The sequence below is a fragment of the Suncus etruscus genome, chromosome 12 (genome assembly GCF_024139225.1).
Source record: "Suncus etruscus isolate mSunEtr1 chromosome 12, mSunEtr1.pri.cur, whole genome shotgun sequence".
Lineage (NCBI taxonomy): Eukaryota > Metazoa > Chordata > Mammalia > Eulipotyphla > Soricidae > Suncus > Suncus etruscus.
Genome location: NC_064859.1, coordinates 27375375 through 27447463, shown reverse-complemented (window position 1 = coordinate 27447463; position 72089 = coordinate 27375375). Strand labels below are relative to the sequence as shown.

Below are 72089 nucleotides of genomic sequence, written 5' to 3'. Positions count from 1 at the left end.
TGATGTACACTCATTTATACAAGAATTTGTGCCTTGAAAATTTGTATTAAAATGTATGCTTTTCAGTACTGGGATACTAAAATATCAACTAAGTTATTGCTAAATTGGTATTTTTTTTTAACAAAATCATGTTGCTGAAACTCCTATTAGAACCAGAAAGTAAGTACTTACTATATTTTAAATAAAATGTCCTGGACAGTCCTGTTCCAGATGAAAATTTATATTTGTAAATAACATCTAAATGGGGCTTTCCTTCTCTCTTGATAGATGGCTCCATGAGAATAAGAAACACACCTGCCTTTGATTATGAATATAAAATTGCTGATGTATTTTCCAAAATTGTGAGACATTTTAGGTCTCACAACCCCATGAGGAAGACAATACTAATTTCATTTTGAACACAGGAAACTGAAACTCAGAGAAGTCAAAATAACAGCCCAGGACTAAAAAGTGTTTTTAAAAAATTTAAGTGCAGTTCTCTTTCATTTGAATTACTTCATTCTCTCCAGAACTGTATGCCCTTATAAAGATTTGATTTGGGAACCAGAATATTTTTTTTCTAAGACCTAATGAAATATCAATAAATGAAGACGAAGTCACAGTGTGTTTGAATTTCCTAACTGTATTCAACGATTCCCATGTATATTGTGATTTTAAACTATAAGATGAGGATTTACAAAATGTTTGAAGCCTTCTTGGCTATCACAGCAAAAATTATATTCATGTCTATCTCCTAGACTTCTAATATTAAAACTTATAAAAATTTTAAAACAAAAGGTTATACATTTACTAAAAGCAACTTATATACCCATCCACACTTAAATTTTTAGATACTCTGTAATATACTTTGTTATATTAAAAAAGTTAATCCAGGCATTGCTCAAATCTAATATTTTTATCAAAAAATTAAAGTAAGTTGCCTGGAAGTTAGAAATGACCAACTTTTAGTACTTAATACAAGAGCTCCCTGACATCTAAAACTATAAAATGTCACAAGAAAACCACAACTCACATAAGATGTTCTAATATCATTTTACTAGAAACTCACCTTTTCCAAGTATATAGCTCCGTGGTAGACTGGTACACGTTTAAGGCTTTGAGTTTTATGGGACACTGTCCCTTATCCTAGGTGATCCTAGTTCCACACTAACACAACAAAGTGCACAGCTTCCAGTGACCAATCCCTGACGTCATATACAGAGATGATAACATTCAAAAGAAAGATCTATTGGGGTTGTGAAAGGGTTAGAGGGGAAGGCAGGGAGGGCAGGGAAGGGAAGAAAGGGGAGGGAAGGCAGGGGAGGGTAGAAGAAGGAAGGGGAGGAGAAGGAAGGGAAGGGGAGTATCCAAAATGAACATGTGTATGTCACTTATGTGGGTTAAAAAATAAAAAAGACAGTGCCAGAGCAATAGTGCAGCGGTAGGAAATTTGCCTTGCACGTTTGCATCTCTGGCGTCCCATATGTTCCCCCAAGCCAGGAGCGATTTCTGAGCATGTTTCGGAGCGATTTCTGAGCGGTTACTCAGGAGTAACCCCTGAGTGTCACCTGGTGTGCACCCCGCAAGAAAGAAAGAGAGAAAAGAAAGAAAAAGAAGGAAGGAAGAAAGGAAGGAAGGAAGGAAGGAAGGAAGGAAGGAAGGAAGGAAGGAAGGAAGGAAGGAAGGAAGGAAGAAGGAAGAAGAAGAAGAAGAAAGAAGAGAAGAAGAAAGAAAGAAGGAAGAAAGAAAGAAAGAAAAAAGAAAGAAAGAAAGAAAGAAAGAAAGAAAGAAAGAAAGAAAGAAAGAAAGAAGAAGAAAGAGAAAGAAAGAAAGAAAGAAAGAAAGAAGAAAAAGAAAGAAAGAAAGAAAGAAGAAAGAAAAGAAAGAAAAAGAAAGAAAGAAAGAAAGAAAGAAAAGAAAGAAAGAAAGAAAGAAAGAAAGAAAAAAAGAAGAAAGAAAGAAGAAAGAAGAAAGAAAGAAAGAAAGAAAGAAAGAAAGAAAAGAAAGAAAGAATAGAAAGAAAGAAAGAAAGAAAGAAAGAAAGAAAGAAAGAAAGAAAGAAGAAAGAAAGAAAGAAAGAAAGCAGATAAGTACATGCCTAATTTTCTTCCTTTTAGTCAAATGTCAATGAAGGGGTTTTTTTTTTTCTCAAAAAAAATTAATTCACACTAGAGCAGAAGGAACAACTTCCAGAACACATTAGTAAAGGGAAAGTAGATCAAGGGATAATGATTAACTTAAAACTAAAAAATTATTTTTAATCTGAGAAATGAGAAAAGACTGCAGGTGTGCATAATATCCCCTAAGGGCTCAGATATTATAGGACCAAGTTTTCCAGAAATGGAAAAGAAAGTCAGGGAAGAGCAGTTCAAGAAGAGCTCAAGGCTCCCCATCCTCCCTTCTTCTTAAAGCTGGACCCAGTCTCCAAGTAGAGTATCAGTGGTTTAAGTTTTGAAAATTTATTGTAGCCTGACACTAAAATAAGTGAAGTACCAGATTCCTGGACAACTAGAAAAGCTTACATCTGGAATAATTAAAACGAAGCAACCATAAAGAATGGTGAATGCAGATAGAGAAATAACTACACTACCAACTATCATGACAATGTTAATGAGTGAAAGAAGTAGAATGCCTGTCTGGAATACAGGCAGGGGTGGGGAAGGAGGGATATAGTGGGCATTGGTGGTGGGAATGTGCACTGGTGAAGAGGGTGTTTTTTTAATGCCTGAAACCCAATTACAATCATGCTTGTAATCATGGTGCTTAAATAAGGATATATAATAATAAAAAAACCTAACCAACCAAGCAACATAAAAGCACAAGAAGGAAATTAAGATTCTGCACTTTTAAAAGGAATCTTCAAGAAATAAAAGAAAGGTTATGGAATTTGTTGGAGCATAATTTTTACCTCAATATATTTATTAGAAAATAAAACGTTTAGGGAAAACATAGATATTCTCTCATATAGACACAGAATAGTCTCACTCATCTATGGGTTTTAAGAAAAATAAAAGACATTATTGTAATAATGCCAGAGATGAGGGCCGGAAGACAAGCTCACGATATGAAGCTTACCACAAAGAGTGGTGAGTACAGGTAGAGAAATAATACACCAATAACTACAGGACAATGTTAAGAAATGAGAGAGAATATCTGTCTTGAATACAGGCAGGGTGTGAGGAAGGAGGGAGATAGGGGGCATTGGTGGTGGAAATGTTGCACTGGTGAAGGGGAATGTTCTTTTTATGACTGAAACCCAACTACAATCATATTTGTAATCAAGGTGTTTAAATAAGATATTAGTAAAAATAAATAAAAATACAAATACAAATAAACTCACCAATAGCATTTGCTTTTCATGTAATTTATCCTTAAGATAATATTATAAAGGTAGGCATTGTCATACCAATCATTCAAGTGATTCATCCAAAATTCAACAAAGTTTTGAATTGTCCTAGGGTCTAGGACATCCAAGGCCTGGCTGTAAATAAATGTGACTTTTGGGCAGGAGAGATAACAAGGAAGTAGGGCTCTTGCCTTCCATGCAGAAGGATGGTGGTTCGAATTCCGGCATCCCATATGGTTCCCGTGCCAGCCAGGGGAGATTTCTGAGTGCAGAGCCAGGAGTAACCCCTGAGCCCTGCTGGGTGTGACCCAAAAACAAAAACGAAAACAAAAAAACACATAAATGTGACTTTTAATTTAAAAAAAAAAAGAAATTCTCTGAATTAAGAGAGGAAATGATGTAAAAGATAATAGGGGATATAAGAAAGCTTACATATGACTTAAATTCTTTTTGAATAAAAAAATAATTGCTTTGAAAAATTAAATTGTACTAAAATATTTAGAATTAAAAATTATCAAGTCCTCTTCTCTGTTTTTCCTACTATGTACTTAATTATTTTATATGCAATCTTGATTTCCCTTGCTATTTTTGACATTTACTTAATTTTAAATGTTTAAACAATATGTGTATTTTTCTATATTTAGATACTCTAATTTGAACATAGTCTAATTAATTCCTTATAATAAAAGTTGAGTTTTTACTATCTTATTCTCCTTCCACCTCTGTTTTTTTCTGGCCCATGTATCCAATGCACTTGCAGTATAAATGTTTTAACTTAACTTTTGTGTTGTAAATATTACTCATAGTTGAATATTGTACTGAAAATACATTCCATTACTTTTGTTTTGAGGCAGTTTATTATTACCTTCTCTTTTATTGAGTCATAGTTTATATACTAAAATAATCTACCATCACTATTTAAAGTAAGTGAATAGCATTTTTAGAAAGAGCTTTGCAACTTCCAATGAAATCTAACTTTGAAACATTTCCATCATCCCACAGAGCTCCATTTCATCTGTTTGCAGTCAAGTACTGCTTCTGTATCAGACAATCACTCATCTGTTTTTTTTTGTTTCAATACATTTTCATTTCAGTAAACTTTATATAAATGAAATAATGCAATATGCAGTCATCTATGTCTGGTCTTTTTCACTTAGCATAATATTTTGAGATTCAGTATGTTGTTGCATAGATCTGTAGATTGTTCCTCTTTATTGATGAGTAGTATTCTATTTTATGAATATATAACTTTGCTAATTCAGTCACCAACTGATGGACGTTTGGATTGTTTCTACTTTGGCGCTACTATAAATAATGTTGCTGCAAAAAAAAAGTGTTCAAGTCTTTGTGTGTACTCAAGTTTTCTGTTCCTTAGGATAAATATATAGTCATGGAATGGTGAAGTTGTAAGTTTATGTTTAACTGTTCAATGTGTTTATTTTTAATTTAAATGTAATTGACATGTAACATTGTGCAATCTTAAACTGCACATCATGATGATATATCTCAAAATCACTGCATAATTATCATATTAGTATTAGCTCATACTGCTATAAGGTTACATCATTAGCACTTTTGTTAGTGGTATCTAGTCTCTTAACAACTTTCATATACTAGGTTAAACTTTTGAGAAACTTCCTATGCCTTTTCTAAACTATTAGTCTAATTTTACATCCACATGAACATAGCATCATAATATCATTTACTCTGTATCCTAATCTGCACTTAAAATTTTCAGGCTTTTATTTTAAAGCTATATTAGTGAACTATAGAACTACTTTATTTTAGTTCACAGTTCTCAACTCATTAATCATTTTGAATATCTTTTCATGAAAAACTGGCCTATTTTTTGATGAAAAGAATATGCATATCTATTGACTTCTGTATTTGTTTTTATATTTCTGCCATAACAAATTACCACAGATATAGCTACTTTAAAGTATTCAAATATATTACTTAACAGTTTCTATAAGTGGAAAATCTAGTTGAACTCTGCAATAACTTCTGTAAAGTGTCTCAAAATATAACATAAAAATATTAACAGGACATGTTTCTTCTTAAACACTCAGAGAAAAAATTTTCTTTTGAGAGTGAATAACTCAAGTAATTGGCCAGATTCAGTAAATTGTGTTTGCATAACTATGACTTATGTTTCTTTGATAATTGTCATTAAGAGACTAGTCTTACTTTTAAATTCCTTCTGTTTTTGCTATGTGACATCTTAGGTGACATGGATATCATTTTCTTCCTCTTAGGCCACAGAAATATTATATAATTTCCCAAATAATAGACAGTAGTAATAATTACACAAACAAGTCTCTTCATATATATCATAACACGTATCTCAGGGATTATGGGATAGGCTTTGGGCAAGGAACATTCTGCCTAAGATGTTTACAGTTCACAATTGGTCATATAATGACATAATTATATTTTTTATATTCTAGATACAAGTTCTTTTGTAGATCTCTCAGATAATTTTAAGTACTTTTCAGTGAAAGAGCAAATAGTAAATATTTCAAATTTTATTGGATCACATAGGGTCTTTCTCTCTCACTCTCTCTCTCACTCTCTCAGAGCTCTTTAAGCTCTCTGAGAGCTTAAAGATTATTTCTAGTGTTGCTCAAGGGGGCATGTAGCACCAAGGATCATACCTAGGGTTCCTGCATGAAAAGCACGTGTTCCACTCCTCGGAGTCTTATTATTGTTCCCTTCTCTCTTTTTAACCTCTCATATTTGGGGGGAAAATTATTTAAAGATGTAACGATAATTCTCAGCTCTGGGTCTTATCAAATCCAGCCTCAGACCACAGTTTGCCAGACCGTGAGATGTGTGATTTAAAAATATTTCATTCAAGTGGTGACTTGTCTTTTTCAATTTTCTTGCAGATATCTTTAGAAGAGTTTCTCAAATAGACTAAGGTGGTCTTCAGATCTCCTGCCTTCTGGTATTGATGTTTTGGTGTAATTTCTTCCTTATGGTATAGTGGAAACTTGCTTGGTATAGTGTGACTTGCTTCTAACCATAGACGTAGCAAAAGTGGTTCCATGTACACAATTAAAGATCATACCATCCTTCTTTCTAGTGTGTTTCCTTCCCGCTGCTTATCTCTTTCTCTCTTATTTCTTGTTTTAATGAGGCAATATGCCACAAATCCTATAGCCCCCAGGATACCATCACCATCTTTTTTTTTTTTATCTAACTGATACTGCAGATCTGGCTGACAGCTTGATTATAGTCTCATAAGACACTACTAGGAGATCAAAAATCAATTCTGTAAAATAATAAGTGAGTGTTACTTTAAATTACCAATTTTTCAGAAACATTAACACAGCATAGAAAAGTAAGAGCAGATGTCCTTATGTCCATGTCAATGCTTTTTACAACTATATCATATTTTAAAACTCTGCTTAATTTGAAACTACAAAGATTTTCTCCATCTTATTAGTTGTTTAATTTTTTTTTAGGGTTATGCCTGGCAGTGCCCAGGGCTTACTCTTAGCTCTGTGTTTGGGGATTGCTCCCAGAAGTGTCATAGAGACTATTTGTAGTAAAAGACATAAAACCAGGATAGACACATGCAAGGCAAATGCCTAATCCTTGTATTCTCTCTGACCCTGGTTTTCTCCACTTTTTTTCTAGATTTTTTTATAGTTTTAAACTTACAATTAAATATATAAAATATTTTGAGTTAGTTTTGTTTATCTAATGTGAGAAAAATGTCTAAGTTTGTTATTTAAAATATGGATATTTAATCCTAGCATCATTTCAAAATTTTCTCCTTTTTAAATTGCTTTACCACCTTCGTTGCAAATACATTAATCCTAAATGTGCCTTGACTTCCAAGTACTCCATTATATATATTTTATACATATGTATGTATATAAAGATATATATATATTTAATTCATTATGTATATATTTTTATCTACAAAATGTCATATATTCTAGAGGTCTTCAACATTTATTCTTAGTCAAAGTGGTGTTTGATAGTCCAAGTTATTTAAGTTTTATATAATTTATGAACAGTTTCTCAATTTCTTTTTATTTTATTTTATTTTTTTTAGTTTCTCAATTTCTACCAAAAATGTCTTCAGAGATTTATCAGATTATTTCCCCTTCTTACACATTTTATCTCTAATGCATATTCTTAACAATATTGCATTTTATTTTAGAATATAAAACTTTTCTCCATTTTTATTTTGGTTTCAACTGCTTTAGAGTTTTTTGTGATTGACACTGTATACATATGTTTTGTATGTATTTTATTCTTTTTATAGACATAAAGAATGGAATTTCTTTTAAACAATATTAATTTTGCAAAATGAGAACTTCAACTCATCAATAACTGGATTTCTGTATATTCATTGGACTATATATATTAAGAATCTTTTAATTTGTTAGTTTGGTTTGGGGGGTAACATACAGCAATATTCAGGGGTTACTCATGGCTCTGCTATCAGGAATCACTTCTAGGGGCCTCAGGGGACAATATGTGATTTTAGGAATCGAACCCAGGTTAGCCGTTTGCAAGATGAGAACCTCTCTATATGATTGCTCTTGCCAGTGTTTTACTTTGTTAAAAAATGTTTTACTTCTTTCTGGCGCAGGAGCAATAGCGCAGCGGTAGGGCGTTTGCCTTACACATGGCTGGTCCAGGACGGACCTCGGTTTGAACCCCCGGTGTCCCATATGGTCCCCCAAGCTAGGAGTGATTTCTGAGCTTATAGCCAGGAGTAACCCCTGAGCATCATTGGGTGTGGCCCATAAAACAAACAAAAAGTTTTACTTCTTTCTTTTCACTCTGTAACTTTAATTTATAGCTTGCTTTATTGTAGTGGACTAAGTCTTAGTTCCAATGTCAAGTAGAATGAATGAGAGTAGACCTATTTTTTTTTTTTTATTTAAACTTTGGGAACAAAGAGATGAGGTTTTTTTCATTATATTAGCCATAAATTTTTACAGATACTCTTGATCACACTGACAACCTCTCCTGATATTATTAATTTATCATTCAGGGGTGCTGGAGTTTTGTTTTGATTTCTAAATCTGTACTTTTTAAGATGACCATGTAGTATTACTCCTTTCTCGGTTATTATATAATAGTTACGCTATAAACAACTTTTTTGGATTTTTTTTTTTTTTTTTTTGGTTTTTGGGTTATACCCAGTGGCGCGCAGGGGTTACTCCTGGCTCTGTGCTCAGAAGTCGCTCCTGGCAGGCACAGGGGTCCATATGGGATGCCAGATTCGAACCACCTCTTTTCAAATCAGCTGCTTGCAAGGCAAATGCCCTACCACTGTACTATCTCTCCAGCCCCCAACTTTGTGCTTTTATAATAAATCCTACTTGGTTTCTAAACACATACTTTGTTGATTTTCATATGCTAATCAAGGGCATTTATATCTAAATTCCAGTAATATATTTAAGAAATGTATAGAAATGTCCATTTCTGTCCCTTATAACCTTCTTAAGTCTAAAGTCTATGTCCTCTGATAATAGTATGGCCACCCAAGCCTTTTTAAGGGAGTTGTTTGCTTGAATGATTGTTCTCCAACCTTGACTTTGAGTGTATGTTTGTTCTGACTACTCAAATGTGTTTCTAATAGGCAGCAAAACATTAGATTCATCTTCTTTATTGATTTTGCCACTCAGTGTCTCTTAACTTTACATTTAGTCTATGGACATTGAGACAGATAATTGTCATGAGATTTAGTATCAGCTTTTTGTAGGAGTTTAGTGTATCTGTTGGTCTTTCTTGTCTTAAAGAGATCCTTTCTTCAAACTTTAATATAAGTCTGGCTGCATGAACTACTCTTTTTTTTTTTTTTGTGGTTTTTGGGTCACACCCGGCAGTGCTCAGGGGTTATTTCTGGCTCCAGGCTCAGAAATTGCTCCTGGCAGGCACAGGGGACCATATGGGGCGCCGGGATTCGAACCGATGACCTCCTGCATGAAAGGCAGCATGAACTACTCTTGACTAAGATTCATTTCATTGAGTTTTGTCAATATATCCCACCACTAATTGGGCATTGAGGGTTGCTTGTGACAAATCTGCTGTAAATCTTTTTTTTTTTTTTTTTTTTTAGTTAGCAGCACACAGACCAGTTAATCCTAAATTGTAGTGCATCTTTTATACTTTTTCTTTTTTTTTTTTTAACACCACCCATCACCAGTGCAACATTCCCATCACCAATGTCCCAAGTCTCCCTCCTCCCCACCCGACCCCTGCCTGTACTCTAAACAGGTTCTCAATTTCCCTCATACATTCTCATTATTAGGACAGTTCAAAATGTAGTTATTTATCCAACTAAACTCATCACTCTTTGTGATGAGCTTCCTGAGGTGAGCTGGAACTTCCAGCTCTTTTCTCTTTTGTGTCTGAAAGTTATTATTGCAAGAATGTCTTTCATTTTTCTTAAAACCCATAAATGTGTGAGACCATTCTGCGTTTTTTTCTCTCTCTCTGACTTATTTCACTCAGCATAATAGATTCCATGTACATCCATGTATAGGAAAATTTCATGACTTCATCTCTCCTGACAGCTGCATAATATTCCATTGTGTATATGTACCACAGTTTCTTTAGCCATTCGTCTGTTGAAGGGCATCTTGGTTGTTTCCAGAGTCTTGCTATGGTAAATAGAGCTGCAATGAATATAGGTGTAAGGAAGGGGTTTTTGTATTGTATTTTTGTGTTCCTAGGGTATATTCCTAGGAGTGGTATAGCTGGATCGTATGGGAGCTCGATTTCCAGTTTTTGGAGGAATCTCCATATCGCTTTCCATAAAGGTTGAACTAGACGGCATTCCCACCAGCAGTGGATAAGAGTTCCTTTCTCCCCACATCCCCACCAACACTGTTTATTCTCATTCTTTGTGATGTGTGCCATTCTCTGTGGTGTGAGGTGGTATCTCATCGTTGTTTTGATTTGCATCTCCCTGATGATTAGTGATGTGGAGCACTTTTTCATGTGTCTTTTGGTCATCTGTATTTCTTCTTTGTCAAAGTGTCTGTTCATTTCTTCTCCCCATTTTTTTATGGGATTAGATGTTTTTTTCTTGTAAAGTTCTGTCAGTGCCTTGTATATTTTGGAGATTAGCCCCTTATCTGATGGGTATTGGGTGAATAGCTTCTCCCACTCAGTGGGTGGCTCTTGTATCTTGGGCACTATTTCCTTTGAGGTGCAGAAGCTTCTCAGCTTAATATATTCCCATCTGTTAATTTCTGCTTTCACTTGCTTGGAGAGTGCAGTTTCTTCCTTGAAGATGCCTTTAGCCTCAATGTCCTGGAGTGTTTTACCTACGTATTGTTCTATATATCTTATTGAACTTAGACCCCCAGCTAACATCATGTACGAAGGTAAAATCCAAATGGATTAAAGACCTCAATATCAGCCCCAAAACCATAAAATCTGCTGTAAATCTTAAAGTTGATTCTTTGTATATAATTTTCTATTTTGATCTTGCTGCCTTCAGTATACTATTCTTGTCTGTGGTATTTGTCATTGTGAATAGGATGTATTTTGGGGTGCTTTGTTTTGGATCTCTTTTAGCTGGTACCCTTCAGGTATGCTGGATTTGGTTGCGTGCATCCTTTAGCTCTGGGCGTTTCTCTGCAATGATGTCCTTGACTGTTGTTTCTTCCTGGGGATTTTCTTCCTGGTCTCTTGGACTCTCTCAAGTGATTATCAGAGAAGCTATATAATGGTCAACAATGTTGGGTCTGCAAAGCTACCATCATCATTCTCTAATGATGGTAGTGTTCTGCATTGTGTCCCCACTGTATCCCTTGCAATGTGGTGTTTTCTACATGTGCTGGAATTTATTAACTAGAGGATATACATGAGGCTATGGTGTGGGGGTGGGGGATTGTCATGTCTCATGTCAGCTCTTCTTCTGATTCTCTTCAGGGCTCTGGGTGGGTGCAGGTCACTTGCTGCCTCTGGGAGTTTGGAGGAAACTCACTATGCTGTTAATCTACCTATTAAATTTCTTAGCAGTTCCTAGACATGTGTCAAAATCAAGCTTGCTTTGAAAGATGCATTATTCATTTTTTATCAAGACTATTTCTAGAAATATTGCTGGGTATTTATTGCTGTTATGTTTTTGTTTTATTTTGTTTTGTCATCCATTCCAAATTAAGCATCCCTTCATGCAGCAATCTTGTTGGTCTTAAGACTAACTTGGTACAATACCAATGAATCTGAAGGACTAAATGAAAACTGTTCCAGACATAAATGATCCAGATTACAGCTGTTATTTTTTGGAGGGAAGGTAGAATGTTAGGCCACATGAAACTGTGCTCAGGCTTTTTCTTGACTCTGTGCTGAAGAATCACTCCTTCACTAGATTATAATTAGAAGTCTCTGCACAGGAATCTTGGCTTCCCAGACATTACCACAAAACTGGTTAACTCCTGAACTTGGGTACTTGACTTTTTGTAAGTAAAATTAGGACACAAATTTCCAATGTTTATGAAGTTATAACTATTTAACAATTTTAAGAAGGTACTGTTGGGTCCTCTGCTGTCCTATGTTCAGATCTCACACAGGTTTCTCAATATTTTTAAAAATAATTTTATTGTGACCAATGTGCATTATATTTAAGGTACATAGTGATCGGAATTAGGGCCATTCCCACCATCAGTGTTGACCTCCCTCCACCCCTGTTCTCAACAAGTATCCCATACATCCCATACCCCTGGACTGCTAGTATAACAGGTCCCTTTGTCTTTTGATGTTCCATTTACATCACCCCTTGTCAGTCACTGGTTCTTTTCCTTGAAGTCCATGAATCCATTGATTTCTGTCCAATGACAATGAAGTTCTGTGTCCTCCACTGCTTTCTTGGTTGCTGATATTTTGTGATATTCATCTCTTTATTGATACTTGCTTTTCTTTGTTCCTTTGGCTTTTTTTAATTCTCCAGATATATGCAATATGACCAATTAAATTAATCCGATTTACCTGATACCCTTTTCCTCCCCATCAATTTCTACCATAAAATAGTATTAATTATTTAGCTTTCCTCATATTTATTGCTAATTATTATGCATGTCAATAGTTAAATAAGGTTTTGCAAGAAAGAAATATTTGTTAAAGTATTTTATGAGGGGGATGAGTGCATAAAAATATTTTGAGTCTTCTTTCTTTCTCTCTCTCTTTCTCTTTCGTTTTTGTTTTTGTTTTTGTGTTTGGACTATACCCAGAGATGATCAGGGGTGACTCCTGGCTCTGTACTCAGAAATCATTCTGGCAGGCGTGGGGGACCATATGAGATGCCAGGGTTGGAACCCAGGTAGACTGCGTGCAAGGTAAACATCGTAACCACTGTGCTATCACTCCAACACCATACACACTTATGAAAGTTATAGCCACATTACAGAAGTCACTTTGCTATCCACTGACACCTAAGCACTGAGGGCATCCAGAACATTTTCTTTGAAAAGTCACTTCATCAATACCAGAGTTAGACCTTATACCTTTTTAAGAGATTTTTTCAATAACTTAATGAAGAATAATATTAAGTTTATAATTACACAAAAGCCTATCAGATTTTTTTAAAAAAAAATCTTTAAATGCTCTTTATAAAATTGGGCATGTTTTTTGGTTGTTGATGGGTTGTTTGTTTACATATGCTTTTTAAGCAAAGAACATTCACCTAAACTTTTAAAAGGGAACGTTTTTATTCAGTTTTTGTTGTGTTTACTTGTTGAAATTGAATCACCTTGAGATAGTTACAAAGCTATTCATGATTACAGTTACAAAGTTGTTCATGATTGAGTTTCAGTCATACAGCGTTCCAACTCTATCCCTTCACCACCTTCACCAGTACACATTTCCTGCAGCCAATATACAGTTTCCTTCGTCGCCCACCAACTCCAGCCTGTCTCTGAACTAGCTCTCTCTCTCTCCCTCTCTCTCTCTCGCTCTCTCTCTTTCCTCTCTCTTATATTTAACTCAGTACAACACTCTCTCCATATCACGTTATATGTGCTATTCACATATAAGCAAATTACATTACTTCTTTTTTTTTTTCTAACAGCTGCATAGTGTTCCTTTGTGAAGATGTATCATTGCTTCTTTATCTACTCATACTCATAGACACTTGGATTGCTTCCAGATTCTGGGTATTGTAAATAGTGCTGCAATGAATATAAGAGTGAGGATGCCTTTTCTGTATTGCATTTTTGGGCCCCTTAGGTATATTCCCAGGAACAGTATTCCTAGATCATATGAAAACTAATTCGAGTTTTTTGAGGAATATCCACGTTGCTTTCTCAAAAGGCTAAACCAGTCCACATCTCCACCAGCAGTGAAAGAGAATTCTTTTTTTCCAACATCACAGTAGCACTGGTTGTTCTTTTTCTTTTTGGCATGTGCCAGTCCTGATGATTAGTGATGTGAATATTTTTTCATGTATCTTTGACCATCTGTATTTTTGTGAAGACATTTCTGTTCATGTCTTCTCCCCTTTTCTTGATGGAAATGGATGCTTTATATATATATATATATATATATATATATATATATATAAACTTTATATATATAAACTTTATATATATAAAGTTCAACCGTTGACTAAGATATCTTTTATATTAACCTCTTATCAGATAAATATTATATAAATAATTTCTCCCAATCCATGGATAGTCTTTGTATCCAAGTCACCATTTTCTTTGAAATACAGAGGCTTCTTAATTTAATTTGTTTATCTTTGTTTCCACTTGCTTGGTAATTCTTGAAGATGACTTTAGGTTTAATGTCAGAGAGAATTCTGCCTCTATGTACCACTATGTACCTTATAGACTCAGATCTGATATCAAGATCTGATTATAATTTTATCAAATTAAAATCCATGTTAATTTGAATTTTGTATGTGGCATTAAAAAGAGGTCCTAGTTCATTTATGTTTTCCTACTGTTTTCTCTTCTTTCTTTTCTTCTTTTTTCTTTCTTTCTTTTTCTTTTGCTCTTTCTTTCTTTCTTCCATTCCTTCCTTCCTTCCTTCCTTCCTTCCTTCCTCATTTGTTTTTCTTTCTCTTTTATCAGAGATTAATAGGTCATATAACTGAGGGTCTGTTTGATTTACAGATACTTCTGACTCATATAAAGGACCTACAGCTCTGTTTGCCTTAGTTTCTTGAGACTGGAATGTTATCTAAAAGAGAAATTTCTTCTGTCTTGGCACACGTTGGAGATAGTTTGGGATCATATTAATGAGATAAATCACTCTATTCAAATCACTTGTCAGGGTACTGTTTTTATAAAACTGTAAATAATCTCAAAATTCGACATGCCTTCATGCCTTTGCCATTTTCCACTTATATTTAATCTGTTTTATTTAAGTCATGAAAAATAATTTTATTTAATGACATTTTCTTAGAGAACTATAAAGGGGTTACAACAAGAGAGAGAGATGTACTCAAGAGAGAACATGACATGGTTGATGTAGCTGGCTAGATAGTAAAGTGGATAAGATGCTTGCCTTGCATGAGACCGACCTGGGTTTGATCCCTGTCATCTCATATGGTCCTCTAAGCAGTCATGAGTAATTCTTGAGTTCAGAGTCACCTCAAACAACAACTAAAAAGGAGAGAACACGGGTTTTCCCAGAGTTGTATCTTTTACTCAAATATTTTCATGATTATAAATTTATATTTTAATGTTTCTTGATTTGTTAAATAAGCTATACTGTGCAATTTAATTAGAATTTTATCAGAGCATTTATATGAAGACATTTTACAGGTGTGATTAAAGCTACTTTAATTTAAAATACCTAGAGAAAATAGCCTAATAATTTGTTTTGGGAAATAGGGAAAGTAATAATGTTCTAAGTAATGAATGGGGAAGAACTTAATAATTGTTATGTTTATAGAACAATTAAGTAAGAAAGAAAAAGAGAAAACTGATAAAGCTAAGGTTTAGTTCTCTGAAGAAAACAACACAATTATAACTCTTTAATAACTCAAAAAGAGATTGTAACAAATACAAAGAACATTTTCAACTGTATATATTATGTTCAACTGCATACAACTAAATTTGATCATCTCAAAAACAGATATAATTGAATAAAATATAAATTAACTTTAAGAAAAATTTTAAGTTATCATTAAATAACTTCTCCAAAAGACTATGTATCAGATAATGAATACATGGATTTGTTATTTTTTTTTAATTTTGTAAATGTATTATAGTTTAGGGTATATATTTACAATAGTGTTGACAATGGTTTAATCTTAGAGATAATTTATTTTATTTTTTTGAGAAATTAATAATATAAAGTGTCATTTAATATTGCTGATAGGGTTGTTGGAGATGGTATCTGCATTTTGGTTTGGGAGGTTTACACCCAGCTCTCAGAAGCTACTCCTAACATGTTGCTTAGAGGTTGTTCACTCTGATTTTATAGTCCGAGTGATCCAACCTGGTCTCACATACCTTTGAGCAATCTCCTCATGACAAAATTGATAGTTTAAAAGAAATTAAATATAGGGGACCAGAGAGATAGCATGGAGATAGGGCATTTGTCTTGCATGCAGAAGGACGGTGGTTCGAATCCCGGCATCGCATATGGTCCCCCAAGCTTGCCAGAAGCTATTTCTGAGAGTAGAGCCAGGAATAACCTCTGAATGCTGCCGGGTGTGACCCAAAAACCAAAAAGAAAAATAAATAAAATATAGTAAAAGTAGATGCTTAAATACAGTTGTTTTATTCAATACCAGAAGGAATGTTTTCTCATTTATGTATATAATAAAATGATGTTGAGCAAAATAGAGATAACAAAAGATACCAAATCAATTTTAAAAAAGAGACCTTAGAGAGCTTAAAAATTTCTAGAAAGATGACCTTTTATGATCACTTTCGTATCCAGTTTTTTCCTCTACAAAAAGAGAATGGTTAAAGTACAAGTTTCCTAAAATATTTATTAAATGTAAATGAGATTATTCAGAAATTTTATAGCCCATTAGATTCCCAGGGATATAATGCATGTTTAAGATAGAGTGATATAAAAACTTTATTATGTTTGCTGATGTTATATTTATATAAGGCTGGAATAATTGTTAATATTTCTTTATCACCTTAATTAGGAATTATGATAAAAATATTTCTCTATATTGAATGGTGTTTAGTGTGGATGCCAAAGTAGGACACTGGGTTTACTTTTATGAATTTGAATCCATAACAAAACCAAACTGTATGTAAGGTTATTTAAAGTATTATATTTCTATTTATATTACTCCCAAAAAATTATAGTCTGCTGTACAATGATTTCTAAATCTCAACTGAAAATATTTTAGAACATAGACTAAAAAAATAACAAATTACTTTCAAAAACTACTAAATAATAGGCATTGCTTTCAATATTTCATGACAGTTATCAGTGTGCAAATAGCCACTATAAAAATAATAAAATTAAGAACTGGTGGGATTATTGCAGGCCAGGATTCCATTATACAATGCCAAAATTTATAGCAACCATGTTATTCTTAACAATAACTTTAGCATCATGCTTTGCAAACAGCATCTAAAAGAAAAGCATACTGCAGCTGGTATCTCTCTGTTTCTAGTTATGCATTCCAACAATAATTGAGAAACAATTAGACTTTAATCTTTAAGTCCAATCTGTGCTACAGTTCAGTTTTTGTGAATAGTAGAAATATGGATCAAGAGGCCTTAGTTAATTCAAAGAAAGAAATCGACTATAAGGGCTCTCATAGAATGGGAAAAAGAAAATGACTGTAATTATAATATAAGTTGGCCTTAGAATCATTAGATATGACTCAGTTTGGTTTCCAGATAATTGAACACTATTGTTTTCTTCTATTTCAGCATCAGCAGAGTTCCTCATATTTCTGAAGCCGAATGTTTTGTAAAAGTTTCACTAACAAATTATTAATTCAACTTTCAAAAGAAAGTATAATCATCTCAGCACATCTTTTGTTGACAATCATAGATTCTGAGCCAGCTTTGAAATGATTCTGAGTCAGGTGCTCACTTCTAATAAAACTGGGTTTTGTTGTTGTTGTTGTTGTTGCTGAAGTGACCACACCTGGAAGTACCCTCAGATATTGTCTGTTCAGATCTTGCCAAATGTATTTTGACAGATTAGGAGCAGGGTCAGAGCACATTATTGTTTTTTGTTTATTTGTTTGCTCTTTTTATTTTTTTCTGAAACCAAGACTTCTTACAATTTGCCACTGATTCAGTCTAGTATTGTTGGAATCTAAATGACAAGGCAATCATACCACAAAAAAGAGCCTAATAAAAGACACACAAAGTCTCCTTTTTTACTTAATTATTTTTTTACTTAATTATTACTGGTAAATAATTTCTGCACGTAAAACAAATCTGAATTGTTTATTTCTGGATGCTCTGACAGCTGAAAACATGCACATAAATGCAGTTGTCATGTCTGCATTCAGGCCAGTTCCTAGACTCACTCTGTTCTCAAAAGAAATGTACACCAAATCATGAAAAATTATGGGAACATGGGCCATGTGACTGAAAGTTGGCAATCACAGGAAGAGAGGGTGAGCCAAGTCCCCAGCATACTGAAGTCACACCTGCTGAACCTATCACCCACAACCATTGCTTCCCAAATGACTTTGCTTCACTACTTTCTAAGCTCTCTCCAGGATGCTGGAATTCTGACATAACCAGGACTTTATTGGAGTGAGTGTGGACACCCTCCCTAACTAACCCTGCCTTCTTGAACTTCTGATAGTCCTGGTAGCCAAAAACATGCCTTACAAAAACTACAATATCCGCTATGATGCTTAGAATTCCTAAACAGCTTGGCTGCATTTGTGGTTGTGAAATATCTCCTATTTTATTTTAAATAGGGTCATCCCTATAGGAAACACCACGTTAAATGCCAATATGCATCTGAAGCCACCTAATGTTCAGGAAAAAAAGAATAGAATAATGATCAACTAGCAACAAGAACTTACTATACCATCTGACAATGACTTAATGACCTCCTTGTGAGACGCAATCATTTTCACATATTTTCTTGTTATACTCTTATTTTCCTTCTTTTTACTTTTTATTTTTCTTTTGTAAAATAATTTTGCTCCACTTACCTGAAAACAAATGTTAAGTCAAGTATGTGGTATCAGGTTTTTAAATAAAGTAATTAACATTTAAAAAACCTTATGTATAAAGAAGTTAACATTATTATAGTCTATAGATCATTTCTAAGAATATATGTATATGTATATTCAAATATTATGAATATATTCATTAAGTTATAGAGGGTGTTATTAAAAGGACCATCAGAACAAAAGAGAAAACAAACAGGCAATTGTGGTTTTGTAATAGGCAGGTAGGCAGGTAAGGCCCCCACTCCCACCTTAAGGCACACTATATTCTTTAGATGAAATAAAACCAAAAGACAGGTTTAGAGGATTTACCTCATCATTGATTATTGATAAGAACATCACCTTGCATTACTCTGCATACCCACAGAAGACTGGACCACCTACTGAAATGTGCCAGCAGGAACAAAGACCTAGAAAGGAGTATCAAGTAAGACCTTCAATTACCCCTTACAACTAACTACTCCTCTTGGGATTTTTAGGATTCTTACCTGGGTAGAAAGCTCTATGTAGGTGCAGGAGAGATAGCAAAGAATCAGGGCAACCGACACAGGATGGATGGTGGTTCGAATCCCGGCATCCCATATGGTCCCCAGTGCCCGCCAGGAGCAATTTCTGAGCATTGAGCCAGGTGTAAACCTGGCGCCGGGTGGGACCCCAAAACCAAAAACAAAAGCTCCATGTAGCTCTATCAGTGGTCCTCAAACTATGGCCCACAGGCCACATATTGTATTTGTATCTGTTTTGTTTCTTCATTGCAAAATAAGATATATGCAGTGTGCATAAGAATTCGTTCATAAGTTTTGTTTTTACTATAGTCAGACCCTCCATGGTCTGAGGGACAGTGAACTGGCCCCCTGTTTAAAAAGTTTGAGGACCCCTGCATGTAGTTAGGTTGGGGAAAACCTATAAAAGTCAACTTAAAACAAAGGAGGGACACACATGTGCTGCCTAGATACAAGGTGCCTGAGCATATGTCGCCCCTCCTGCGATATGTATTTCATACTTTCATGCTGTGTTGAGTAACAAGGCTCTTTCCTCCTTTAGAGAAACATGTGTCTCTTGAGCTTGCTATTCATTATACTTTCTTATCCTCTCTGTCCCCTTCCTTATTTCTCGAAATACAATCTGTTTTTTACTTTAAAAATATGTGACTTGGGGCAGGAACAATAGCACAACTGGGAAGGTGCTTGCCTTGTACAAGGCCAACCCAAGTTCAATACCCTTCTATGGCCCACTGCCAGCAGTAATTTCTGAGCACAGAGCAAGGAGTAACCCCTGAGCACCATCAGGTGTGGTACAAAAACCAAAAAAAAAAAAAATTAACTTGGGATTATTAAAAAAGTTTTCATTGCATTAAGTACAATTTAAATATCTAAAAGTGCTACATTTTGAAGTTTAAATGTATTGCACCTAAAAGTATATAGGACTTAACCTTTTATATTAACTTTTTCATGTTAACTATCAAGGAATTGTTATTTGTGAGTTACATCAGTGTTTTTTCAACCTTTTTGTGCAAAGGCACATTTTTTTCATGAAAAAAAAATCACGAGGCACACCACCATTAGAAAATGTTAAAAAAAAATTTAACTCTGTGACTATATTGACTATATATAAAGCAATTATCTTGATTAGGAATCAAATAAACACAAATAAATTATTCTATAATTATTAAATAATAAAGTATTTTATAATGATTGGTTTATTTGTGAGCTGAAGCCTCATCTTATGGATGAAACTGGAATTTTTCCCACGGCACACCAGACAATATCTCACGACACACTAGTGTACTGCGGCACAGTGGTTGAAAAATGCTGTTACTTAGTCAAAAAGTACATTTAAGTTAACCTTCATTTAGAACTTTAACAGATTATGTATTAATCAACTTTCAAGCTAAAAGTTATTATAGTTCCTGTGGAAAATGATCACCATCATAATCATTCTGAATGCACTAAACTCTACATACTTTTGCTATTTGAAACTGAATTATGCTTTTTATAAAGTCTACCTTACTTAGGTAGTATAGGATTTAAATAATTATGAGAAGATAGTATTTGATTTGCTACATTAATACCCTTTAAAATATTACCATTAAAGTAATACTTTATAGGCATTTTTTTTTTTCAAGGGGACTGTACTTGGCAATATTCAGGGCTTACTCCTGGTTCTTCACTCAAGAATCACTCCCATGGTACTGGGGGACTATATGTGGTGCTGACGTCTAACCTGGATCAGCCATAGGCAAGGTGAGCATTGCACACTTCCTGCTTTGCTTTACTATCTCTTCTGCTTAGCCAATAGGCTTTTTTAATTTTTAAAACTTCTCTATTTTTTAAGTGTATGTTGGGTATTTTTTAAGGTAAATTAAGAATTTTGGATAGTCATAACAATATTTAATAAAGTGTTGTGGTGGATAACTGATAATCCCTTTCCCCATTTTGGAATTTTCAATTAGTTGATGAATAAGAGAAATCCCTTAGCTATTTAACAGTATTCCTATTAAATTAGACAATGGAAATTCAGGTAGTTAATTTGAATTTTAAATGATACAACCTCTGACCCCTCTGCAAAATGTTCAAAATAGAATTAATTATTCATGCCAAATCCACCAACTTAATGCTTTAACCTAATTACAGTTTTAGCCTCTCCCAACAGTATAGATTTAAACAAATCAATCTGAACATTTTTGGACCTCAACAAAGAGGTAATCTACATATAACCGCTTTGCCTTCTCTGAAGGGCAGGTAGCTTAGTCTGAAACACCTTTCTTTTGTTTTGCTGATACACTCTTTTTAGCTACAAAAGAAACAATCCATTTTATACAACTTCTTATAGCAACTTTCTACTACTGTAGATAGATGGAATGTTTCCAAAGTCATTGGTCTTTTAATATACCCATTAGTTAACTAGAATGAACATTGAATCTTAATCTGTTTTCAATCTGAATACTTCACAAGATATAATATATTGCTATAAATATATCAAACTATGTAATGGCTTTAATATATGGTTTGAAACAATATGATGGTTGAATACAATCATGGCAAGGAAAATATTACTAAGACTAAGAACTCCAGAAAAGAAAAAAATCATTTGTTCATGATCCTTTATATCATTTATATAAATGCCAAAATTTAGTTATAGGATTTCTATCTAACCGAAGAAAAATGTTTTGCATTTTATTTTAACACCGAAGTTTCAAAGTTGTTCATGATTGAATTTCAATCTTACAATGTACACCGCCACTGCACATTCATTCACCCTTGCACATTTCCCACCACCAAGTCCCTAGTTTCCTGTCTGTCTGTCTGTCTGTCTGTCTGTCTGTCTGTCTCTCTCTCTCTCACACACACACACACATGCCATTTTAATTGAATCTGTATAACTTATTTGTGAAAACCTACAGCTGCCACAGCCTGGACTATTGCAATCCATAGCATAGCATGATTCTCCATATATATATATACATATATATATGTATGTATGTATGTATGTATGTATGTATGTATGTATGTATGTATATGTAGTCAATTTCCCTTTTTAAAATGTGCATTCTCTTTGGAGGGGTGGGTATTGAAACTTTGGTTAAACTCATCGCTGGTTATTTAAACACTGTTCTTATAAAACTGTCCTTGCCAGTGATCATGTTCCTATCTTTGGGAAAACAACAGACTTTACACTATATTGTCATTAATTAATTCTTAAGTTACATTTCAATTTTCTCCAACAGAAATGCTCTAGAATAGGTAAAAACAAAAAAGAGGTTTGATTTCTTCTTTCTCAATCTATACCTTTCTTTTACTCTTCCTAAAAAACTCTGAATCCCCTCCATCATCCAAATGTGAGTAACGTGCAAGGTTAGTTGCCAATTTAAAAAAAGTGAGACGAGCGAATTCAATAATTCCTGATGGCAGTCTTGCTTTGCAAACTCTAAGGCTTACCTAAGAGGACAGTCAAATCTAGGAGAACCTAAGAGATTAGAAGGTGGCACCCGGAAGTGCCCGCCCAGGACTCCCGCTAGACCCGCCCCTTGCGCCGCCACAGCCAATCAGCGCGCGCCTCTGAGGCGCGCCTAGTGGGCCAAGATGGCGGCGGCCATAGGCGCGGGTTTCTGCTGGTAGCGCCGTTCCCCCGCTTATCTCTGCAAAATGTAAAATGCAAAACAAACGGCTAGTTGAGGGAGATCGCAGGCAATGAGTCGGCGAAGGAAACACGGGGAAAGCCCAACTCTGAAGAAAACACCGCGCAAAGCCACGGCGGCGGAGGAATGCGGCTTGAAGGTCGAGTCAGGGAAAAGGCGGCTGAAGTCGGCCCATGGCGGGGCTGCAGAGAGGCCACCTCGGCCCGGGGTGCAGCGAGAGCCGCCTGCAGCAGCCTCTTCGTGCAGTAAAAGTCACCCCGAGGGTGAGATGCCGGCAGTCTGGGGCGCCCGAGCCCCACTGGGAAGCCGTGGGGAGGGAAGGGATGGCAGCCCTGGTTCTCTTCACTCTGTTAACTCGTCACCTAAATTCCGCCCCAGTCACCCCACACTGCGCCCCACGGCTTGCAGGCCTCGCAGGCCGGAGTTCGAGATCTGCCCTGGGAGGCCTGCACACCCACTCCATGCCCTCTTGCAGGACTTGGTGCTGTTTTTCAAACCTCTTTTTGGTAGGTAAGCTGGGAGTTTGCTAAACTCGGAGGCTGCTACTTGGCCAGCATTGAGGGCGAATGGGGTGACCCTCTGTGAGCCCTCAGTGAGTCCCCCAGCGTGATTTCCCCCCCCCCCAACCACTTCCTCACGTTGAGTCTAAAGGAGGGGCCCCGTGGAGATAAGCCCTTAAAGCTTAGTTCCTGCCTCTCTTCACAGGAAGTCCGGCTGTGCCTGTTTGAGTCTTTTAATTCTAGGAAAGGTTTTTTTTTTTTAATTCATTTATTTTTTATTCAGTTTTTTGGTGTTTCATCTAAGCGACTTCTCAGGAGCAAACCGGATTTATCATTGCATCTTGGTAGGACCTGAACCCTAGAAGGGTCACCTGTGTATCTTCCAGAGCCAGATTTTTTTTTTTTTTTCAGTTTACTCCCATCAAGCTTTTCTGCTGGGAAGATCCTGCAGGAATTTAAGTGACACTAGATTGAGGCTCACTATCCCTCTCCAAATACTGCACAAGGTTTTTAAAAAGAACTTGGCTGAATTGTATAAAGTAGAAGAAAGGGAACAAAACATGAACCTAGTCCAGTCTCTGCTATGTATTGTTGATTTTAACAAGGATCCATCGATTACTGGTAGTTTCCAGTGCCGCCTAATTTCTGAGGGGTAGTGAATGGAACTCGATTTTATGGTGTTGTACATTGACAGACCTACTAGATAGCAGTGCTTAACTTTACATTTACATTTGAAAAGTGATGCAGCATTTGAAGCAATATATACAATTGTCTTTTTCTTCTTACATAGAAAAGTATGAAACCCCAGAGAGAATACTGAAAATGGATTTGTCATCGACCTTCAGTTCTCCTAATGACCTAGAAGGACAGAATGATATATTTTGGGATCAAAATTCACCAATGACAAAGCAGTTAGGTAATTGCTTATTAACTTTTTTATTTGGGTAAATATTTGATGAATGATTAGGATTAATAGACTTTCAGTTGGGTAATGCAGGATCATCAGATTTTCTTGGAAATAGTAATTGTCAGTAGTAAGCATGCGACCTCAGTGCATTGCAATATAAGCTGTGCTAATTAAAATTCTTTTTCTAAGAATGAGTGTCTATTTTTTAAGTGGTAGTGGGTTTCTTAAGGTGTAGGTTTACAATTTACAAAAATGTTTCTGTTTGTTTAGGTAAAGGAAGAAAAAAACAGATTTACACTACCGATAGTGATGTGATCTCACATATTGTTAACCGAATTGCCCCTCAGGTAAACATCATTTTATAGTTTATTTTAAACCTGAAGAACATGGCATTGAGTCCTCGTTTAACTCATGTAAAAACATTTTGCCATATATAGTTTGCTGAAGTAAAGCACCAAGCATTACTTTAACTTGTCTACTAGTTTGTTGGAGACCAGCTCCAAATGAATGGGCCTGATGCAGAGGCTGTGAGGCGAGATAGCATGGAGGTAGGGTGTTTCCCTTGTATGCAGAAGGACGGTGGTTCAAATCCATCCTTGCTTCCCATGTAGTCCCGCAAGACTTCCAGGAGTGATTTTTGAGTGTAGAGCCAGGAGTAAACTCTGAATGCTGCAGGGTGTGACACCCCCTCCCAAATGGGGCCAGAGCAGTGCCACAGGGTGTAAGGCGCCTACCTTGTGCACAGTAGCCTAGGACTGACTTCGGTTTGATCCACTGGCGTCCCATGTGGTCCCTCAAGCCAGGAGTGATTTCTGAGTGCATAGCCAGGAGTAACCCTTGAATGTCACTGGGTGTAGGCCAAAATAAAAAAAAAGAAAAGAAAACATGACAAACAAGAGAGAAAGCTTTGGGGTCAGACTGGCTCATGAATGGAGAGCCCTGACTATCAGTCATCAAAAGAAGAGTAGATAACAAACATTCTCAATATGTACACTATACTAACTAAACTTCAGGGGATTTACAATCTCTTAAAGGAATGTGAGGAATGAGGAGGTTTGAGGTATAATCTCTAAAACTTGTCTTCCTCTGGGGAAGGGTGACAGATAAGTGATTATATATAGGTCTCCTGCCCCTAGGCCATTCACTGAGTGGTTTGGGCTTCAGCTCAAATAACTTGGGTTAAGAACCCTTGAGTTTATTTGTACCTCTCTCAGATTCCTAGATCTCTAAAGGTTTGCAGTTTTTCTACAATAAACTTCCCCTACACTACTTCAATGCAGTTTTGGGGGAAATTGTAAATTTGAAATTATATTTTCCTAAACATATCTTTTAGCTTCTTAGAATGATAATTTTTTACCAAAACATAAATTTTTTTGTTGTTGCTTCACAATATATGCAGTCACTTTTCAAGTTACTAAAGTAAGAATCAGTGATAAAAATTTTAAATTGTATGCTTTTGTCATGAAATAATATAAAAATTAAAGTAGATAGGAGTCTGAAAGATAGCACAGTGGTAGGGCATTTGCCTTGCACATAGCCAGATCCAGGACAGACGGTTGTTCGAATCGCGGCATTTCATGATTCCCCATGCCTTCCAGGAGCAATTTCTGAGTGCAGAGCCGGGAGTAACCCTGAGCGCCACCCGGGTATGACCCAAAAACAAAAACTTTAAGTATATAAAAATCCTTGGTATACCAAAGGGTGCTGTAAATGCAAGATTATATTAAATTATAAATGTGTTAAAGTAGACACGTCTTCAAAATTTTTTGTCAGTCTGTACTATTTTAGTGAAATGGAAATAGCCTCTTTACTTTGTTCACTTTCTTATTTAGCAAAATTTAAAACTAAACTAATGGGTTTTGTTTAGTGTCTAGTTTGTATGAAATAAATGTAGTTTTCCATAGATTTTTCCTTCGATAGTGATTATTGAACCATAAGTAGTAGATAGAATAGCCCAATATGGTTAAGCAGATCACCATCTTCATGTAAGAGACAGAACATTTTTCTTAATGCTATATAATTATTAGAAATAATAACCAGTCAAAACAACTTTGTTGCTATTAGCTCTACATTCCATTTTGACATGTCATAGAAATTCATTTTACATAGTACATTAGTTAAATAGCACTTATGCCATACTATTTACTTCATAAGTTAACAGATCTTTTTAATTGTGGTTTTTTTTTTCATGAGGGAAACATAATGCAATATTTTTATTTTTATGTGTTTGGACTAACCAGCCTAAGAAATGATAAAACAATAGTTACCTTTTCAACTTAGCACTTTTAAAACATGACAATATTATTTCTAAAAGTTTGTAATATTCTCAGTGTTGTTTTGATGTACTATTTTCAAATAGTCAAATACATCATCACAGTATTTTCAAAAATTTTAAAACTACATGCTTTTATTTTAATTGAACAGTGATTTTGCTTCAGGGATACTTTTTACACACTAATTGAGCATTATTTTTTTTTTGTCATTGGTATACAGTTTTAGTAGAGATAATCCTATTGATTAAATTATGTCTTGATCCCTTGTACCTGGATTATAGTTGAGAATTAAAATACGTAAGTATTGATATACTTTTTATGGCATTGGGGATTAAATTCAGGACTTGCCAAACAGTGTATTATACGGCAAAGCCACATTCCAGGCCCTCATGAAAAATTTTAAAATATTTTATACTAGTTGGATTAAAAACATCTATAGGGCTTAAGTATACAGAATCCTTGTGTATTCTCTGAACGTGGGAAATGAATTTCAAACTACTTGGGTAAATGGTTTTAAAACTTATAATTCAGTCATACAGAATATTATTTTCACTAAATTTAAGTTGGCTTTTGAAACAAATAGAAATACTGAGTCTGAAAGTGAATTAATTTTATATCTTTGTTGGTATATTTTGCAAAACTAATGTGATTAAAGATTCGTAGAGAATTGGGTAATAAAATATTTCCATATGTAGTTTTATTTATTCATTTTGATTATTTTGCTATGAATTTGTATTGGTACTGTTTATTTTTATAAATTTCTTATGACAAATGAAATAAGTCCATTTTCTTTTGCGAGGTGTGCTTTTACTACTAAATGTTAAATATGCATTTGTTAAATTAAAATTATTAAAAAAATGTATTGAAAGTAAGGAAGTCCCAATTCTGAATGCCTTCTATAATTAAGTGGATCATTTACTACAACTTCTTATTACCTCAACTTTTCATTTATTTGTAATTTTTTTAGTAACTATCATCTTAGGAAAATATATTGCTAAAACAATTTTCAGAATGACTTTCTTTCTTCCCTCATTCCCTCTCATGGGAGTGTACTTTTATGCCTGTTTTTTTCCCCCCTCTCTCTTGCCAAAGGATGAAAAACCACCAACAAACTCTTTGTTGGGCATATGGATTGGTGAAACTGCTATTCCTTGTACACCCAATGAAGCAAAAGGAAAATCAAGAGGAAAAATCAACTGTATAAAGTAAGTTAAAATGTATTTTGCTTTCTAAAAATTTAGTTAAGTGGACATCGTAAGTGGTATCGTGTTCTTTTTAAATAAAAATATAAATTATTTTTATTAATTTTGTTTTATAAAAATTTGGCCACAATGTGTTGTGATGTGTGAGTATACTAACATTAAAATTACTAATTATATCTAGTATTGTATTTAATAATTAATAAATATTAAGTTTTTTTTTACAAATTATTTAATAGGTTAAAAACACAAAATAGAGAAGAAGAGCTTATGAAGTTGGCTAAACAATTTGACAAGAATATGGAAGAGCTTGATGGGATTCAAGAGCAGAACAAGATAAATCATGTTTTTATTCATAAAAGTTCAGAAGCAGAGATTTTAAATAATTTTAAAGAAAACGTACAGATGCATTTATTACCTGGCATAATTCCTGAAATAGATAATTCAATAATAAAGAAGAAATCAATTAAAGAAAACAGCAAGATATCTGTTGAAAATGATCAAATTATCAATCAGAAACCATTTGACCTAAGTGCTGAAGCTGCCTTTAATGCCATCTTTGATGGTTCTACTCAGAAATGTAGTGGAGTGTTAAGCCAAGATTCATCATATGCACTTTTGAATACTAGTAATACTGTCATTGCAAAAAAAAGTCCTTTGAAAGAGGAAAACGTCATTACTAACGAAACTCTGGTCACTGAAAAGCTGCAAAGTAAAACTCATAGATCACTTTCTCATCAAGAAGATGCTCCTTTGATGTCAAAATCATGTGTGTCAGCTTGTACTAAAGCAGCAAGAACTTCCAGAAGGCCTATTGATACACTCACTACCAGTGATTTTGAGGATGATTGGGAAAAGTTACTGAGTAATGAACCTTATATTATGCAAAATATCAGATCATCTGAACTTTGCCTTGCTGATCAAAATGAACCTTATACCTTTAATATTCAAAATGATGAAAGTAATTCAAAAACAAATACAAATCTAGATGTGAGGTTAAAAGATTCAAAAAATTCTCAAGATCTTTGTTCAAAGACACGCAATAGTGAATTAATAGATGCAAGTAAATATAGAGTTCTACCAAATCCAAGTGGTAAAGTATTAAACAAATTACCATCAAGTGAAAATAAGATGAAATTTGACAAATCTTTGAATACAGTTGTTGAAGACAAATATCAGGATTGTACAGTTAGAGCTTATCCAACAAAAATAAAGGAAGATATTCATTCAAAATTTACTTCGACTATAAATACATCTAGCAAAATGTCTTCGAACACATGGTATTCAAATGAACAGAAAAACAAGTCAAATTTGAATCAGTCTTTGAAAACACTTGCTAGTATAGAGCCTTGTAATTCTTCAATTTTGGACAGTAAAGCCAGTGTTTGTAACTCAAATCAAACTAATGCATCAAAATTAGGCTTACTCTTTGATGACTGGAGTGACCCAGTATTATCCAATGAAATAATTAAAGCGTGTCACCAATTAGAAAATACCTGGGAAGTAGATGATGTTGATGATGATTTATTATACCAAGCATGTGATGATATTGAAAAACTGAGTCAAGACAAAGAAGATGGTAAGACATCAGAAAATATACTTAATATCCATAACAGTTCCAAACATGGTTCTAAAAACATGTTTACTCCATCTGTACAAGGAAGTTCATTGCTACAATCAAAGCATTTGAATCTGTGCAGCATTTCGGGGCAAAAGACTTCATTGACAAATAGTCCACAAATAAATAAATCAGTGAAGATGGAGAAAAGGGAAATTTATGGAAATTCTCCAGGTTTTATAGGTGCTACGACAAACTTATCTATCTATTCTAAGAGTACAAACTGTCAGGAAAATAATCTACATTTTTCTCGGAATAATTCTGATGTTCCAATACAAGTGAATAATTCCAAACCAGTTCTTGTAGCAACTTCATCAGAACATCATCAGACTATAGAAATTGCTCCTGAGAAGAACTTAAACACCCAGTGTATGTCCCATAGGAATATAACAGATAAAACTTTGAGAGACCTTAACAGAACTGTTAGATCTTCTAAGTATACCTTTACAAGAATGAAAAATCCTCAAGTTCATTCCCAGTTTAACCAAAACTACTTGTCACAAAGTGGTTCTGATACTAAAATTCCACATGATTTAGAGAATAAAACTCTCAACCCATTTTATAAGGAAACTTTTCAACAGCAAACCTCAGTGAAACTTTCTGCATCTTTAAAACAACCTTCTAAAGGTATGTATGAATTGTTTTAGTTTGAAGGTTATCTTGAACTACACAAGTTGTTTAGTATATTTTTTACAAAATTGTGTGTGATTGAGTTTAAAATATACAATGCACAACACCTGCCTCTTTACCAGTTCACATGTCCTGCCATCAGTATCTCAAGTTTACCTCCTACCTTCTTGCCTGCCTCTGCTAGACTTTTTACTTCTCTTTTTTTTTCCCCCTTCCTTTAAGGCACCGGTTTGCAATATTGTTACTGAAGAAATATCACTCCTTTCAACACCCATTTCTGGTCTAGCATGATTATTTCCAACTATCATTGTCAAAGTGATCTTGTCTCTGCCTAACTACTTACTCCCCTGTTCCTTGTGGCAATCTTCCTACCATGGACCAGCCCTCCAGGACTTTATTTTATCTTTTACTGTACTATATATATTTTTTATTTTTTAATTCCACATACGAGTGGAATCATTTTACAGCTATCCCTATCCCTCTGATTCATTTTGCTCAGTATAATGCTCTCCATATCCATCCATGTAGAAGCAAATTTCATGACTTGATTTTTCCTAACAGCTGTGTAGTATTCTACTGTGTAGATCTATCACATTTCCCTTATCCATTCATCTGATCTCGGACACGTGGCTTCTTTACAAATTCTGGCTATTGTGAATGGTGCTGCAGTGTGCATAGAAGTGCCAAATATTTCCCATATGAATTTCAGAAGTGTTTGATCTATTTCTTTGAAATATGTATGGGCATCCTTATAGGAATTGCATTAAATCTACAGTGCTTTGGGAAGTATTCCCATTTTATTGATATTAATCCTCCCAATCCATTAAGGGGGTGATATACTTTCATTTTCTTATGTCCACTTTTATTTCTTGAAGTAATGTTTTGTTTTGTATAGGTCATTCACCTCTACTTGATTTTGAGGTACTCGATTGAGGCATATTGAATGTAATTTTTTTCATCTTTCCTCTTTCATTATTTGTATAAAGAAAGCCATGGGTGTGTGTACTAATTTTGTAGACTGCCAGTTTACTGTACTAATTTATTATTTCTAGAAGCTTTTTTGTCAAGTCTTTAGGATTTTCTAGAAACAGTATCATGTCATCGGCAAATAGTGAGAGCTTGACTACTTTTTCTATGTGGATACCCTTGATATATTTTCCTTGCCAAATTTCTATGGCAATGTAGAAGTGCCAAGATGGGGCAAACTTGTCTTGTTTCAGGTCTTAGAGAAAAGGCTTTTAGATTTTCTTCATTAAATATGCTTACTGTGGAGTTGTGGCAAATGGCTTTAACTACATTGAGGAAAGTTGCATCAATTCCCATCTTATTGAGAGTTTTTATCTTGAATGGGGCTGGACCTTGTTAGGTACTTTCTTTACATATATTGATCGGATCAAATGATTTTTATTTTTCATTTTATTGATAATGGTATTTTATGTTTATTGACTTGTGTATGTTAAACCATCCTTACATCCCTGGAGTGTATCCTACTTGGTCACGGTATCTGATTTTTTTTGATGAATTGTTGGATTCTATTTGCTAATATTTTGTTGAGGATGTTTGCATCTGTTCAAGTATATCCACCTACAGTTCTTTGTATGTATGTTGTACCTGTCTTTTTTTCGTATCAGGGTGATGCTATCTTCATAGAAACTGTTTAGAAATATCTCTTTTTTTTTGCTTTGTTTGTTCTGGAGCCTTGCCTGGCAGTGCTCAAGGATTACTCCTGGCTCTGCACTCAGAAATTGCTCCTGGCTCCCGGGACCATATGGGATTCCGGGAATCAAATCCAGGTTTTCATACTGGGCCAGTCGTGTTCAAGGCAAACGCCCTACCACTCTGCTACCTCTGGCCTCTGGAAGTATTTCTGTTTCTTTATTTGGAAAATGTTTTAAATGCATTGGCAGTAAATCTTCTTTAAAGTTCTGAAAGAATTCATTAGTGAATCCATCTGTACCCGACTTTCATTTTGGTGGGAAATTTTTGATTACCATTTTACTTTTAATTTCCTATATAGTTATAGGTGTATTCAGGTATACCAACCAGAGCATCTTGACTCAACCTTCAGAGATCATAGCAGGGGTGATGAACACGCAGCTCGAGCGGCACCTGGCCAAAATGAATGTGGCTCTCTGCCTCTTATCATTTTGTATACTGTGGTTCTTTGCCAAGTTTGGATTTTGTTCTGCTGCTTCTGAGGAGGGGCCTCTGAGGAGAGATCTCCGAGCAAGGAGTCTCCGAGCTGCATCATCCTGTCTCTCATCCCTTGGAAACAACTACACAGGCCAGCGGGGGAGGGGGGGACCCGTGTGTCACATGTGGGGTCACATCTTGCCTTTAGTTCTTAGTGTGGAGGACGCAACACACCATCACCATCACTGCAGGATTTTTACCCTCACTCAAAATGGCAAAATGCAATATGTGTTTAATATATTATTGTGGGGCCCGGAGAGATAGCACAGCGGCGTTTGCCTTGCAAGCAGCCGATCCAGGACCAAAGGTGGTTGGTTCGAATCCCGGTGTCCCATATGGTCCCCCGTGCCTGCCAGGAGCTATTTCTGACCAGACAGCCAGGAGTAACCCCTGAGCACCGCCGGGTGTGGCCCAAAAACAAAAAAACAAAACAAAGCAAAAAAAAAAAAAAAATATATATATATATATATATATATATATTATTGTTAAAATTGTATGCTTTTGTGTGAGTGTTTATCTGTTTTGGCAGGTCTCTGTGTGGTGTGGCTCTCTGACTCACAGTTTAAAATTTTGGCTCTTTGTGTCGAACTTGTTTGCCACCCCTGGATTATAGGAACCCAAGAATTTATCCATTTTTTTCCAAGTTCTTAGTTTTCTGGCATAAAGATTCTCAAAGTAATGTCTGATTAGCCTTTTGTATTTCTGTAATTTCTGTTGTGGCATCTTCCCTTTTTTTATTCTGTGTATTTGAATTTTATCTTTTCCTTTGTGAGACATGCTTTGGCTTATTGATGTTTAATTTTCTAAGAGTTAACTCTTGCTTTCATTGATTTTTTGGGGGGGTTCTTTCTTTCTTTCTTTCTTTCTTTCTTTCTTTCTTTCTTTCTTTCTTTCTTTCTTTCTTTCTTTCTTTCTTTCTTTCTTTCTTTCTTTCTTTCTTTCTTTCTTTCTTTCTTTCTTTCTTTCTCTCTCTCTCTCTCTCTCTCTCTCTCTCTCTCTCTCTCTCCCCCTCCCTCCCTCCCTCCCTCCCTCCCTCCCTCCCTCCCTCCCTCCCTCCTTCCTTCCTTCCTTCCTTCCTTCCTTCCTTCCTTTTTTTTTTTTGGTTACACCTGGCTCTACGCTCAGAAATCACTCCTGTCAGACTCGGTGGACCATATGAGATTCCAGGATTCAAACCACCATCCTTTTGCATGCAAGGCAAATACCCTACCTCCATGCTATCTCTCCGGCTCCTGGGGGGGGGGTTCTTTTTTGGGGGATTTCCAGTTCATTAACTTATGCTCTAATTTTTTTGACTTTTGGTTTTGATTTTGGGGGTGGTCCTTACCTGGCAGCACTCAGGCGTTACTCCTGGCTCTACCCTCGGAAATAGTTCCTAGCAAGCACTGGAAACCATATAGGATGCCGGGTTTAGAACCTGCTGTCCATCTTGGATTGGCTGTGTGCAAGGCAAACGCCCTATCACTGCCATCTCTCTAGCCCCATTTTTTGCTCTAAGTTTTAGTATTCTTCCTACCTGCTTTTGGTTCGTTTTGTTGATCATTTTCCAATTTCTTAAACTATGCCAAAAAGTTATATATGTAGGCCCTTTCTTCCTGATGAATGTTTGCAATGCTATGGATATTTTTTAATACTGTTTTTGCAATGTGTCACAATTCTGATAGTTTGTATCCTCATTCTTGTTTGTTTTCAGGAATCTTGATTTTTCTCATTAATGTTTTCTCTGACCCAGTAGTTTTTCATTAATGAAACTTTCAATTTACAGTTCTCTGTTTCTGTTTGTAATTCACTTCTATTTTCAGTTTACTGTGGTGTGAGAAGATAGGTGATAAAATTTCTGTCCTCTTGATTTTATGGAGTATGTTTGTTGTCTGTCTTGAAGAATGTCCCATGTACACCTGAAAAGAGACTTACATATCTACTAAGCCCTTTTTTCTTCATATTCTTTTTTCAGACCCAGTATATCCTTGTTGAATTTTAGCCTGGTTGATCTATCAAAAGGTGACAAAGCAGTGCTGAAGTTTTTGTTTGTTTGTTTTTGTTTTTTGAGGCCACACCTGGTGATGCTCAGGGTCATGTGATACTTCTGGCTATGCGCTCAGAAATTGCTCATGGCTTGGGGGACCATATGGACGCTGGGAGATCTAACCAAGGTCTGTCCTGGGTCAGCTGAGTGCAGTAGCCCCTTTAGTTCTCTTAAAAGTGTTCTGAATTTCTAAGTTATGAGGATATTGTATGTCCATGAAGCTGTATATCATTCTTTAAATTTGAGTGAGTCTGGCTGGATGAAGTATTCTTGGCATTAATTTACTTTATTTTCCTTATATCCTTAGGGCCTGGAAATCTTTAGGATGCTCTTTTGTATGTAATTTTTGTTATTGTTGTTGCTTTCAGTATTCTATTCCTATGGTTTTCATTATTGTAACTAGGATGTACCTTAGGGTGTTTTCTTTAGGACCCATACATAGATGGTACTTTTTGGTCATCCAGGATGTGATGAGTACATGTGGTCTTCAACTCTGAGAACTTCTCAGCCACAGTGTCTTTATTGCTTCTTCATCCATGTTTTCTTCCTGGCTCTCTTGAGTTCCCATTCATATGTTGTTTCTATTGAATTTAACCCAAAGATCTAATGTTGTCAACATTTATTTTGAGGATTTTTTTCATCTTTTACTGCTGTTTGGAAGTTTTCTGCACTTCAACTTCAAGCTTCCTGATTCAGTTTTCATCAACTGTTACTCTGCTGATGAGGCTTTCCAATGAATTTTTCATTCACTTACCAAGTTTTTCAGTTATGATATTTCTTCTTGTATTTTTATCATTTCTGTGTTTGTATGGTTTTTCTTTCAGCTCTTTGAACAGCCTAAGCATTTCCAATCTGAACTCCATTTCAGAGAAGAAAACGTTTTTTGAGTTTAAAGTTATGTTCTGTGTTAGAACTTAAGTGTTAAATTTTAAAACTTTAAAAATTATCAATCTCTATATTTAAATAAGGTAACCATTGACCTATCATGAATTTATTTATTTGAGTTATAATTCCATTATAGAATAAGTGTCCAGATTATTTGACACCCCACAAAACTCATTTAATATTATGTTTGCATTTTGGATAGATGAGTATCCAGTTTTTCCAATGTTTTCCTTTATGCTTATTGATACTTGTAATCATCTATTATTAACATTGTTTCTACTGGTTTTTATTTGGATTTTCTTTAGCAAAGTGTTCTACCAAAAAAAAAAAAAACCCACCCCTATTTTAATGAAATTTATGCTTAAAGGGTTTGACAGGCTATATAGTCTTTTAAATTTAATTCAAAGTTTGCTTTTTGTATAGCCAACAGGCAAAAATGAGTTTTATATTTTAGTAATTAAAAACTGAATATTTAGAACTTACGAAAAATATGGATCTTTATGTTCATAAATAATGTATAACTAAACTGCAAGATATGTTTTTGTATATAGGTTCATGGCTATTTTCATAGTGTAATGGCAGAAGTTGTATTGAAACTAAAACTAATTTTACCCTCAAATGTTAATATACTTTCTTTTCTTTAATGGCCGCACCAAAAATGCTGACCCTGCTTTAGCATAGTGAACTACTATTGCTTTGTATTTTGTAACAATTTAAGTTTTATATGTGTGTGTGTGTGTGTATATATATAAACTCAATTGAAGATTGAGTTTAAGAAAGGACTGATGGGAGAATGGATGAGTCTGTAAATCAGATATTTATGGTGTGACTTTATTATATAATTTGAAGTTCTATTACCAATTATGATGTAAAACATTATTAACCTGTTTTCTTTAAAACTACGGTCAATTAAATATGAACTCTGTTAATGTTCATTATTATATTTTCCAAATGTTAGACTAAAAAATAATCTATCCAATTATAAGGAAAAAAATAGCTAGAATCTTTGAGATAATTGGCTAAGGAAATAAAAAGTATCAGAATCATCAGAGTAATTTATTTAAGATGTCTCAATTCTGAACATATCTTCCCACTTCCTTTTCTGATTAGACCCAAGAAAGGAAAGTGAAGCAGGTGATACATTTTTTCCCTTAAAAATAGAAATGTCTGGCCAGAGTGATAGCCCAGTGGGTAGGGCATTTGCCTCATATTCATCCTACTGGAGTTCAGTCCTCAGAATATATGGTCCCCTGACCTAAGCCTGCCAAGAATTATTTCTGAGCATAAGAACCAAGAGTAGAGTAACCCCTAAGCACTTCAAATAAATAAAAAAGAAATGTCTTATAATTTAGAGCCTTTGCCTACACGTAATATAAATTCTGTTCTTCCAATTGTTCTGTAGATTCTATTTTATTATAACTCAGGATTTTGGCAGTAGGAAAATAGATATTATTAAAATATAAGCTTATTTTAATTTATTCAGCATTATTTTATAGTATTTTTGCCTGAAATAGACTCTAAATTATGCTGCATAGGAATGCATTAAATGCTCTACATTTTATATATATATGCATATGTGTGTATATGAATATGTGTGTATATATATATGTACATATATATATAAGATTTCAGATTCAAAGTTGAGAAGATGGCTCATGTAACTGGAGGTATACTTTGTGGGTCTTCAATGCTGGAGAGCAGCACCTACAGAAGTACCATCAATTGTAGTTTAAATGAAAAACAAAAAAGGATAATAAAGCATTCAAAGTTGACTTTCTTATAATCAATTTCTCATTGATTATGATTTGCCTTATTTTTTATTTATGGTTATATAACCTTTTAAAAGACCACCTTGTTTTTCAAATGTATTCATTTAGGTGTGAAACTTTTCTGCATAGTGATAATAAGTTTTAGTCAAATTAATTTTATAAGACTGTGCAAAGAATATTTCATAAAGGAATAGAGGGCTGAGGCTTATTAGTACAACAGATAGGGTACTTGCCTTGTATGTGGCCAACCAGAGCTTGACACATGCTTCCCTAAACTTGGCAGGAGTGATTCCTGACTTCAGAGCCAGGAATAAACCCCTAAACAATGAGACCAGTATTTTGGGTTTGCCCCAAAACAAACAAAAAGGAAACAGAGTAGTATTTGTTTTTGTTGTTGTTGTATAGTATATACTTGGAATCTTCTGCTTAATAATTTGGTGTGAGTCAGTAGCCAAACCATTGTGACAAATCTGGATAATTAGAAAATAAAAATTAAAACTCATTCAGGATGACTACAGTTTGTAAAACTTACCTCTGCATTTTGTTTAAATTTTAGAGGAAGAGAAAAATAGAAAGTGCTCTCCTGAAGAAATTCAGAGAAAAAGACAAGAAGCAATGGTTCGAAGAATGGCCAGAGCACAGGCAACAACTGTAAAGGCAGCTCCCAGTTGAATTTCTGTAATGGAATATTATTTGGAAGAATTAATACAGACAATAACTATCTATGATAGGAAAAATATTCTTTTTGATTTCTCTGTGAGAAATTTAATGCTGAGTTGTAAAGCATGGACTTCTACTTTATTTAATAGATTGCTGTTTGGAATAGTTGGTGAAACATTACCTTAGAGAAAGATACCAAAGTGGTTGGTTGTGTTTTCAAAATTCAAGGTCATCAATTATACTGAAGGAAATTGTTATGGTTTTAAATAATTTGATTAGAGAAGACCATTGAAAAGTATGTAATCTACTTAGTTTTAAACTGTAAAATGTTTTCCTGAGCTGAGATTTGACTAAATTAACAGACTGTTACTTACAGCATTCCTTTCAGTAACCCTTTTCCTAAAACTTTCGTGAATTTCTGAATTCTAATACTTCCATACTGTTAGGAACAAAGTTTTTGGGAAATGAAGAATTGTAATTTGTAAAGAAATTGCTATTTTTTATTTATTATTCTGAAGTAGATTTTATCTTTAATTTTCTGATAAGATCCATTTTGGAAACTGACCAAAAACTGATTTAAGAAATCCACTTATGGGGCTGGATCAATAGCATAGTAGGCAAACAGCACATTTGCCTTTCATGTGGCCAACCCTGGTACTATCTCCAGCATCCAATATGGTCCCCCAAGCCTTCCAGGAGCGATTTTTGAGCACAGAGCCAGGAGTAGTAATTCCTGAGTGCCACTAAGTGTTGTCCCCCCACTGCCTCCCAAATCCTCCACTTTCAAATCATGATACTTTCTCTTTTTAGGGGTATATGTATACTTAAAATTAGCAAAAACTTTGGATATCTGGTTCAACATTGGTAGATAAGAAAAATGAAGAGTTAGTTTATAAGTCACAGGCAAGTTGTGATTATGCTAAGGTTATTAGAATTGTTTTGGGATACCTAGACAAATAAACCTTTTTTGTTTTGTTTTGGGGCCACACCCGGTGACACTCAGGGGTTGTTACTCCTGGCTTTGTGCTCAGAAATCGTACCTGGCTTGGATTATATGGGACACCTGGGGATCTAACCGTGGTCCGTTCTAGGCTAGCACTGGCAAGGCAGACAGATTCCTTACCCCTTGCGCCACCACACCGGCCCCCAAAATAAACCTTTTGCTTTACATTTTTTTGTATGTGAAATTATTTATTTGTAGAAACAGCCATTATTTTGTTGTATAAAGCAAAAAATATGTAAAAGTATGTTAATGACTACTTAATTCAATTTTCATTTTGTTACATTAAAGACTTTATTCCAGTATATGAAAATGAGATTTCTTTTTATTTTTCTGTAGTAAATGTGACTTTCCCTGGATTAAATGACTGAATTTATTTGTTCTGTGACACTTTCCCCCAACTTTATGCTTGTTTGAGAGTTGCTAAACTACAAATCAAACCAGAAAGCATAAGGCAGTATAGAGCTCTATTCATCCTTCGATTAAGAAATTACTGATCATAATTGTTCACACTATTCAGTTATCTCAGAACTTCCTATGTTCAAATATATATATACTTATGTATATATAAATTTGGGCATTGAGTTTTATTTTAACAGTGGACTAACATTCCAGTAATGTTTATTAGTACCTAAAAAATGTGAGATGAATATAAAGAATATATAATCTGCGTTTTGCTTAGGTACTTCCCTAATTCTGTTTGCCTCCTTTAGAAAATATCTTTGAACCTATTCTATCTATTCAATAATACTGAGCCTTATATTTTTTGAAACACGCGTTTCCTGACCATTCTTAATGGAATTGATTTCTTCTCTAATTATGACAATGCTGATTTCTCACATCTCATATTTTGAGAATATTCTTGCTATTCACACACTTCTTTTCTATGTTGATTCATGGTTCACTTCAGCTGTTTGTGAGAATAAGCTTGCAGATAACATTGTAAATAGTTTGTTTTGGTTCTTTTAGTCCTTAGAGAATTTGTCTCCATACAAGGAGTATTTTAGCTCAAGCTCTATTGCTATTTATACATCTCCTGCAATGGCAGAAAAATGAAGTTAATGATGTTACAGAAAAAGTCTACAAAGTAAACCAGGCTTTACTGCAGACAGACCCCTGATTTATTAAACATGTTTATAGCCAGTGATAGCAAACATCCATTCCCACTGAGGGAAGAAGCTCTGACCATATGGTTTTCGGTTACCACTACCTTTTTCAAAGCAAAGAAACTATTTTTGTTTTTATCTAATACAGATATCTAGTTACTACTTTTATTGGGAAACATTGTACCTTGCCCCACTATAAGTAATTTGACTTTCAGATTTAGATTTTATGTTTCTAGGAGCTATCTCAATTTAGTTTAAACGTACCATAAGTTATCTATACTCAGTATGAACATGATTTTCACTTGGTGCCATAATTTGGGTGATCAGTATCACTATTAGCCACAAACATTGTTGTGCCTTTATAAATAGGGGGATTATATATAAAACTGTTCTCATTGATGCACATTGGCTAATATCTATCTATGTTGAAAACATTACAACTAAGTGTGGATGGCTGCTAAGTATTTTTTAATTTACCAGGAGTAGTAAATAAACTCCAAACAGTTAGTTAGATAGATAGATAATTATATCTATATATATTAGAAAACACTTTGTCACCATTTTAAAAATAAGGCAATTGAACAAATAAGTGACTTTCTCAAGATATAATTAAAAATTTGGGGCTAAAGTTTGACCCCAGCAGAATTCAGATATGATCTTAACCTTTGGTAACTGATTTATGGGAATTATTCATTAAAAAAATTACCTATAGAAATTACCTGTATGTAAGAAAAAAGAAAGAAAAAAAGAAATTACCTGTATGTATAAAAAAAAAAACTAGTGTTTCAAATATTTTTGGAAAAAACAGAACTTTGTTATAGCAAAGGAGAATTTTTTTTTTTGTTTGTTTGTTTGTTTTTGGGTCACACCAGCAGCACTCGGGCGACTCCTGGTTCTATGCTCAGAAATCACCTTTGGCAGTCACAGGGGACCATATGGGATGCCGGAATTCGAACCATCCTTCGGCATGAAAGGCAAATGCCTTACCTCCATGCTATCTCTCTGGCCTTCCGCAAAGGAGAATATTTTATTTGTATATGAATATGTTTAAGTATTTATTCATTTGAAGTCACTTTTTTCAACAATGAAAAGATACATCAAATGCATAGATATTTTAAAATATTATAATTTTAATAACTTCTGGGTATTTTTATTTTAAATCATTGAGAAAACAGTTTCCTACTTTAAAATGTGCCAAATGGCTAATAAAATTCTGATCACATCTTTTGTCAAGTAGTTGATTGGTTGATTGGTTGGCTTTTTGGCCACATCTATTGAAACTCAAGGGTTATTCTTGGCTCTGTGCTCAGAAATCGCTCCTGGCAAGCTCGGTGGACCATATAGGATGCCAGGAATCAAAACGGTCCGTCTCAGGTAGGCTGCATGGAAGGCAAATGCCTTACCGCTATGCTATTTCTTCAGCTCCAGACCACATCTTTTAAAACAACATCCCCCTCCAAAATAGTAAAAAAAAAAAAAAAAAAAATGCTTTCTTATTTACAAATATTTTAACATCTGATTTAAAACTAAGTTCTGCATTTGTTTTGATTGAAATAAATGACAAAGTTGAATCTTAAAAATACTAGTTGAGCCAAGGAGTGTTCGTTTTGTTTTGTTTTCAGGTAATTGTGAATCATTGATACAGAAAGCTAAATTGGTGATGGCTGTAATTTGTCTGCTAAAAAAGTTAAAACTTAGGAATCAAGTACTTTCCAGATGATACAAACTATAAAAATCTACATGGTAGGGTGTAAAAATATATAAAAATAAAGCAAAACAGAAGCTAACAAAAAACAACATGGAAAATTTGTTTTCAAGACACAAGAGCTGAAAAATGAGGAATGTGATCCCTGTAAATTGGTTAACAGAACCCTACATTCTGTACTTACCACCTTAAAGGAGTTTTCAGGCCTTTGTATAAGAAAGGGAATTCTAGTAAACTCCCAATAAACTCTATAGATAGAGTTGAAGTCAGTTGGCATCCAAAACATCTTTCTCTTTCCAATATAATACACCTTTTCTCACTATAACCTACTATAATTGCAGATTGCTTTATCCACGCCAAAATTATAAGTATCTGAACAATCCTGGATATAGCCTAATAATCTAGAACCCTAGTTCTTAGGAAACTCCCACCATTCCATAGTAAAGTCGAATAAGATTTCCCCTTCCTCACATTCTGGAAAGTCAGCCCTATTTCTATCTCCTTTGAAGTCTCTCTTGCCTGGAAAAGAGCTTTTAATAAAGTTTTAATCTGTACTACATTGTCTCTTTGTTACTTATTTTCTAATGTTGCAAATGAACTATCACAAAAGTGCAAACTTTGCTTATCAATACAATAAGTGATAAGTGGATCTTGTCACATGATCAATCATATCACTTTTTGAAGTGATAATGGTGATTGGTCAACGAACACATTCAGTTCATGTAAATATTAATAGTCAAATTTGCATTGTTACGCTTTGCATCCTATTGACAAGTCTTCTTTTTACAAGAACAAAATAAAGCCAAATTTTAAAAAGATGCCTGTCAAAAATATGTGCTGGAACGTCACCATTTCAGCTTATTGAACCAACCAAGTCACAAAAATTAACAGGAGGAGCCGGAGAGGTGGCACAAGCGGTAAGGTGTCTGCCTTGCCTGTGCTAGCCTAGGACAGGCCCTGGCGTCCCATATGGTACTTCAAGCCAGGAGCGATTTTCTGACCGCATAGTCAGGAGTACCCCTGAGCGTCACCAGGTGTGACTCGAAAACCAAAAAACAAAAACAAAAAATTAACAGGAATAGCAACCTTCGGGCTGAAAATTCTGAGTGCCCTTGAACCTCATTACTTCATGAGTAATCTCTGCAGAGATATCTAACTGACAAAATCTCCAACTATGCTGTTTGGAGCTGAAAACTCAAATCTGTTCCTAGTTGGAATGGGCAGTTTACTCCCACCCAAATCCCTTTACATTTTCTGGAAGCTCCAGCAACCACACACCACATTCCACAGATATTACTACTTCAGCATATAGGCCCATCTCAACAGATTCTGAGCTTCCTGGAGCTCCACAACACCTCAGTGCTGGCTTCCCAGTTGGAGTACAAATTAAATGGGAAAGTAACATAGAAGTCAGTCTCAATAAAAACAACACGGAATGTTCAGCCAGCAACAAATTATCTTAGTAAACCCTCAGGTAAGTAAATAATGACCCCAATGTGCAATTATTTTCTCAATTTATTTTATTGAAGTACTTTTCTATCCCATTAGCCATTTGGTTGTAACAAGCAATATAAAGTAAATTATTTTGTGCTCGTCAAGGGAGCAAACATTGGGGCAGGCGTGGGGGGAAGATGGGACCATAGAACATTCTTTTAAACTACAGTTCTACAAACCAATTTGTAAACCACAGTGTTTGAATAAAGTTTATTTGAATAACATTCAAATAAAAAAAGATGGGTGAGGATGAGAGGTTGAACAGGAACTTGGGGATCAATGGTGGTGGAAATATAACTATATATTTTTGAAAATAGGCTTGGCGTTAAGTAGTTGAAAAATTGTTCAATAAAAATATACACTATATCTACTATTTAATTATATCTATATATCTATTTAAATTTATCTATTATTTAAATATTTTTGATAATCCATGCTTTCAGAGTAACTTGATCCAGAATTTTAAATAGCATTCTAAAACCCATTTCTCTCTCTTCCTCTTGTTCCCACCCTCTCTTTTGTTTGAATTGACTAATTATGTGGAAACAGAGGCATGAATGAGGAGACTGGAGCGGGTACAAAGGTGAACTTGGCCTAGGAAGGAAAAATGAAGGAAGTGCATAACCAGAACACTAGGAAAAAGAATTTTCACAGATGAGGGGAGCAAGGAGATAACGCAAAACATATTAAATGGAAACCAGACAATTCAAGGACCTTAAACATAGAATGATAAAAGTAAATTTTAGTACAAACATGATTATTTTAGTGTAAAGTATTTGGTGTTATGATGAAGGAAAGGTATATACACATGTTATGGTTCTTTACATGTTAGATAAAAATATCAAGGACAAAATATAGCAACATGCTGTAAATAAAATTAACTTATGATATTTTTCATTATTTATTCATTTCCTATTTGGGGGGAGTTGGGTTGAGAAAAATCTACTGGAAACAAGCTGGCAAATTGGATTGTGGACTCACTTTCTCCAGTCAGCATCATTCCTTCTCATTTTTCTTCACTGCACATAGATTACTTTTTATTTTTGGTTTTTGTTTATTTTTATTTGGTTTTTGGGCCACACCCTGTGACACTCAGGGATTACTCCTGGCTTTGCTCTCACAAATCTCTCCTGGCTTGGAGGACCATATAAGATCCTGGGGATTAAACCCAGATCTGTCCTGGGTCAGCCCTAGGCAAGGCAAATGCTCCAGCCCCTAGATTACTTTTGACTTTTGACAGTGTTGGAGAAAGAATTGTTTTCTTCCTTCTTTTAAAAATATTTTTATATAAAAAATAACTTCTAATAACACCATTAGTTAACAACTTGATTCATAAAACACTCATTTAAAGCAGTAAATGTTAAAACACCAATTCCACTATATTTCGTTCTTTTATCAGTGTCCCTACTTTGTCACTCACCACCCTAACCTTAACCTGCCTCCGTGTAGGCCCAAGGAAACTTAATTTGGTTTGTTACAACACAAAGGCAAATTAAATTATCAAAATTTAGATCAACAGGGGTCAATTTGTAATAATTTCTATATGGCTCTATGATATTAGTAAAGTCAGTACCTAATGATTTACTGTGCTATAATTGGTGCTAGTTGAGCCTTCTATTTTACTGTTAATTGTGCAGATTTTTATTTGACTTTCCCATCAGCTTTCCTATAATGCTACTGGATGGCACTACTATGACATTTTGAGGTATATGCACAGTTCAGGATCTATAGATCTTTAGCTCTGAAACAAATTTGATGGCTTCATGATTTGACAAGGTTAACCTGTGGAACTGGGTAGTTTCAGTGAGAAGGTGTTGAGTGTGGCCGTAGGCTACTATGGGTTCAGGCAGAAAGGTGGATTTGCCCCCACCATTCTGAGAATGCCTCAGAAGTATTAAAACAGACCAGACTACAAGAAGAGTTGGCAGCCATTATTTTTTTTCTGGAGCTTCATAATGGAACTGGATCTTTTGTTGTTGTTGTTGTTGTTGTTGTTGTTGTTGGAAAGATGACCTCTCTCTAGCTCTATCTCTATATCTCTTTTGACCTTATGCTTGCTTCTACTGACATCAGATTCTTATCATCTTCAGTCATAGTTTCTTCTCATAAGGTGAGAAAAATTCATTCAAATTTTCCTCCTTTTACCAGGGTTTTAATTTTTATATCTATAAAGAGACACCTCCTCTCTTTCACTAAAAGCATCCTTTGATTGTTCCTGCTTGTTCACATGAAAACTGAGATAGTGGCATCTTAGTGGAAAATTCTAAAGAGAAATCTTTTTCACAAAAAGGATGGTTTCTAAAGAAATAGGTGGGGCAGATAAAAATACATTTATTTGTTCTGTTGGTCTTATTTCCCCCACCATAAAATGTTAATTACATTACTCAAGACTTACCTGTCATATTTTCTGAGACAGAAATAATAGAATCCATTTCAATATCAAGCAACATATGTCACAAGCACATTTGGCTCCCTTAAACTTTTTGGATTTAGTCTTTATATTTGAGAGAAGGCAGAATACTGCTGATGAAAAGGGTGGATTACCATAGGAAAGAATTGTTGAAATCCCACATAAGTCATATTTTTGGTTCCAAGTTGGATATAATCCACAACAAAGAGAGCCAAGTACTTGAAGCAAACTATGGGATAACAGAATCACATGTTCCTGGACAAAGTTCTAAAATTAATGAGCTAAACTTAAAACAACAACAAATAATCCAAACTGTCTTGTGTGACAGCCATAAAATATTTAAATGTGTCCAGAAACTTCCTAAGGAAGGTTCAAATATAGAACAACTGTATTTTATCTGCCATGTCAACGTTGTTTATCTATCTTTACCTTTTTCCTTTCTGGGCCCTTAATCAAGCTTCTGCTTCTGCACTTTGTCTGGAAACCATGAAAGCATGAGTCATAATACTTCTTTGTGAATCCAATTGAAAAAGTCAGCTAGAAATTCAGCCACAGAAAAATTTTGGATTTTAAGTGAAGTGCTTCATTTTGTTAAATGAAGACAAAAATACTGTCCAAATTTTCTTTTTAGATAACCATATTATAGACAGAACATACAAGCAAAACTGTCAAAGATCTACTGATAAAATTTTCCCAGTATTAAAGTGTTCTTCAATTAGTTAACCATTATCTAAGATTATAATTTTAACTAATAATTCACTAACTTATTGGTTTCAAATAAACTTTGACTTAACTATGGAAAATAAAGTATTACCTATTAATATGCATAAAGTATTACCTAATTAATATGCATAAATAATCATAAATTATTTTGCTTAGTCCTCAAGTTTGAAGAAGAGATTGCAGGCATCAGCAAATGCAGTCAGAATAACTTTCCTTTCTATTAAATTTTTTATTTTTTATGCCAGAGCAATAGAATGACTGGTATAGCATGTGCCTATCTAGATTTGATCTGTGGCAATCTATCATTCCGTTGTACTAGGAGTAATTTATGAGTTCAGAGCCTGTAATAACCCATGAGCATCATCATCACATATGGCCCCCAAAATACACATTTTTTAAAATTTTTTCTTAAATATTTTTGCAGCAATGAGGGCCAACAATAAAATTGTGGAATACCTGTTATTTGAGCACTCCATTTCATTCTTGATTTTTGTAGAATGTTCTAGTCTTTATATTAATTAAATTTTAGCCTGGTAGATTAAGATATTTTACCTTGTATATAGTTTATATTTTATATCCTGATATTTATTTTTAAAAATAAATTATTTCTTGTTTCTTTTTTTTCTCATTAACATCATCAATGAAGAGGATACCATATTCTGTTTCATATCTTAAGTAAGAGTCTCATTTGCTTCTTCATTTGCTAATAGAACTTTCTCACTTTTATTGTGGTCATTAATTCCCCAATACCAGTCTGCTGCTATATATAAATTAAAGCCATAATTCCTTGTGTTCAGACAAGAAAAAAGTAAACTTACTTTGTTTAAAACTACTGTGACTTGAAATGTTTCTTATAGCAAATGAGCTTAATTTAAAATTTACCCTATGAGCTTTTCTCTTTTGTTTTTTATTAATTTGCTTTTTATACATTTAACTCTTTTTGATACTAAAACAACCAACATGCCTTTAACAGATAAATGGCTAAAGAAACTGTGGTACATATACGCAATGGAATATTATGCAGTCGTCAAGAGAGATGAAGTCATGAAATTTTGCTATACATGGATGTACATGGAATCTATTATGCTGAAATTAATCAGAGGGAGGGAAATAGAAACAGAATAGTCTCACTCATCTATGGGTTTTAAGAGAAATGAAAGACATTTTTGCAATAATCCACAGAGACAAAGAGAGGAGGGCTGGAAGGTCCAGCTCCTGACATGAAGCTCACCACAAAGATGAGTGCAGTTAGAGAAATAACTACACTGAGAACTATCATAACAACGTGAATGAATGAGGGAAGTGAAAAGCCTGTCTAGAGTACAGGCTGGATGGGACGGGGAGGAGGGAGGATTTGGGACATTGGTGATGGGAATGTTGCATCGGTGAAGGGGGGTGTTCTTTACATGACTGAAACCCAACTACAGTCATATTTGTAATCAAGGTGTTTAAATAAATATATTAATAAAAAGAGATTATAAATAAAAAACAATGTAAAAAATAAATAAAAGAACTTCTAAATAAAAAAAAAGAAAATGCAATTTTCAAGCACAACATGGCTTGAATTTACAATTGTATTTTGAAAGGATAAGGTGCTTGCCTTCTACAAAGAGGTAGGGAACAGACAGCCCAAATTCAGTCACTATTGCCACACTTTGTTCCCTAAGCACTTCCAAGTGTGCTTGAGCACAGAGCCAGGTGTGAATCCGAAGCACCAGCATGTGTGGCCCCCCAAAATGACAACAAAACAACTGGGTACCAGAATTTAAATTTATGTAAATGATAATAGGCATGAAAAATTAAAAATTAGGAAATAAAATATTGCAGTAAGTGTTTTGAATTTTTATTCTACACAGGTAAAATCAAATAACCATTAATGATCATGAATTGAATTTCATTGATTTGTTCTCTGATAATTCTATTTGTCACACTTTTAAGTTTTGCTGTAGTAGCAATATAAATGAGCTTGTTATACACCTTTAAGGTGTATCATTAATGGTTATTTGATTTAACTTCTGTAAATTAAAAATTTGATGATCATACTTTAATCATGTTTATCACATGTTCCCTTTCATAAAACATTTTAAATTGGGCTAATATATTTAAAATTTACATTCAATAGTTATAGCTTCCAGCTAAAACATTTAGTAAGACTGAAGAGGATTAAGTTGATCAAAGAGAAATTATGGGGACATTGATAATAAATAAGTGTGCATTGGTGTAGAGATGTGTGTTGGATAGTGTATGACTGAAATTCAGTTATGAACAACTTTGTAACTCTATCTCACATTGATTCAATAAACATTTATTAACTTATGTAAAGATGGGCACCTCTCTTGTCAAAAAAATTTTGGTGTGCAATCAGTTTAAATATGAGGAAAAATCTCATTTTTCAATAATAAAAACTAGTTAAACACATTTACATATGAGAGTCAAAACCCTGGTTTTTAATTTGGACATCATATATTTTGGGGTTAGAGAGACAAAAATAAATCCCATTCTTAAAGAATTTATAGTTTTGATATCAAAGGCTGTCAAACAAATTTACTAAGATTAACCACATTTACATATTCACAAGTTGTATACCTTATATATGTTCACAGATATCTATTTTCTTACTATATAATTATACTAATACTTAGTTGAAAGTCTAAGGGCAGTAATTTAAATTTTGTTCAGATTAAAAAAAATTTTTGTTCAGAATAATAGAAACAGAAAAGAAAAAAATTCACCCACTTTAAATATAGGCCCCAACCTACTTTTGGCTGTGAAATATTTTACTAATTTTTCCCTAGGAAACTCTCTGCTTTTAGAATAAATCAGTTCAAGCTCAATTTTATTAATGTTTTACTTTTTGTTCATTGTTTATTTTGCAAGTAAAATTCTAAATCAACAGTTATGTTTTATATGAGCATTATGGTAATCATGCCTTCTCTGTTTGTGTATATATATATATATATATATATATATATATATATATATATAAGGTATAACCACCTTTGTGAAGTTATTTATTTTCTACTTTCTCCATTTCAACAGAAAAGTAGGCAAAGAATATTTCATCCTAAATTAAGATAATTTTCACTCTAATATCACATTTATTATATGATTTTTTGAATATCAGAAAAATAAAGCAAATAATTAAAAAAAAAACCTCATCTTTGGGGCTTTTGCCTTGCATGCGCTAACCTAAGATGGACCGCGGTTCAATCCCGCAATGTCCCATATGGTCCCCCAAGCCAGGAGCAATTTCTGAGTGCATAGCCAGGAATAGTAATCCCTTAGCGTCAAACGGGTGTGGCCTCAAAAGAAAAAAAAAAACTTGTCTTGAATTACCACTACCTATCATTACCTATCATTTAATATCACTATCTATCCCTACCACAGTTTTTTTCTTTTCATCCGACATTATTTCCTTTTATTTGTGTGTAATGAGAATCTATATGAGCATACAGTCCATATGAGCTATGTCATTTAATGATTATGAATATAAAAGAGATCTGCTATATTTTCCTCAGTGTAATGTAACTGATTGTTTCAGTCTTGAAATGGAAATCTTTAAATCCATTTTGATTTGACTTTTGTGCATAATGTTAGAAAAGGGTCTGAGTTTGTTGTTGTTGTTGTTTGCTTTCGGCCACACCAGTGACGCTCGGGTTACTCCTGGCTATACGTTCAGAAATCACTTCTGACTTGGGGACAATATGGAAATGAGGAGGATAGAACCTCATTATAAGTTCCGTTCTGGCCTCTGAGTTCTTTTTTTTCTTTTATTTTCTATGTAGCAAAATAATTGTCCTAACACATCAATTTATAATTTTATACTTATAAATTATAAAAAATATAAAATTATAATCTTTATCTCGGATTCATCACTTTTTCATGACCAACTATTAATTAAATAATAGCATATGTTCTCATTTTATTTTACACATATTTAAATGGGTGCATAATATCCAAATAAAATTCAACAGCTATAGTTTATATTTAATCAATTTCTGATATTAGTTTTCTATTATATTTTTTACCTGTGAGATTTCTTAAATTCTTAGTTTCTTTTTTTTTTTTTTTTTTGGTTTTTGGGCCACACCCTCGACGCTCAGGGGTTACTCCTGGCTATGCGCTCAGAAGTTGCTCCTGGCTTCTTGGGGGACCATATGGGATGCCGGGGGATTGAACCGCTGTCCGTCCTAGGCTAGCGCAGGCAAGGCAGGCACCTTACCTCCAGCGCCACCGCCCGGCCCCAAATTCTTAGTTTCTTCAAACTGGAAAAAATATGTAAAATTGTTCATTCAAATAGCCTGAAAAGGTTTGCATTAAAAATTTCCCACCTGTCCCGATCTCCAACTTTCTGGTCTAACTTTCTTTTTTGCCTGCTTTATATCCCAGCCTTTGAAGAATTGTATATATATTTATTTGTTATTGACAAAATTTTAATCAGTATATTTTGTTTTAAATGTTTTCATTCTTACAGCATATAATTAGTGCCCTATCTGCAGTTGCCTCTTAGTATTTTCTCTAATATTTTACTGTTTGTGTGTTCTATCATTACTTAATCAGTTCCCTATTGAAATGTCACTGGGGTATATATAATCTTGTTAAAGCTAACTCTCTTATATTATGGTATTGAGTAATGCTGTTTTTTTTTTTTTGAGTAATACTATTTGAACAATTAGTCATAACACTAAAGGGATATGTATCTAGCAATCTAATACTAAAACTCTGACTGTGATTTTATATAGAATATCAGTTAAGGAAATTATCCATTTACAGTTATAGCAATTAGTTTTAGTTTTAAAAATCAAGATCATATGTTGTCTATTTTATGTTTTTTGAAATATATGCATTTATTACTTTATTAATTGGTGGCAATCTAGTAATAAGTATTCTTTAAACAAAGTCATTTCTGAAGTCCGATGATGAATTGTAGTAATACAGTTTCAATTATAACTGTACACAATTTGCACCTTTTATTTTCAAAGTCATTAAACACTTTCTTTTAAATCTTTTGTAAATACTATTTTGTTGAGTACATAATTTACACCTAGCAGATATGTTATTTCTCTTTGCATCTTAATCATGATTCTATTGTTTGGATATCTAGTGTACTTTAATTTTAAGCTATTCTAAACAATGAAATATTTTTAAAAAATGTATATACATAATTCAGATGTAATTTCAGTCTTTTAGCATTGCTTTCTTATTTACTTATTTTTAAGATTTTCAGGAGGGCCACATAGAGTAGTTCTCAAGACCCACTTCTGGCTTTGCATGCAGGGATTATTCTTTGGGACGTTGAGCAGATCATAGATGGTGCCAGAGATTGAATCCAAACCAGTCTCATGCAAAGCAAAAGAGCTATCCCTTGTACTATCTTCTGGGACTCTAGTATTGCTGATATTTAAGTAAAAATTAATTGAGTCCACACTTTACTGTAGTATAAAATTCTGGGTACATCCCCTTTGTAAAATTAAAGATCCTTTTAGTCTTCTTTTTAACATCATATCTAAGAAACTTTTTTGCTTTTGCTAACCTTTTATTTTATCTCTTATGGAAGCTCCCCTTTCTCACACAAAATAGGTCACATGTACCCTTTATTTTCCTAAAAAAAAAAAAAAATCAACCAAGGAAGATAGAATCAAAAGTGGTTTTGTATAAGTTTTTCCATTGTTTTTCTATTGTTGATTTTCATAGTAGTTACCTAAATCATAACACATTGACTAAGATTAATATTGTATAATGATATTCTATAATTTCCTTTGAGGACTTTATATAGGAATATAAAATTTCATATATTCCTTGAAATAGGCAATTTCTCATTTTGGGACTTTCCCTTAAAAAGTAGCTTTTGCCCTTTATGGAATACCCAAAGTTATTTTTAATTCATTTTATTATACAGAGTATCTGAATGTATTCTTTATTTACCTATATCAGAAGTAGCCACAGTCAAAATTGCCACAACTAAATGTCCTTTCTTATTTTTTCTTTAATTAAGTGTTGCTTCTCTTCTAAAATAATGTCTTATAACAGGGGTCTCAAACTCAATTTACCTCAGGGCCGCAGGAGGCAAAGTCAGGGTGAGGCAGGGCCGCATAAGGGATTTCACAAAAATAAAGTCCTCAAACGTCATTATTAACAGTTTTAATTATTTCTTCTGAACATGAATAGAACATTGAGTGAAGATCATGAATAGTTCTTCTGAACATGACATCTTTTGCCTATTCCTTGCTGCCAGAGACTTGACTGCGCTTCTTCTCACAAATCTGAACCACATTTGGCTTTAGAGAGGAAGCAGTTGAGACCCTCAGTATGGCTTAAAGATTTCTTTGTCTTGGTGTGGATATTGAAGTTGTTGTCTCCATTTATATTTATTTATTTTTTCTTTTCTTTTCTTTTCCTCCTGTATGTGCTCTGCTATGTTTTTTATCTCAAGACCATGGCTTTTATGTGTTGCTTATCTTTATTTTTGGAGTGCTCACTGGATATTTTATTTGACACCTCTTTTTGTACTGTTGTGGTGTTTCACCTTCTTTTTCCCCTTTGTCTCTCCAATCTAGGATGAGAGCCTCCAGAAGGACTCTGCCACTTTTTGGCATATTTGATTTATTCCCCCAGTTTATTACTTTTCTCTTCTTCAAACAAAACCACATAACTTGAACTATCTAGTCCCACCTCCCAATTAGAGCGGGAAATAAGGCAAAACCAAACAGGGTAGGACCACTAAGTAGTAAGCTATACATAGAGGGGACCACTTATTCTGGCAGCCCAGTATGTGAAATGAAAATCTCACTAGAAAGCTTCACCAGTACAGTAACGGCCACTGTGGACAGAATCAGCAGAGTAGATCAGTAGTGTAGCACCTCCAGACAATAGAAGAGGCTGGTAAATATCCTCAAAGAAAGCAAACAGACAACAATAGAACTCTGAGATAAACTCAATAGAAACAACATATGAATAGTCTCTCCCATTTTGTGGTTGGCTTTTGTATACTAGTCACCATTTCCTTTGAAGTGCAGAAGCAACTTAGCTTAATATAGTCCTATTTGTTGATCTCTGCTTTCACTTGTTTGAAAGTGATGTTTCCTTTTTGAAGATGCCTTTAGGCTCAATGTTTTGTAGTGTTTTAACTATGTGTTCTATATACCTTATGTGTCTGATATCAATGTCTTTAATCCATTTGGATTTGACCTTTGTGCAAGGTGTTAGATGGAGGTTCGAGTTAACTTTTTTGCATACAGCTACCAGTTGCCCCAACAACACTGTTTGAAGAGGCATTTCTTGCTTCATTTTGCACTTCTTTCCCCTTATCAAAACTTGATTGTATGTCTGGGGAACATTCTCTGAATATTCAAGTCTATTCCATTGGTCTGAGGGTCTCTTTATTCCATTTCCATGCTGTTTTAATGACTATCACTTTGTAGTACAATTTAAGGTTGGGAAAAGTGATACCTCCCATCTTCTATTTCCTAAAGATTGCTTTGGATGTTTTGTGGGTGTTTATTTTTCCAAATGAATTTCAGGAGTGTTTGACCCACTTCTTTGAAGAATGTCATGGGTATCCTTAATTGTGTTAAATCTGCACAATGCTTGAGCAGACACTTCTTCAAAGAAGAAATACAAATGGCTAAGGGTTTCTTTAGGTACTTTGTGGGTGTTTATTGAATTTCCAAATGTGTTTGATCCACTTTTGAAGAATATCATGGGTATCCTTAGTGGAATTGTGTTAAATCTGTACAATGCTCAAACAAATAGCCAAAAGACACATGAAAAAATGTTCCACACCATTAATCATAAGGAGAATGCAAATCAAAATAATAATGAGGCATCATTTCATGCTACACAGAATGGCATACATCACAAAGAACAAAAATAATCAGTGCTGGTGGGAATATGGGGAGAAAGGAACTTTCATTTACTGCTGGTGGGAATGCTGTCTAGTCCAGCCTCTATGTAAAAACAATATGGAGATTCCTCAGAATACTGGAAATTGGGCTCCTGTATGATCCAGCTATATCACTCCTAGGGATATATCCTAAGAACACAAAAACAATACAAAAAATGCCCTCTGCACACATATATTCATTGCAGTGCTATTTACAATAACTAGAGTTTGAAAACAACCCAGATACCTGAAAACAGATGGGTGGCTAAAGAAGTTGTGGTACATATATATAACCAACACTATGCAGCTCTCATGAAAAATGAAGTCATGAAATTTTCCTATACCTAGATGAACATGGAAACTATTAAGCTAAGTGAAATAAGTCAGAAGGAGAGAGACAGATACAGAATAGTCTCACTCATCTGTGAGATTTAATAAAAATAAAAGACATTATTGCAATAATACCCAGAGATAATAGAGATGAGGGCTGGAAGGACCAGTCCATGATATGAAGCTTACCACAAAGAGTGGTGAGTGCAATTATAGAAATATCTACATTAACAACAATGATAAAAATGGTAATGATTGAGAGAAATTCTCAAAACTAAAGTGTGCATGTAACCACATTCTAGATGCCCAAAGAGTACCAGCTAAAATATATCCAAAGAAAAGCACCCCAAGTCATATACTAGTCACAATAATGAAAACCAAAGATAGGAATAGAATACTGAAAACAACAAGTTTAAAAATGGAAATTACGGGGCCCGGAGAGATAGCACAGCGGCGTTTGCCTTGCAAGCAGCCGATCCAGGACCAAAGGTGGTTGGTTCGAACCCCGGTGTCCCATATGGTCCCCCGTGCCTGCCAGAAGCTATTTCTGAGCAGACAGCCAGGAGTAACCCCTGAGCAATGCCGGGTGTGGCCTCAAAAACAAAAAAAAAAATGGAAATTACATGCAAAGAGGCATACTTCAAGTTTACAGCAAATTTATCACAAGCAACTCTTGAGGCTCAAAGGCAATGATGGGATACAGTGACAAAACTCAGTGAATAGAATGCTTTGCAAAGGATACTTTACCCAGCCAGATTTCTTTCAGGTTTGAAAGAAGGATAAACTGATTCATGGATAAAAACAGGACAGAAAATTTACAGATTCAAAGCCAACTATAAAAATAGGCTTAAGGTTCTACTTGAAGGCAAGGCAGATCCAACAAACGCAATATGACAATATCATGACAATAATATCTCAATGTCAATGGACTAAATGCACAACTTAAGAGACACAAAGTGGCAAAGTGTAATTAAATTGTTGAACCCAACATTTTGCTGCCTGCAAAAAAAATATCTGAACGGTCAGAGCAAACATAGACTCAAATTTAAAGGTTGAAGGACATTTAAGCAAACAACTCCCTTAAAAAGTCTGGGGTGAGGGGCCAGAGTGGTGGTGCAAGTGGTAAGGCATCTGTCTTGCCCATGCTAGCCTAGGACAGACTGAGCTTCGATCCCCTGGCATCCCATATGGTCCCCCAAGCCAGGTGCAATTTCTGAGTGCATAGCCAGGAGTAACCCTTGAGTGTCACCAGGTGTGACCCCTTTCCCCAAAAAAAACTCTGGTGTAGCCGTACTAATAACAGACAATGCATAATTTAAGCATGAAAAGGTTATAAAAGATATCGATAAACATTTCTTTAAAAAAAAACTCAAGTTTCTTGAATGGAGACCCTTACTTACACACATCACCCCTTTAAGAGTGTGATTATTGAAGTACATACCTTTGCAGGTTTGGTTATTTCTGAGTTAGATGTATGGGTTATTAAAGAGGGAAACTGGCCTTCACTTGGTCCACAAATATTAGCAACACTGACGTGATTGGGATCTCATCTGTCACTTCCCAGAATATTAAAATGAGTGTCTGTTTTAATATTAGGGTGTAACAAATCAAAAACAAGTCAAAACAAAACAAAAAACAATTACTATGAAAAATCTTTATATGGAGTAGATTAAAAAAAAACAATTTTTTTTGCCACACCTAGAGGCACTCAGTTGTGGCAAAATTACTTCTAACCAGCTTAGGGGACCATATGAGATGCTGGGGATTCTACCTGGGTGAGCCATGTGCAAGGTAAGAACCCTACTTATGGTGCCATTACTCCAGCTCCAAATTATTTTTTTTAATATATCTTTACATTTTAAAGTATTTACTTCATAAATATATAAAAGTGTTTATCTTTTTATAAAGATATGCCATACTTTGTGTATAACTAATACACTCACATATTCAATAAATAGATATTGAACTCAGCCGATAACTAAAAATGTATATTCTAAGCTTATATTACTTGATTGAAATTCATAGTAAATTCTGTTAACTTTCTAAGAAAATATAACTTTGGACATTTATTTGACTTTTCTGAGGCTTAATTTTCTTTTGTATAGGTGGCATTTTTAACTATACTTTTCTCAGTCAATTTTATAATAAACACTTTATACTATGGATGTAATGTATTTACTACTCAGTAAATATCAAATGGAAAATGATACTACCAGAAATGAATGATATTATCATGTTTTTATATTTTAAGCATTTAAAATAGGGCATATCAAAATAATCCACAATATTTTTCTAGAAAAAAATAAGTTTTTTTTATTTAAAGAACCATGGTTTACAAAGATATTAATACCTGAGTTTTAGGCATATAATATTTCAGCACTAATTCTACCACCAGAGTCAATTCCCATGACCATGTACTCCCAGATTCCATAATTCCCCATCCCCAATTATTCTCCATCTCTCTTTTGTTTTTTCACTTCCTAGTCAAAAAGGGTTCACTGGTGAGTTCTCTCAAACCTTCAGAGAAGACCTATAGCCTTTAATCATTAAGTTCTTCCATAATATTGAAGACACAGGAATCATTCCTAACATTTTTTATGAAGTTAACGATCATACTAGTACCCAAAGTTCAGGGAAATATTCAGCAAAGAACATTTCAAACCAATATCCCTATGAATATTGATGCCAAAACCCTTAAAAAAAAAGCCTTAGCTAGTTGAATCTATTAAGATAATTATACAATTGGGTTAAGTAGAATTTATCCCAAGACTGCAAGAATGGCTCAACATATTTAAATCAATTAATATAATGCACCACACTAATAAATAGAAAAATAAAAATAAAAACCATTTGGTCTATCAATTAATTCACAAAAAGATTTTGACAAGATCCAACATCACTCATGTTAAAAAACCTCAACAAAATAGGGGTTAAAAGAACTTTCCTCAAGATTGTAAAGGCCATCTATAATAAACCTACTGTCAGTATCATTCTTAATGGTGAAAAATAAAACCATTTCCTCCATCAGGTACAAGGCAAAGAAATCTGCCATCTCCAATTTTTGTGTTAGATGTTCTGGCTACAACACTCAGGCAAAATATTAAATTTTGTACTCTATGTAAATTTGTCATGTATTTTAACAGTTGAATACAGTAAATCCAAACAACTACTTTCTACCCAAATCATCAGTCTAACTCTAGCCCTAGCACTAACATTAATCCCATAGTAAGCCTGAACCTAGTCTTTATCTAAACCTTCTAAAAAACTACATTTACCAATAATAGAACACCAAATTTTGTTTTAAATTTTGAATATAGAAAAATTTAATAATAAATCCCTAATATAAATCCTAACCCTAACGCTATATTATCTTTGAACTTGCCTAGTTCCAAACCTACAATTTTGTTTATTTACAGTCCTGTGTCGATTGCAGCAATATTCACTATGTTCATCACATCACTATTCATCACAATCAGAATCTGAAAAGCAAACCCAGGTGCCCGAAAAAGATGAGAGGCTAAAGAAACTGTGGTACATCTACACAACAGAAGTACATCTACACAACAGAATACTATGTAGCTGTTAGGAAAATCAAAGTCATGAAATTTGCTTACACATGGATTGGCATGCTGATTGAAATGAGTCAGAGAGTGAAGGATAGGCATAGCATACTCTCACTCATATTAAGGATATAAGAAAAAGAAAAGACAGTATGATAATAATATTCAGAGACAATAGAGATGATGACCAGGAGGCCCAGCCCATGAAATGAAGCTTGTCACAACTAGTGGTGAGATGCAAGTAGAGCACTAACCAAATTGACAGCTACCATGACAAAGAGTAAGCGAGAGAGGCAGATTTCCTGTCCAGAGCAAAGTAGGGAGTGGGGGCAGGGAAAGAAAATATGGAACATTGGTGGCCGGAAAATTGCACTAGTGAAAGGTAGTATATATTCCATGATTGAACTTCAATTATGAACATTTCTATAACCATGATGCTTAAATAAACAAATTACTAAAAAAACATTTTAAAAATTCAGTGTTTAAAGTTAAAAATGAAGGTCAAGTATAAGATGATGGCTAAATTTATACTAGTCAGCTATATTACCAATAGGCTTAAATCAGTGGTATTATAGATAGAATGGATTTGGGCTAAGATTAGGGTTTTTGTAGATTTAGATGTTATATTTTTGCGCTCTTTGAAGTTTAAAATGTTACTTTAAAAATGGAGATTCTTGGAGCAGTGGTGGTAGGGCATTTGTCTTGTGCGTAGCTGACCTAGGACGGACCATGGTTCGATCCTCCATATGGTCCCCCAAGCCAGGAGTGATTTCTGAGAGCACAGCCAGGAGTAATCCCTGAGAGTCACCGGTGTGACCCCAAAACCAAAAAATAAACAAAGGAGATTCTTCAATTTTGACTACTTGTTGGGTTTAAGCCTAGATTATTAACTTCTTCATTGTTTAAGGTTAGGATTAGGATTAGTTTAAGGCAAAGATAAGAGTTTGTTTTAGTGTAGACTTAGGTTTTATGGTGTGTAACATTCAAATTAAAAATAAAATATTGTACATTTTTTTAATTTAAGTTATCAAATTGGTTTACTCCTCCTAAAATAGGTTCAGGTTCAACTTTACTACTGTGTACTGGTTATGGTTATTACTATGACTAGGGTTAAGGATAGGGTTTGGTTTTGATGCTCAGTATTTCTGTGTACAGAGAAAAAAATGACTAGAAAAGTGCTGGGCAACAGTTACATTTGGCATAGTTGATTGGTTTATTCCTATTTTCAGAAGAGAGTGAATATATTAAGAGAATTAGTAGAGTGATCCTAGAGACAGGGTTGGTGTAAGGTCTGTGCAGGTTTTATTTTTTCTTTGTTCATATATATGTGTGTTTTTTAAAATATGTTAATATAGAGAGATCCTTAAATTGAGAGAAACAGACTTTTAAAAAATCAGTATAAGTCAGTATTAGTTTGGGTAGTGTTAGTGTTACATTAGAACTAGGGTTAGAGTTAGGTGTTGGCAACATTTAGGTGTTAAATAGTGTTATCTACTAAGAACTATAAGAACCCATACAATTATAAATTTTTTATTACTTTATTTAAACATCACAGTTTACAAAGTTGATATTAATACAGTTGTTTCTGGCACTTAGTGTCCAATACTAATCCAGCATAACATTCCTTCCACCATTGTCCTCAGTTTCCCACCCACTTCTAAACTTGCCCACTTAGCAAGAACAAAATCATTTATTTTATACTTCTTATTACAACAAAATGGTCATGGAATTATTAACAAAAATTTTAGTAAGAGAAAATCTATGAAAAATGTTATATACACATATACACAGTGGAATATTATGCAGCCATCAGGAGAAATGAAGTCATGAAATTTTTCTATACATGGATGTACATGGAATCTATTATGATGAATGAAATTAGTCAGAAGGAAAAGGAGAGACAAAGAATAGTCTCACAAATCTATGGATTTTTAGAAAAATAAAAGACATTGAAATAATTCCTAAAGAAGAGGGCCGGAAGAACTGGCTCAAGATATGAAGCTCACCACACAGAGTGATGTGTGCAGTTAGAGAAATAACTACTCTGAGAACTATCATAACAATGTCAGTGAGTGAGGGATATAGAGGACATAGAAAGCCTGTTTCAAATACAGGCAGTAGGTGGAGGAGAGAAGAGATGGGAGGCATTGGTGAATGGAGGTTTTGTTTGTTATCTGTTTTTGCATAGGTGCAGCAAATGTTGGGGAAATATAAAGAGAAAACTTTTGGCCAAAGAGAAGGGAGACTGGGGTCGGAGTGGTTGCCTTGTTCAAACTAGCCTAGGACGAACTGCGGTTTGATCCCCAGGCTTCCCCATATGGTACCCCAAGCCAGGAGCAATTTCTGAGTTCATAGCCCCTTAAGTTCTTGTAAAGATGGCTTGGAGTATGAAGTTCCTGATCTTTTGTTATCAATGAAGGATTTAGGTTTTCAGTACTACTCTGTTCGGGTGAAAAGGGGCAAGCGAAGTGTTGAATGAACATTAAATCTGTGCTAATTGATAGGTTTATGACAATCTTGGAGTGACTACTAATATATTGATATAATTGGAATAATGTATCTAAAGCTAGGGTTAAGTTTAGGTCAACAACAACTATTAAATGTAAACCAACTGGTAAGTATAAAACAAAGCTAATTTTAATTTTAATAAAGGGCTAGGATGAAAATTAAAATTAGGATTAGGTTTGTGTAGAGATTAGACCAATTGTTAAATTTGTGTTGTCTAGTAGGTTTAGACCAAAGTTAGTTCTAGGTTTAGTTATAGTGCAAGGGTTAGGAAATGGATAAGGTTTAACATTAGGCTTAATGTTAAGATTTGTGTCATAGGTAGGTGTTAGGTTTTTCTGTGTTCATAGTTAAGAATAAAAGCTAAGAACACTGTGTTTTTTAAGTTTAGACTACTTGGTAGATTTAGGCATAGACTACTTTCAGGGATAGCGTAGTGTTGGTTAGGATTAGGTTTTGTATAGCTGTTAGTTTTTGCATATTTTCATATGGTTGTTCATCATCTACAGTTCCTTTTTGGAGGAGGGTTTATTTGGATTTCTCACATTTGATGGAATTGTTTATACTGTTATTAAGTCATAAGAGCTATGTTTATACCTTAAATATTGACCTTTAATCAGATGTATAATATACAAATGTGTTTTTTAATTCAACATGCTACAGTTTTATTCCATTTTACAAATATGGAATAAAAGTTTTACAAATTAATACAGTACCAATTATTTATCATTATTTACATTTTCTTTGCTTTGATATCAACTTCCTCAAATATCTTTAATGTTAATATCATGATACATATCACTATATTATCTTCTAAATAACTTATTTTAAAAAGTATTTAAAACATTAAAGTTATTTAAAATCTTAATTGTTAAAGACTATCTTATGTTTTTAATATTTTAATTTTTTATTTTGTTGATGGAGTTTAAAAAATGACCTAATTTCATTATTTTGAGTTGCATCCTTTAATTTTAAGCCTGTCTTTATCTTTATTTTGTTTTTTTTTCTGTTTTTATTATTATTATTTAAATACTTTTTATTTGACCAAAGTGGATTACAAATCTTTCACAGTAATATTTTAGGTACATAGTGACATTGAATTAGGGGCATTCCCATCACCAGTGTTTTCCTACCTCCACCCCTGTTCCCAGCATGCATCCCATATGCCCCTCCTTTGACCCCCAGGCTGCTAGGATAAGTGGTCCCCTCTGTGTCTAGCTTGTTGTAGATTGGGTTTTGATTCTGTTGTCATTGACTTTGGATTTGGTGTTTAAGTCTGATCATTTTTTATTTCTATTCAATTTTCATACACCTGTTTGGCCTTGGTACCCTCCATTATTTCCCCCTCAATTTATGAGGCAGAACAATATGGTTCAAGTTATGTGGTTCTGTTTGGAGGGAAGAATAAAGAAAGAGAAAAAAAGGGGTTAAAAATCAAACAAGAAATGGGAGTTCTTCTAGAGACTGTAAATATCAATTTAAGAGAAGAAAGGGAAAAACATAAAAACTATACCAAAAAAAAAAAATCAAACAAAAGAACCAAAAAGCACCACAGCAATGAAGACAACAATCAAACAATAACCACAGTCCTGAAATAAAAACTAAACAAAACAAAAACAAAGCAAGCCTGTTTTTATCTTGAGAGCTAAGAATTATTTCCTCTAGGAAATATATTTGGATATTTTTTTTGGATTTTGTTTTGTTATCTACTCTGGCACCCTAAGATATTTAACTGGTAAATTCAGACCACTAATATTTGTTTGTTTCTTTTTAGGTCACACTTGGTATGCACAGTGCCTACTCCTTACTTTGTACTCAGAGTTCACTCCTTCAGATGCTCAGGGGATGTGATGCTGTGTCGTGCTGGGAATTGAACTAGATCAGCTACATGAAAGCAGGCATTCCACCTGCCTGTTGTGTTATATATATAATATATATGAATATATATTAATATTTAGTTAATTTCCCTTATATGTTTTTTTGCTGTTTGTCACCATTTTAGGTGCTTTCTGGATTTGCTATATTTTGTTTCTTTTTTACATATTCATAATGCTAATTTTATATTATATGTTTTCTCTTTAACATTATCATTTTATGTGATTTCTTTGTTTCTTCTCCAGTTTCTTAAGTTTTTCATTCAACAATTTTGTTTTAAGATTGTCCTTAGGTTTATACATAAAATTCTCTCCTGCAGCTTATTATGCAGACTGATCTTACATTCATTTTAATGGGCCACATTTGAACTTTTCTCTCCCTGCCTCTGTCCCAGCATTGTATAATTTTGGTATCTTATTACTTATAGGTGAAATTGCTTTTTGTTTTATAAGAGGCTCTTTAATATTCTAGCAATAGAAATTTGGTAGTGATGACTTGTTTTAATTTTTGTCTATCTCTAATACTCTCTATTCTTCTTCTTACCCTAAATGATAATTTGGCAGTATAGAGTATTCTGAGGTGAAAGTACTTTTCCCTTATAATTTTTAATATCTTAGGCTATTTCTTTCTGTCTTGAATGGTTTCTATGGAAAAGTCTGTGGAATATATTGTAGGTAATATGTATGTAATATATGTAATTCAATTTTCCCTAGATGCTGGTAGTTTTCTATTCTTTGCTTTAGCTTTTATGCCTTACTTATAATATGTCATGATATATCTATTTGTTTTTTGTTGGTTTGTTTAGGACTCTGATTCTTTTCTATGAGAATATATAGTTATTTACTGTGTCTCTTCAAATAGGGTTTCTGCCCTTTTACTTTTCTTTTTTCTGGGAGTTCTATAATGTAGATATCATTCTCCTTTTGTGTTGTTACTTACAGTTTTCATATTTTATAGTTGTATTTTCTTTGTGATTCTACTTGTGGGTTTCCCACTATCATTATCTTCAATTCACCACTTTATTGCTTCTTCTTGCTGACTGGGAAGCTTCTCCTCTACTGTACTCTTCAATTTATTTAATGTACATTTTAAAGTGCACATTTTTGTTTGATTTAAAAAAATAATTTCTATGTACTTATTATAAATCTCAATTATTTGTACTTTCTCTTTCAGATTTTATTTAACTTTGCTTTAACTGCTATTTTAAACTTTCTTGGGAATCTGCTTATTTGACCTTTATTTGATCTTACCTCTAGATTTTTGCTATGCTCCATAATTTTTTGTGGCACAGTCCCTCTTTTTCTCATTGAGTGTAATATTGTATTTAACTGCTGTGTGCTGAGTGGCTGTCTTTCCTTGACATGTTATGTAGAGCTTGCATTAGATTTATAGGCTTTAGGATATAATTCTTAGAATTTGTATCCAAGTCTGTAGCTTTCTATACCAACTCCTATTTAGAATATTGAAATTTTGTTATAACAAGATATAGAAATCTAGGCAGTATAAGTGGGGAGGTTGCAATAGGAGAATATCACTAATTCACTTTTTTGAATACTAATAACTTCTATAATCACCATCATTTCTAGTCTAGTTTCACAATTTGTGCTTTCCTAACTATTTTAAATTAACAATTGAAATACTGAAGTCTCATCTATGATATGGACCTGATCTATATGTTTTATTGCTCAGTTCTTTCTGAGTGGTACAAATGAAAATTAACCTATGCTCTGTGGGTTTGGACTTTGATCAGATCAGTTCTAATAGTCACAGGCAGATGAAGTGAGGATGACTTTCATAAGTATCGCATTCAATACAGGTGGTCAAGGCTCTTAATAGAAATAAGATACTATACCAGTGATTGCCTGAAGTGTGAACTGAACAGATAATTTGACAACCCAAGGTAAGGAGGTGTCTTATAATGAAGCCACTGAATAGCTCTAAACAAGCTCCACCACTGTTCCTTTCTCAAGCTCAAACCATAGTTATTCTCAACCAAGAGTTAAAGCCTATGTTTTTAGAATATAACCTAAGCATATGAGTTATTATGTGGCCTAGCATATCCTTAATAGTGGGGGTATGAGATGTCTTCTCCTTAGCAGTCCTAGTTTCCTGGCTACTTACCTTTGCCCAATATCTATAATTGCCAGTACCTATTTGCTACCCGAGTACTTGGCCATGGTACTCTGCTCCCTGATGTTTCTTTTCTTTCTTATTTTTAAATTAAATATTTTTATTTCTTTATTTTAGACTATGGTTTACAAAGTTGTTATTACTGGCATTCAAAATTTCCTCTACACTGGTCACCAATTTCCCAACTCCCCTGGAGTCTGCCTCATGACAGGTAGGAATAATTTTTTTTTTTTGGTTTTTGGGCCATACCCGGCAGCGCTCAGGGGTTACTCCTGGCTATCTGCTCAGAAATAGCTCCAGGCAGGCAAGGGGGACCATATGGGACACTGGGATCCGAACCAACCACCTTAGGTCCTGGATCAGCTGCTTGTAAGGCAAACACCGCTGTGCTATCTCTCCGGCCGCAGACAGGAAAAATTTACTTACTACTTTGTGTATTACTACTGAAAAATTAGAATTAAAATGATGGTAGTTGTGCTTCCACACAAGTGATTGATTGATTCACAAATTTGGACCAGAATGGAGATAGGAGACATAGGGGTCCTCTGAAGTGCTTCAGTGTGATCAGCTGCGAGCTTGATATGTCCATAAGTTTTCCTGTGAGTTGGGTTTCTGAGAAGGAAGCCTCAGGTTCTCAAACCAGGATCTGGAGAGACATGGGTCTGGAAACACATGCCAATGTAGGAAATAATGTACACAGTAAAAGGACATAAAAATGGGTTCAGGAATTTCAACACACAAGCCTTCCACTCTAAGAGGCAGGTAGCTTAGTGAGGATGATTGGAGAATGAGTGCAATGTCTTCCTGAGACTGAGCTTTTTATTAGCAACTACCATACCACACACTAGGGTGAAGAACGAATACTGAGTAAGGTGGAATCTAGTAATACAACACCAGCTCACACTCTGGGGTGGAGAATGAATACTGAGTAGGGTAAGACCCAGTTAATCCAACAGGCCTCTTTTGAATTTCAAGAATTACATGAATTTCTGGTGTTGGCTATGAAACCGACATAAGATTGCAGAAGGTTCTGGTTCATTGTCTAGGCTACCAGGGTTACCTGGAAGTGAAAAGGCAAAGAAAAGTAGAGGTGGCTCAGCCTGGAGACGTTAGCCACAAATCTGACAGCTGGGACTTTCTGTAGAGATGAGTGGAGAAGCAGTGAAGCTAGGCCATTGCCTTGGAGGCAGTTGTGGGGCAGATCTGGGTTTGTAGCCTGAAGGCTGGTCCCTGGTGTTTCTATGCTTTTGGGAAAAAAAGCCTCTTTGTTTAGACATGGTTGTTCCAAATAATAGACTACCCTCTTATAAATTATAACATCTTGGAGGCATTATGGGCTAATTTTATTTCAAGTTGTTTCTACACACTCTAATTTCTATTACTTTCCATGTGATGTCACTTGTCTTCTAGTCAACTGGTCTTTCTTTAGCCTCTATTTCTCTTCATTGATTATCCAGTTAAAAACATGAAGAGGAAAGTCTCATCTCTCTACTTGTCCACCACCATGCCAACAATCTTGGTGTTGCTGTTTTAAAAAATGTGGCTAATGAATTCCTTATGGATTGAATGGCATTTGTGTAGACGTTAGGAAATCATATGGGAGTGAATCACATGGCTTTCTGCAGGTGAAATGACCCAGACAGAAGAAGCAATTACAGCAATACTCCTGATTTCAGCAGTGTGCTTATTATGACTTTCTGCCTCTTTTGCTTTCACTATCCTTTTATAATACTCATTTTCAAATCAATTGCTAGGTTTCTCGATTGAAATTTTAACTCAAACATTTGTAAAAGGACAATGAAGCAATCCTTCATAAACAAATATTTCAATCTGACTCATGCAGGATAGGTGGTAAAGAATGCTTTTTCACATCTCATCTTGGATCTAACCCCTGCACAAATCCCACTTAGAGCCTCTTATAAATGTTGATATTGCAGTGTTCAGTTTCATGCCCTTTTTTCTCTTTATGCCCATTATTTTTGTGAGATCATCTATTTCCATAGCTTTAAAGCATCTATATTTTGGTAATGCTTAAATTGTTATGCTTAATCAAGACCTTTATTCGAAATTTCAGATGTAAGAATATAGCTGTTCCCTTGACATCTTCACTTGGGTAATTCAAACTTATCATGTCCAAAATTTTTTTTCCTTATAACAATAGGACAAAAATAAAATTTCCTTCCACGGTATTTTCCATATTGGAAATTAGCCAACTACATAATTTATCAAGTCTACTATCATCTTTGATTTCTCCTTTACTCTTATCTCATTTGGACTGTTAATCTTCTAGAATTTATGCACCAAATATCTATCAAACCCATTTTATTTTTCTCGTAGGTTGTACTTAATCTTATGAATGTCCTGATATTCATATTCATAAAGATGGTTTAAACAGCAATAGCTGTTAAAGGAGTAGTTATAGCACAAACCATTTACTGTATTTGCCAGCGTATAAAACGACTGGGCGTATAAGATGACCCCCTAATTTTGCAGTTAAAACATAGGTTTAGGCCTATATTCGCTGTATCAGACAGAACGTTCCTGTGCTGCATATGCTGCATGTGTTCCTCTGCTCATGTTCCACAGTGAGCCAATCACAACAAACGAAGGTTCAAAGGTTATTCTGTAATAGACTTCCTCTCTGACTCTGGCCAATCTGAGCAGGCTTTTGACAGTGTAGATTCGGGTCCAGAACATTGTCTATTTTGCATGCATAAAAAGCCTGCTTGGATTGGCTGAGTTAGAAAGGAGGTCAGAGCAGCCTTGCAGTGATTGGTGCAGGATTGAGTTGGAAAATTTGTTTTGTGGCAGTATTCAGACAATTTTCGTTTAGCGGCATATTGAAACATTTTTTTGGGATATACTCGGCATATAAGACAACCCCCCGATTTTCGGTTGACTTTTTTTTTTTTGTTTCAAAAATCTTATAAGCCGGAAAATACGGTAATTGTTTTTATTTAAAATAAATCAAACTGGGATGGACAGATAGTACAAGAATGAGGGTGCTTGTCCTTGTATGTGGCAAATCCCCATTGGATTCTGGGTGACACATACAGTTCCTGAGAATCACTAGTAGTGTCCTTGAGCACATTCAGGTGTGGCCGCATACTAATAAATAAGTAAATAAATAAATCAAACATCCTAGAAGGCTATGCATCTATAAATATAATAGCAAGATTGACTTTAAACTGTATAACTTACAGAATTTTACGTATATATGTTCTATCATATAATTGCATCCATATGAACCTCTAAGAGAAATAAAGGAGCATTTTATGCTGAGAAAATATTTACAAGAGGGGAAGCAACTCTGTGCTTTTTCCAAAGTCACTTTTATTTTTATGTTTTTATGATTTATATACATTCTAAGAAGAAGTTGACAATTCTAGTCTAGTATCACTCTAGAGTAGTTTATTAAATTATTGGGTATTTTTATGTGAGTAAAGTCTTATGAACATGAGCATCTATTATTTTAATAATAACTTTATATGCTAGACCTCATCATTAAATTTATAAATAAGGTCATGACTGCTGACTTCTTTCAGTGAAGAGAAGAACAAAAGGAGTTGGAAACTCATTTTGAGCATCCACCTAAATCAATTAGGATGTTAAATCCATGCATAAAATAATGTTTAATAAAAATGCTTTAAAGGGAAAATTGTCTCATTTTAAATTGAATGAATACAAAAGATGACAAGAGGTTTCCAGGTTATTGGATATGGCTCTAAGACAGTGGACTCGGGCATTGCTAATAGTTCAACAGTAATTGGAATATGAATAGGACATGCCATTTTGATTATATAGAATATGCATCAGAGTGTTTTACCTAAACCTCTGGATTGATTGGAGAGTAACAGAGAATAATTTGATTGCCACTTTTCTCTAAGAACCCTATTTCAGAATGCTTATTCACAGACTCTATTTGAGGACATATTCAAAATAAAATCAATGCATTTATAACCTAATTAGCTAGTTTCTATTGATTCCTGTTCCGATATTCAGTTTGCACAGCATGACTGTTTTTACTAAATACCTGTAAATATATCCTGAGTTGCATATCAGGTTAATACCTAGTCTTTGTCCCTGAGGGAATTGAACTAACAGCTACTGTAAGTCATTATAGAATTACTATGTTTTTGAGTTTTCTCCTAGTCGATACACATAAATAAGACTTCAGACTTATTTACTACTCAATTTAGGCCAAGTTCTGGGCTTCATACATAACATTAGGTTAGAATGGATCTCATGAATAGGTTTACTTCTACAAGGAAAGGGAGCCTTGACCTTTAAATAGTTACTTATTTTGGCCCCAAGGTATACTCTGGAACCCATTCTAAGAGCAGACCCATTCAGGGGTGTTGACCCTGATACCACTTTTCTATACCAATTGTCAGAATAGGCATATAGCCTTTCAGTTTTAGTTACTAAAATTTTACTTACATGTTGTCATATAAAAAGCAAAAATTAAAGAGGCCATATATTTATTTCAGCATTCTTCTATCAGTATACATAAACTGCTCAAAATTATTCTATTGGGGCATTAATACAAACAAGCTTTTATCCATGGCTTTCAAACATGCAAGTCTGGCTTTTTGGATTTCTTAGGATGTCATTGATTTACTCATTTTACAGAGGTAGAGAGAGAGGGTCAAGGGAGATAGGTTTAATTAATCTTAAGTATCTCTGCAATTTAAGAATTGTAGGCCTGAAACAGTTCCTGTACTAACATGATTAGCAAATATTGACTTTTGACTACAATAATAATGTGTCATCTGAAACCCTTGATAAGTAACTTAAGTACTTCCTTAGCTTGCATCTTATTAAATTAGATGAGGTATGGTTGAGGAACATTACACAAAGACATTGAAATGAAAAATCAGACCTAAGGGTTTTAACATTGATTTTAAGAGAGCTAAAAAGTCACAAAGAAAACATATATGCTTCAGCTCTGCAACCCGTGAATGTAAGCTGCCTATTTTCTCTAGATGGATTTTTTAAGAGTATGTAATAATTTTCATGGTGCGACTGCAGTAAACATTCACAATTTGTGACTTTTTTGACAGCTGCAATCAATCATCAGATTATATATGATGACCATATAATTTTAGTTTTATGGAAGGTTAACTTACACAGATTATGAGCTTTTGATGTTAAAATATGGAAGAAAGAGTCAGTCACACTGGTGTGCCTGTGAGATGAGGAGGATCATCTACCCAACTCCTTTCATAAGGTTTAAGTTAAAAATGTGTACAATTCACTTAAGAAAAGAGTTAAAGATGTGATACTCGTCAGCTGCAACCTGACCAATCTTACTGTATTGATTAGTTTTCAAAGGCTATACAGCATGTGTACTCTACTTAGAATTGAATGAGGGAAGAAAAGCCTCCAAATGTCATCAAAGCAAATGGTCTGTGAATGTTGCTTCAAAGCTCGTCATTAGTTGCCAGGGTGTTCGGCCACAAAGAGGTTTCACTGGAGGGAAAGGAAGGTATAACAAAACTTACTTCTCGCAAAGGAGACTTCTGCTCAAATAACAAGATACATTCAGGCTTCCTGATATATAAAATCAATTAGTTGATTAACATCCCTTATGAAATTTGGTCTGCTTTTTATCTTTTTCTTAAAAAAAAAAGAAAGACACGAACATACCCCAGGCCTTTTCTGTTCTCTAATGAATTTGCAAATTGACTTGTGTTCAAGTGGTGCTTGAATAAAATGAACAATTAAAAATGTATTGCTAACAATGAGATGAATCAGCTGATCTCTTTAAGGATTAATTAGTTTCAGGGACTATTTTTCTTAGACAAAATTCTGGAGAGAATAGAGCTGTGCAGTGTAGTCATAATATAAAAAACAGGCCTTTAACATGTGAACATGATATGTAAGCACATATTTTTATATGCATGTGTAGTAAATTTGTGAATATATCTATGCATCTTTATAGGTTTAGACCATTAAAAATTATCTGTGACTTCCTTAGAGATATTTATTCCACCTAGCTAGGATGATTTGACGGTTGCTGATTAGTGATCCATTAGTTAGCTTGAAGGCAGCCAACAGATTTTACTGATCATAATTTATCATTAAAGCAGAGAAATGCTCTAGGTATTTAAATAATGTATGCAGATGAATTCACTCTTATTTTTTTAATTACCCACCTGTACCAACCTTACTAGAATCTTTGCCCCTGAAGAAAGTTTGCTTAGAGAAACTTCAAAGTTAGTCCCTAAATAAAAGCTCCTTCTTTCTGGTTTATTTATCAATCTTGTAATTTACCCTATTCCTTCACAAAAAGATCTGATATGGTGTAAGTTATGTGTGAAGTGCCTCAACCACCTGAAATTATCTTCATATTTGCCACTGAAGACTGGCAGCTTATCTTGCAAAGTATGATACCTTTGTCATTTCTGTAGTAAAGATTTTAGATACAGTAAGAATAAGTTACAGTCCCCAGAGATCACTGCAGAAGTTCATGAAAAAATGGACACGATCTTTTTATTTGATACTTGTTTAAATAGACAATATTGTAGAAAGTGTAATTTTCTTAGGCTGCCCCCAAATCAGATGTTGCTGCTACTGTGAGTCAACCTAAAATGGCATTTAGCATCGAGGCATTTGCTAAGTACTGCTTTATTGTGCTTTGTGCTCCCTACAGGGCATTCAGAAAAGATGAATAATAAATGTGTACAGGAAGAACAAGTTTCCAGTCCTGTCAAATTAATTAGACTAGTGTAGAATGAAGTGAGGATTGCCATTAGGTAAGTCAAAACATGTAAAGAAAATTATCCAAGAAACATAAAAGAATTTTAAGGAAGCAAAATGTCCCACATATTTTGTACATTTTGTACATTTGTGTTATATATGAGAATAATGGTGCCATGTGTGTAACCATATATCATTTAGTCTGAATGAAGGAGAATTTGTGTACCACACAAAACAGAGCATATATATGTATTTATAAACATACATGGCAGACCTGTTGAAAAAAGGAAAGCTATAATTTAGATAAACTAATTTAATCATTAAAAAATAGATAAGGGGCTGGGAAGGTGTAGCTAGAGGTAACGTGCCTGCCTTGCAAGCGCTAGCCAAGGAAAGACTGCGCTTCGACCCCCCCCCCCCCCGTCAGGGGCGATTTCTGAGCGCTTAGCGAGGAGTAGCCCCTGAGCATCAAACGGGTGTGGCCCGAAAAACAAAAAATAGTTAATAGACCTGACCCTTTTAACTACAGGAGCAAACCTTGGTTTTTACTAGGATTTATATCATGTGAGCTTATTAAGAAATTCACAGGAGTAGTAGAAACAATGCAATATTTTTGTTGTTTTATCTGGTTCCAGTTGGGTGCTTTGAGCTATGTGGACAAACATACTGGAGAGAAAGAAATACATGTGTAATTTGAAGGGTGTCATTTGTTTCATTTTAAATGATCCTTTGAGATATTTTTATATATATATATATAATATATATAATATAATATAATATAATCCTGAAAAATTGATTTTGGTAAGTGAAGTATTTGATTTGTGTATATTTAGAGCTTTGACTGCTCTGTATCACCTCCATAAAGCAGGCTGGTCAAAATTCTATGATGCAGATGAAATCTTTCAAGCTCCAAAGCTCTGGCTGTAGCCGCCTCATTCATCCTAGTCAAGAGAAATATTTTAGCATCACAATCAAATATACAGTATATTAATTTAAAGCTTAACAAACCAAAACATTTTCTAAATCACACATAGATTAGTAAGTAATTGTGTTTTTGCAATGAATATTAGGTTCTAAATTATTTTCAGTTATCAATCTTTCCCTATTGTTTTTTTTTGAAAAACTTTTCTGTTTTCATGTGCCTTATCCCTTTAAATGCCGTTTTCCTAACATTTTATAGTTTCTTTCCTCTCTATTTAGAAATAATCAATATTGATGGAAAAATGTGAAGCTGTCTTTTGTCAAGAAAAGAAGAGAAAGTCTATCAGTGGTCTTAGTATCCTATCCTTTTGTGTCTTGCAAATTCCAAACCTAAAACTCTTTTCTGGGGCTGGAGCGATAGAACAGTGGTAGGGCTTTTGCCTTGCATGGTGCTGACCTGGAACGGACTGGGGTTCCATGCCCTGCATCCCATATGGTCCCCTGAGCCTGCCAGGAGCAA

At 34.4% G+C, this 72089-nt stretch overlaps 2 protein-coding genes across 2 annotated transcripts; both read left to right on the top strand.

Moving 5' to 3' along the window:
* Positions 1–22510: 22510 nt before the first annotated feature.
* On the top strand, positions 22511–38015 carry LOC126024696 (ewing's tumor-associated antigen 1 homolog). The gene is made up of 6 exons (XM_049785142.1): positions 22511–22829; positions 23857–23982; positions 24244–24320; positions 27339–27451; positions 27685–29690; positions 37123–38015. The coding sequence occupies exons 1-6, from the start codon at positions 22619–22621 to the stop codon at positions 37236–37238; spliced, it is 2649 nt and encodes an 882-aa protein (XP_049641099.1). The 5' UTR covers positions 22511–22618; the 3' UTR covers positions 37239–38015.
* LOC126024130 (ewing's tumor-associated antigen 1 homolog) lies at positions 22619–37238 on the top strand. The gene is made up of 7 exons (XM_049784578.1): positions 22619–23072; positions 23857–23982; positions 24244–24320; positions 24456–24521; positions 27339–27451; positions 27685–29690; positions 37123–37238. The coding sequence occupies exons 1-7, from the start codon at positions 22619–22621 to the stop codon at positions 37236–37238; spliced, it is 2958 nt and encodes a 985-aa protein (XP_049640535.1).
* Positions 38016–72089: the final 34074 nt, after the last annotated feature.

Bases quoted from the DNA above. Each gene is read 5' to 3' on its own strand.
- LOC126024130 (XM_049784578.1), top strand. From the start codon at position 22,619: ATGAGTCGGCGAAGGAAACACGGGGAAAGCCCAACTCTGAAGAAAACA. The intron at 24,321-24,455 runs GTAAACATCATT...CTTGTCTACTAG, and splicing joins TTAACCGAATTGCCCCTCAG to TTTGTTGGAGACCAGCTCCA. The intron at 24,522-27,338 runs GTAGGGTGTTTC...CTCTTGCCAAAG, and splicing joins TGAGGCGAGATAGCATGGAG to GATGAAAAACCACCAACAAA.
- LOC126024696 (XM_049785142.1), top strand. From the start codon at position 22,619: ATGAGTCGGCGAAGGAAACACGGGGAAAGCCCAACTCTGAAGAAAACA. The intron at 22,830-23,856 runs GTGAGATGCCGG...CTTCTTACATAG, and splicing joins CAGTAAAAGTCACCCCGAGG to AAAAGTATGAAACCCCAGAG. The intron at 29,691-37,122 runs GTATGTATGAAT...TTTAAATTTTAG, and splicing joins TTTAAAACAACCTTCTAAAG to AGGAAGAGAAAAATAGAAAG.